At 37.1% G+C, this 72,089-nt stretch overlaps 1 pseudogene; it reads left to right on the top strand.

Moving 5' to 3' along the window:
* The first annotated feature begins 34,648 nt into the window (after positions 1–34,648).
* On the top strand, positions 34,649–39,479 carry LOC111911170 (dolichyl-diphosphooligosaccharide--protein glycosyltransferase subunit STT3A-like; annotated as a pseudogene).
* The last annotated feature ends 32,610 nt before the right edge of the window (positions 39,480–72,089 follow it).

The following is a 72,089-nucleotide window of genomic DNA, read 5'->3' as shown; positions in this document are numbered from 1 at the left end:
TCTGATGGAGGAAGCACACAAGACCATGTACTCGATTCATCCCGGTAGCACTAAAATGTATAGGGACCTAAAACCCTACTACTGGTGGCCGACGATGAAGCTCGATGTTGCGAAGTATGTGGCCGAGTGCGTAACATGTGTGAGGGCTAAGGCACAACATCAGAAACCGTATGAGAGTTTAGAACCTTTACCTGTACCCATGGGTAAATGGGAAGACATCACCATGGATTTTGTGACTAACCTGCCCAGGACGAAGAACGGTCACGACATGATTTGGGTAGTCGTGGATCGTTTCACCAAGAGTGCACACTTCATAGCAGCCAACGAGAAGTGGTCTATGGATAAGCTTGCAAATGCTTACATGAAGGAAATTGTAAGACTTCACGGTGTCCCTCTTACGATTGTATCAGATCGTGATAGTCGTTTCACATCGAGGTTTTGGAGGAGTCTACAAGAGGAGTTGGGTACAAAGTTGTGTTTGAGTACTGCTTACCATCCGCAAACCGATGGTCAGAGCGAAAGAACGATTCAGACGTTGGAAGATATGCTGAGAGCATGTACCCTCGAATTCCAAGGAAATTGGGACGAGCACTTACCTCTGGTAGAATTCTCCTACAACAATAGTTTTCACTCGAGCATCAAGATGGCTCCTTATCAAGCCTTGTATGGGCAGAAGTGTCGTACGCCGTCTTGTTGGCTTGAAGCCGGAGAGAAGCAGTTTATGGGCCCCGAGATAGTCCATGAGACTGCTGAAAAGTTGAAGGTGATTAGGGAAAGAATGTTAGCAGCTCAGGATCGTCAGAAGAGCTATGCTGACAAGAAAAGACGACCGATGACCTTCGAAGTTGGGGATTCCGTTTTGCTTAAAGTCTCACCGTGGAAGGGACTTATACGATTTGGGAAACGAGGAAAGTTGAGTCCAAGGTTTATTGGACCATTCAAAGTTCTTCAGAAGATTGGGAACCAAGCTTACAAGCTGGAATTGCCCGAAGAACTCGATGGTATTCATAACACCTTCCATGTGTGTTATTTGAGGAAATTCACGGGAGATGTTCCCGACATAATTCCAATCTCAGAGTTAAGAATGGATGAGAACAAAAGGCTGATCGGGGAGCCTGAGACAATTGTTGACCGTAAGACTAAGAAGTTACGACGCAAGATGGTCGACTTGGTGCTAGTCCGATGGAAACATTCGAATGGGCCGAATCTCACTTGGGAAACAAAGGATGACATGATGAGTCGCTATCCACATCTGTTTGCTGATGCATGATTCCGGGACGGAATCATCCTAAGGGGAAGATAATTGTAACGCCCGGGTTTCAGGGCTAAGCATTTTTGTCAATGTAATAGTCTAGGTCAACTCTTGTAACTCTTTTTGAAGTAATAAAGATGAAATATTTGAGTATTATGTGAATTATGTTTGTTTATGTGTTTATTATTTAATTATAAATGTATAATTAATAAAAAATAAAAATGAACGTCTAAATTAAAGTGTGAGATAATCCCGATATCTCTACATAAAGTTTTAGAATATGTCTCAAGGTTTCCGTGCATATAAGGAACGCCGAAATCCGAGTTATAACGAAGAAGTTATGACCCGTCGAAGTTTCGCGACAGAACCGGCACGATACCGGGAAGCGTAAATAGTGAATTTACGATAGAGCGAGATTTAGCCTTAGCGCTCTAAACGAAAGTCGTAGAATATGTTAAACTAAGAACATCGATAAAAAGAACGCCCAAATCTGACTTCGTATGAGGAAGTTATGATTTTTCTAAGATTTAGCATAGCAGTGCACAACCCGAAATCTGAATTTTAGATCGGTCGATTTTTAGCCGACGGGATCTAAATGAAAGTTGTAGTACTCATAAACACCAACGCGTGGATATAAAGAACGTCGATAATAGAGCTCGTATGCGAAAGATATGGATGAAGCTTAGTCCCTACTTTTCGAGCGCGGCGAATTCGATACAGTTTTGTAAATCCGAGATAGAATGAGAATTAGCCAACGAGGTCTAAATGAAAGTTGAAGATCTCATTAATAGGAACTCAACGATAAAAAGACAGACAAAAACGGAGCTCGTATGCAAAAGTTACGGACGAAGCTTAGAGACTACTTTACTATAAAACTCCTATAAATACAAGGGTGAACTCCTCATATTTTCTTCACACCATAAGCCTCTCTTTCTCTCTCTAACTTCTCTCTAGCCTCCCTAAACTCCTCCCAAGTCTAGGGAACCTCCCTATCACGAGAAGAAAGCCCCGGAGCGCCCGACGGCTCCAAGAAGAAAAGCTTTCGGCTCGGAAACGCTGCTCCAGCAAAGCCCGGTTTTTAATAAAAACCCATTGTAAGTGAGTTACGCTTATACTATATTTAATATAGCTTTTATTTAATTATAGTAACATTATTAGGACCTTAAAATAATTATTTGAGCTATTATTATGAGTTATATTGAGTGTTATTTAACGCTTATATAATAGTAATAATAGCTAGACTATTAATTAGTCGCGATTAACGTTAAAACTAAACTCTAGTGGTATTAATACAAGGTTTTGGTCAAGGAAAAATTGTTTTAAGAAGTAACGAAGAGCTGTCCGAGTGCCGAGTCACCACCTTACCAGGTGAATGCATAGTTACTTTCAGCTTACACATAGATATGAAGTATTTTATATAAATTACGTGCTATGTGTGCATATTACCTGAATACTTGCTATCTATGCTAGATGAACATTTTTATACATGTTTTCAAAGATTTAAACTATATATTTATTTTATATCTACGAAAATATTGGGGTAAAACATGGGTAGATGTATTAGTTGCTGTGTGATAAAATAAAATAATGAGAGGCCTCGTTATAGATGTTATTGATGATCTAGTCATCTAGCGGAGTATAGATGACGACCACGGACTATCCTAGACAGTCCAGTGGAACACTAGTAGGCTCACAACCTGTAGGTGTTTATTCGAACTGTGTGTTTATTTGAACTGTGTGCTCACCAGATGTACTCCATCCCCCACATGGTTGCCTTAAGGACATTTATTGTTGAGGAACCCCTTAGCAGTAGTGTCCGTCCCGATGATAATCCTTAGGATAGGTCCCTTATGATAGATGCTTAGGGACGTAATGTGAGGATAACGGGAACGGGTAATCGGGTTTGTTTAATTTAATGAAGTTAATAAACTTATTTATTGTGGGTTGAAAACCCTATTTGCTCACCAAGCTCCCAAGCCTGACCCACTCAGTTTTATGTATTACAGGTAGTGGCGCTTGAGCATAGATATGATGTTGGACGAGGGATTACGGATATAGGCCTGTAGATATGAAATAATGTAGTTTGGCTTATATTGTACTGTTTATGATTTTGATCTATACGAACATGACATCCCAAGTCTTTTAATGAAATACATTTCTATGGAAATGCTTTTGATAAATCTTTATCATATTTTGTTTTGGGACAAATTTCGCAACACTTTCATTTAAAATGTTACTCTGATTTTTAAACAAAGCATAAACAAACCGGTCTTTTCTGGCCGTGATTTTGGGGATGTCACATATGCCGATTCTGAGCATTTTTCAAATGCTAAAAATGCGGTATCAACATATTCATGCGAATCGGAAGATCTCGGTGGAATCAAAATCAATGATTTTTGTTAAATGCATAAAAAATAATTTCTTAATCTCAATCTGGTAAGATGAATCCTATTTTTTGGTTTTTGTTGTTTTGTATTTTAATTTTGAAAGAATAGATTATCTACGTGTTTAATTTTTGGATATCTTTTAAAGTTAAAATGTTTAAGATATAAGAATTTGGTATTTTGAATTTTACATCACTAATATTGCTTAAAATTTTAGACTTTGTCATTCATTTGAGTTTTCTAAATATGCAGATGGTTTAATAATTTAATATATTTTGAGCTCAATCTGTTTTTAATTTGTTTGTCAAGTTTGTATTTTGGAAAAAGGCCCAGCACATAATAGCATGGTAACACCTATTGATTTTTCATTTCGTTTTCAATTTGTTATTGAATCTGTTGAGTGATTCATTTATGACTATAAGTTTAAAACAATATTCACATCATATTCATTTATAAATATTGATTTTTATGTTGATACATAAACAGAAACAATAGCTTGATCGGGAAACGTACAAAGAATGGGAGAAGGCTACGAAAAAGAGAAGTCGAATGACGCTATTAAGTTCTATTTAATTATGATTATAAATGTATTGAATTCATTCTTAGTATATTCATTTATGATTATAGGATTAGTATATGCGATTATGATTATAATTGTATAATTGTATGAGATTCGGTGCATAGTATTAATTATGTATTTCGTCATTTGTATATTCATTTATACATAAAACTAAATTAATACAAATTTATTAATACAGTTCGTATTATATTCATTTGTATAACTATATGAATGTAAATATAATAATTATGTGTATATTCATTTACGAATTGATATATTTATATAAGATAGAACTTTTGAATATAACTTTATTCATGTGTATTCATATGTTTTTTGGATTTTTCAACTCTATTAATATATAATAAAAATTAATTTAATGAAATTATAAAATTATATTGTGTTTTATATTAATCTATGATTGAAATCATATATAAATGAAATGATAGAAGGAAAATCGCAGAACATTTTTGTTTGAAAGAAGAAGTTAATAAAAATGATTTTTAACATTTATTAATAAAAAAGAAAAAATAATAATTTTTTTTGGTAACAGAATCCCTAGATTTTAGAAAGTATAATATAATTTTTTTATTATAATTTTATTAAAATATATAATTACTAATATATCCTTATAGAATGATTGGTCCAGAAATATTCTCGCGTTTTCAATCTTTTTGGTGTTCTCATTTGATCATCACTCTCTCTCTCTCTCTCTCTCTCTATATATATATATATATATATATATATATATATATATATATATATATATATATATATATATATACTAGCCGTTTACCCGCGCAAAGCGGCGGACGACAAATAGTTTGTTTCGACAATTAATTTCTTTTCGATGGAGAATGATTATTTTCAATTCAATCATTAGTTTTTTTTGGAAACATGTCATATTAAAAATAAAGAAAATTCATGAAATGACCAAATTATAGGGTGTTGAGTATTTATTTGGATGAAAAAAGATCTGGTCAAAACCTTGGAAGAGAAGATTTATAGGAGTTTGTTTAAATTTTAATATTATTTTATTAGTGATTAGTTGTACAATTAGCTTAATGATTTGGACGTCTTAAAAAAATATTATTATTTTATTCAATCTATTTTTAGAAATAGTGGGATTTCTTTTATAAGATAGTAAAGATATATATATATATATATATATATATATATATATATATATATATATATATATTTCAGATTAGGGGCGGAGCTTCAACATTTGATTTGGGGGGCCGGAAATATAATATGTTTAAAAATCGGTGAACAGGGAGGGCCATGGCCAAAATTTTATATTTTTGTGCCTAATATATATATAATTAAAGTAGAAGGGCTATTTCTGACAAAAAACATTAGGGGGGCCACAACCCCTCCTTGCCCCTATTAAGCTACGCCCTTGTTCCAGATCATCATGTCGTAATAGATCATCGGGTTCCAGATCATGTTCATTGTGTTCCGGACCTACATTACCATTATGAAACCCTACAATACCTAATTCCAGACTAAAACAATCGATCGGAAACACATTACAAAATACTTACATAACATTTATACATGTACAACGATGAAAAGATAATAATAATAATAATAATAATAATAATAATAATAATAATAATAATAATAATAATAATAATAATAATAATAATAATAATAATAATAATAAGGATAATTTGGATATTATGGAGTTGTTCCTTGTATTCCAGACCATTCCGGACAATTCCGGAATACGTAAATCGTTTCAGAAAATCAAAAGCAAAGTAATTTAAAGTGTAGAACTTACTTGGTTTGACGCATCAATGCTCAAAATTTGGTCCGAAATGCATGTAGACCGTGCTTCGGATCTGCTAATTCAGAAAGGTGTATTTCGGATTTTTTGTGGGTGGGACCCATATACATATACATATATATATATATATATATATATATATATATATATATATATATATATATATATATATATATATATATATACCATGGAGCTATAATATTGAACTTGAGCCGGTTTTCGGGTTCGGAATGACCCATTCCGGATCATAAGGTTAGTTTAAAAAAAAACAAACTTTCTTATATTCCAGGCTCTAAATAACGTGAGGCGTGGACTATTTTATCAAATATAAGTCATGACAAGTCTTGACGAGCCATTACATTTTTTAAGATGTGACTATTTTATATAAATTAAAAAAGATAAATGATATAATTATTGAATTTTATCAAATATATCAAGTTTTTAGAAGTGTTATATTAATAGTTAGTATAAAAAAATTAACAAAAACTCAATTATTCTAGGGCCCATCAGAAAAGGAAAAAAATCGCGTCATAACACGATAAGGTGCACCTTGACACGTTATTTGGGCGCTACACTTAACAAACCCACATTTGATATTTTCGTAACAGCTAGGTCACGTCTCGCGCCATGGCACGTATTGAGGCGTGCCGTGATGTGCTTTTTAGAACCATGGTTATATTTTAAAAAATCCCAAAAATAATGGTTTGATTACTCAATTTCCCATTTTTCTTAACAAAATTATAATAAATTTAGATATCATTTTAAATCAAACGTCGTAACGACAAACTAACAAATGCAAAAGAATACAAAAACAAATAAAAGGATAGAGATTTGTACACAATAATTTTTAGTCATACATAACAATTTATACATTAGATTATTGTACTATAAAATTTCATAAAACATAAATTGTTGTGTATGGCTAAAGAGTGTTGTGTACATATCATCACCCCAAGTAAAATATACTGCAGATGGAAATTTAAGCGGTCTGTAATATGATCAACCCAGAATATCAACGCCATAATTAGAGACAACAAATTTTAGCCTAAAAACCTTAAAACTATCTAGGCTACTTAAAATGAACTATTACCAATAAAAGTTCGATACAAGTTTATACATAACTATGTAATAACATGTATACTATAGGGTTGACATAAATAAAACAAAATTGAAACTTTCGAACAAATTGCTTAGTAGTATCTTTTGAAGTAGTTGCAGAAAGAGAATAGTTTTTTATTTTTCATAAAACTTCATTCTACGGCCAAAATGTACAATAATAATAAAAAAAAATATAAATATAAATAAATTCATATTTGATAAATGAATAGTGAACATGTTTTAAAGAATTCACATTGTTTTAATAATCAAATAGTGATAGAACACGTGTACACAGCCTAAGTGGTAGTTCATGCGCTTGTGGTAGTTCACTTCGCTTTAGAAATCCACATGACGATTAATTTGATTGCAGTGATTAGTTTTCTTTAGAAAGGAGGTTGACAAACAATTACTTTTCGTTGATTAGTTTTCTTCTGTCAACCATTTAACTTAAAAGAAATCAAAGGCAAGATCTAGGAAATGGAATGTGTGACTCTTGAATGGATGGTATTCGTTAGAAGTTTCAATATAATATTAATCTTTTGGATGAAAATACATTATCCTTTTTAGTTAAAGTGTATATAATGTTATATAGATCAATTTGTTGAGTGATGTCATCCAGAAAAAACACCATGGAGTCAATCAAGTCCAGATCTCGGATATGTGTTTCGGTGCCGCTAGCGAACCCTAATGTGATTCTTGTCACACTCATAAACGAGAATCGTTAGAGTCGTCCCGGGACTTGCATCCTAGAAGCGGCCTCCGATAATCAAGTTAGCATCGATACGAAATGTGGGTCGAGTCCTTCGAGTAGAAGGAATCTAACTCTATGTATGATGTGTGTCTAGAGAGATTTTAGAGTTTACCTTTGGAAGTGTCTTGAGAGGTATATATAGTGTCTGAAGTACCTTGGAGAGTAAGTTTATAGTAGTGCATTGGAAAAGTAAATATGGGAGTTGTACTTGAGGTGATGGGAGTATCTTTTGTCTTGGGAAGGAGCAAACCAAAAATGATCAAACCATCGCGTAATGGTCGAACCATAGAAAAAAGGCCGAACCATCATGAAATGGTCGAACCATAGTAAAAAGGTCAAATCATTGTGAAATAGCCGAACCATAGGAAAAAGATCGAACCATAGTAAAAAGGCCAAATCATCGTGAAATAGCGGAACCATATGAAAAAGGTCGAACCATCGTGAAATGGTCGAACCATCGTAGAAAAGGTTGAACTGTCGTGAAACGGCCGAAATATATGATAAATGTTGAACCGTCGATAAATAACTAAACCATCTCTAAAAGGCCGATGAGATATGTATACCAATATTGAGTAAGCTGATATATAATTGATTCAAGTCAAATTTGTTAATACGAGTTTCATAATAAAAGATGGTAAGTACTCTTTAAGAAAAAAATGGTGGTGGTCGTTGGTATAGAGGCCTTAAATAGGAAGAAAAATATGTGGATAAAAAATAGGGACGAAGGGAGTTATGAGTTTCGTAATAAAAGATGATAAGACCATCCACAATGTTGAAAGTTTTTCAATATTTGCAAGACTATTCCATATCAAAAATTGCCCCACCTACCATATAAAGTTAATTATTATGGTATATTATTTATTAAATAAATATAAATCATAGAGTAATATATTATTATATTACAAATTGATAACATAAAGGGTTCACTTACCATTTGAAAGACTTTCAATATTTACAAGACTAATACATACGTGGACATGTCATATCATTTGAAAGTGGTTTGCAATTTTATTTGCAAGACCGATATAGATGCTCTAAGTACTCATTAAAAAAACATTTATTTTCAACAATAATGATCGTTGGTATAGACTCTATTAAATTTGTTATTTTTTAAATAAATATCAATGCAAGCCTTGTCGATTAAAATATATTAAGTTATATATTTAAGAATTACATAATTTTGTATACTATAAAATTTATTTAAAATAAAATCTTTTTGTACTTTTAAATATTACATAATTTTATATACCATAAAACTGCATAAATTTGGATACCTTGAAGAATAAAATTTTCATTTAGTATACTATTTAGTCGGTGGTTTCCTACAAATTTGAAGTTTAAAATCCATTTGATGCCATATTATGTTGTAAATAAAACAATTTAATCTTGTTGAAAATTTATATAATGTATAATTTTTTCAATTCCCAAATGTTGTCTTAGTTGTTTACTTATTAATGTCCAACTGTTGACTTATTTTCATTCTAAGGCTATGTTTGGTGGACTAGCTGAAAAGCTAGCTGTTAGCTGAAAAGCTAGCTGATGGCTGAAAAGCCAGTTGTTAAATAAGAAGCTAGCTGATAGCTGAAAAGCTAGCTGATAAAAAATAACGTTTGGTAAAAACTAGCTGAAAAGCTAGTTGAAATATATAAAATTACATAAAAGGACACGTAAGAATATGTGTTTCTATAATTAATTAAGGGGTGTATTTGGAAAATTTTAAAAAAGCTCCTAAAAAGCTAGTCTAAGTAGCTTTTCAAAAAGCTAGCTTATAAGCTACTTTTTGGCTTACCAAACACGACAACATAAAAAAGCTCGAAAAATAAGCTAGCTTATCAGCTAACTTTGGCGTGCCAAACACAGCCTAAGTAGACATCACAAAAGTGACTAAGTAATAAAAATTCTAACTTCTTTCTTATTTTGGTAGTTCACTTTGAGAGTTTCTAGATCGGAAAAACTTGGAAGGAGCTAAAAGATGTCATATATCAAGAAAAAGATGACACATGTCAAGAAAATGACTCTTTTATTATTAGAAAAGGGGATTAGAAGGATAAAGAAACCTTATAATGTCTTTCTTTACAAGTCAAAAACTAGGAAAACCAAACTCTATTTTAGCGGTCGTTCAGAGCAAATTTCACATAATCTTTGTTAAGGATAATCGTGACGTTTCACTTTCGTTGTTCACTTGATTCTTTTCCATCAAAATTGCAACACCTATGAAAACTCTTTGTCATTATTGTACACAGTTGCATAAGAATTTCAACTTCATGCTATACTGATATTAGCTTGAGTAATTTTTGTAACATTCTTAAAAGTTTAGTTCCGTATCATAACTTGAAGGGAAGAGTATTAATAAAAATCGAGGAGTATTATTAGTAGATTGGAGAATAAATATTACTTATGTCAGGATTGTTTATTATTTAGGGAACGTAAAAATTTGTGAAGGATCACGATGATGTTGATGACCACCAATGGCCAATAGGGTTGTTTTGTTTTATTTTGATCTTTAAAGGAAATCTATATAAATTCGGGATAAGTGTATACATGATATAAAAGTTTATAAAAACAAGTTGATTTAGGAATAACATGAAATCGGGTCATGGTCTCATGGATCGTGATACAGGGAAAAATATGATGATGTGTCAAACATGTCATGTCAACAACATTTACCACAAAACCAATAAAATGAATACTTAACTATCCAAATGAAACATTTTTTTTCAAGTGACATGCAAAATATTCTAAATATACGATTGTCATTGAGATAATATGGAATGTGTCTAAACATTTCTAAAAAATATCATGAAGTATTTTACGTTGGAAGAAATAAAAAAAATGGCTAAGTACGAAAATTAGTGAAGTTTCGAAGATGAGTAGCCATTCCTCAACAACATGATCTCCGTTTATATGAGAACGAGCAGTTGATGTACTAATGATGAACAACGTTCCTCAATGAGCTTCAAAAATAAGCAATGAACCAAGTCTATGATGATTGTTGATATAAGGATAAGCAGTCGCTGACCCGAGCATAAGCATCATTGCATGATGAGATATGACAATGAGCAGTCTTGTTCCATATGTATTAAGCATGTGCAGCCATGATGAGAAACCTTATACATGAGCAGTATTGACAAGCAACCTCAAACACAACAATGAGCAATCAACGATAGTCAACCCTATATGCAACCTCAACTTATATATCATATGAACAGTCAGTGAAAGTCAAGCATGGTAAGCAAGCCCTTCTTAACAGTTAACTTAATGGCGCCGACAATAACCTAACGGAGATAAACACACAGAGAGTTTCACATAAGGTGGTTATTTTAAGGAAAATGACACCTATGGATTTTAGCAATGTAAAGGCTACTACAAGATCAAATGCTCATATAAAAGATTCATTTTGCACATATAACTCGTGTAATGATTTTATAATACACCTAATCTTATCCACTCCATTATAAAAGGAAATGATATGTCATACCTTTAGGTGACCACTTCCTTATAAAATTTCATACGTACTCACATATTATCTCTCACCATTATCCTGTAACATCACCTTTGTGAAAGAATAATGCTTATCTTTTCTCTTATTTGTTCATTCTTAATCGGCAAACATTTATATTTATACAACAAAATGATCCTTATTGCTACCCTATAAAATTTTCCCTTCAATTTTGGTGGCACATTCTTGTTGCACAAAACTCTTGTTGCTACATTCCTTTTAACCGTCACACATTTATGTTATGTGTAATGACATTCTCATCACCCACTTCTTTATGGATCATATACCCTAGTTACCTTAAACTCTCATTTGGATGTAAAACATGTTCATTTTTTTGGAACGGCAAATACAAATATATATTAAACTACTCCTAAATTATTCCACATATGTCCACAGTGAGACTTGAACCCTCGACCTCAAGAAGGAAAGACAACACCAGATACCGCTGGGTTAGAAACCCTTTGGTGTAAAACATGTTCATCGATACATACTTATATAGGTCCTTATTTTTCTTGATATTTCTATACTAGACGTATGAATAGGTGAATCGCCTCAATAATAGACCTCCCAAATATGTTATTAAGTACATTACATTAACTATTCTTATAATTACTTTAAGTAGATCTTAAAAAACTAAAATATATTAACTATTCTTGTACCATAAACCATTTCTTAAATATGCAACATAAAACATTCCAAAAATACGTCTTAAAAAACTAAAACTGTGACAAATATGTTATTAAGTAAATGATATAAACCATCCCTATAATTTACTCTAAATATTACATTAGTATAAGAATATGTTAGAGAATTTAAGTAAATGATATAAACTATCCCTATAATTTATCTAAGTTGTTAATTATTATTTCAACTAGTTATGAGACTCATGTATTACATGAGTTAATTTTAAAAAAAGTTAATATAAATATCAAAATATTTGACAACTTTGAACTTATAAGAAAATAAGAAAAATAATGAGTTATTATAATCGAAATGTTTTTTTTTTTATTTTTTAAATCTAAACAAATAATTTAAATAAATAAAATAATGAGCTTTAATTTTGAGAATTTTGAAATTAAAAGGTAAGTTCATTAAGGAAATTGATATCCATTTATTACTATATTTATTGCAATTATTACAATAAAATATTATGTGGAATTTGATAAAATAGAAAAACTCAAAAAATGATACGTGAAAAAAAAATCAAAATAACCACAAAATGACATTTGGTAAATTGAATGAGAAGATTCATTTATTAAAGAGTATCTATGATTTTTTTTTATTCGGATAGTAAATAGGAACCATCAACCATATAAGTAATCTATGTTGGTCCGAATGGCTTCAAAATGATGTAAAAGTTATAAATCTGATGTAATTTTAATTGGATCAAGTAGCAGAGACTTATGAAAACAAGATGAGTTATTTCCTTGAGTTATATGTTTATAGATCGAGAAAAAGGAAAGAGAAATAGAAACAAATGTATCTTCAGGAATGATGGAAGAGGATGAGACGGGTGGTGGTTGGTAGTTTATGCCTTTATGGGTGGGTCCTATCCGTTTACTACTTAAATTGAATCTCTAAATATTATTAAAAGCGAACCTTTAATTCTAAACTGAAGAAATCAGGATCATTGATTTTATTTCAATCATATATTTTTCACCTTTGGATTATTTGACGACATCATCTTTGTGAATCCATTTATTTTTGTCAATAGATTTTATAAAACATATATTACTTTTTAAATTAGAATTTCATTAATGACACTTAAATCTCACCAAAAATAAAATGAATTAAATTAGGAATTCTATTAATGACAATTAAATATCATCAAAAATAAAATAAATTAAATTAAGAATTCTATTAATGACAATTAAATCTCACAAAAAATAAAATACAAAAATACCCCGTCTCTCTCAATTCTTTACATAATATATCTAACCTAAGTTTTGTAGTGGAGAAGAAAATGGAGGAAAATATTTACTTAACGATTTAGATTTGTAGTTGAACGACTGGAATTATAAATACATCAGATAAAAGTAAGAAAACAAGTAACTCAAATTCCACTTGACAACTTTTTAGTCATCTCATATATGCTTATTTCTTGATAACTAATATTTATACTATTTATCGATATTTATGCTAAAGTTGTGACAACATTAAAATGATTGTTACTCAAGTTGCTTGGTTTTTTTTAGATTTCTTGTAGGTCGAAATTGGAGTTGACAAACAACAGAAATGGTCGAATTCATCTGGGTTCTTGTGAAAAGTAAGTAAAATATATTTTGATTTTTATGTTATGAGGGTGTCAAATTTTATGGTTTGAAAATTAATTGTGACACTTGTGTTATTTAGAAATTTGAATCGGATCTTTCTATGGGATTCCCCATTTTTTTCACACTTTTGACGAATTGTTCAATAAGTTGAACAATCAAATTATAAACGATAAACTCATACACAATGTATGTCATATCCTTTGCTTTTGGTTGTTAAAATCACAAATTTGTTTTTTTTTTTTTTATTTTTTTTTTTTGATGTGTTAGGATTTGAGACCTTGATTTGGATACTTGGAAATTTTGTTTGGTCTACCTGTCTCCTACCTGTTCGATGAAATGCTTAAGGGAACAATATCGGGATAAACTTGCGGCCCGGTTTAATTTACTTTAAAAATATATTGGTTTAAATTACTTAAAAAATATGTTTGTCGATTTTTGTTATCCTTCACGGTTTAAATTTGTATGTTTCTCCTTAAAGTTTCATGTTTCATCCCTAATAGTTCTTTGTTTATGTTTTAGTTATAATGCGTTCTTTGACCCTTGATCAAGTTGGTTAGTTTCTCATACTAAGTTTTATTTGAAAATTATATTCAATTGCAAGTTATTACACTATCCAATACCCCAATAATCTCTAATATTTGTATAAGATGGTGACAATTATTATTTTTTATTGCAGCTTCTCGTCATATTGATTATCGGATGTGGTTTAAGTTATGGAATATTGCGACTGAGGGGATTCCACATTGTGGTGCGTTGGAATTCATTATAGAAGGAGGCATGATTTATATACCTTATTGGGTATTGAGGGAAACGTTTAATTCTTGCTCATGTAGATCGATAAATATTTTACAATATGTTCTTTTAACCTTATATTATGACCTTTTTTGGAAAAAAAAATTGCTTATAATATTAAACTTTGAAAAAAAAAGGTTCATATATAGCATCATACTCTTAAAAAATGACTTTTTTGGATTATTTTTAGTTGATATGGAAAGTCATATTTTTTGTATATTGAAGCTCATTTAAACGATTGTTTTCTGAAAAAAAAAATCATTAATAGCATTAAACTTTGCAAAAAAGTTCATTAATAGCATCGTAGTTTCAAAAAATGACTTTTCCGTATTCTTTTTGGCTAATCTAGAAAAAATTTATTTTTTTCTACATTAGAGCTAATTAATAGGATTTTTTTGAAAACATTTTATTAATGGAAAGTACATTTTCATTTTCTTTCGCGTAATGAACCATTTATGTAAAAAAAAACATTTCAAATATGGACCATTTGTGTACTTTTGTTCACATGTGAACCATTTATGTAATATATAAATTTAATTGTTAATTAGTAGGTCCTTAATATGACAATTTTCTAGGGAAAATTTGTCTTTAGTATTGAAATTTGCAAAAAAAAAAAAGTACAATGATAACAATATATTAATTTATTTTGTATGTGTGTGTGTGTATATATATATATATATATATATATATATATATATATATATATATATATATATATATATAAAAGTTATATTATAATATAAGTTTTTAAATAAGACATAACGAGATTATCACCTTATAAAAATACAAATAAGATAGCAACCAATTATTTGATTTTTTATTTCAATATTTCATTATTATCTTTAAACGATTAATTATGTTCTAAAGTTTTGTTATACAAAAATTTTGTCAGATATATAAAAGTAATCATGTTTTAATTTTTCAAATTATAAAAGTAATCATGGTTTATGTTTTTCATATATGAAAATCATATTACGAAAAAGAGTGTTAGCATCTACCCGTTTTAAAATAAATTTCACATATTATTTTAGTTTTTAAACAGATATTTTGACAAAATAACTATTTCTTTTAGGATTAATGTATACTTATATATGAATAAAAGATGATACAAGAACAATATATTACGTGTTCTTTAAAGTATAGCATGTTCCTACTAAGAACATATGAAAAATCGCATTAATAAATAAGTCTCATTTTTTAACTAATTTGCTAATATTTATTGCAACACACCCTCCCTGTAAACCTTAAGCCCCTAAATAGTCGTCTGAAACTTATCATCAAAAGAAACTATTTGGTATTATTACATCACTAATAGTCAAAATAAACTATCTAGAGATTTGGTCCAAAGTTTCCTCTATGTCCGCATGAAGATGACATGTACATTACCATTCAAGCTGATAAGAAAACAATTTCTAATCAATTTATGTTTCGCGATGGCAATCAATAAAGCTTACGGAGAAACAATTCCAAATGTAGGTATTTATCTCCCAGAATCGGTTTCACGCATGGCCAACTTTATGTGACATTGTCTAGAGGGATATCGCGTAGTACAAAAGTATTAGTGAATTCTGATGAACAATTCAACGAAAATGATGTTTATACATCAAATATGGTCAACAAAGAGGATATCATCGCGCTGTAGGTATTTAACTTTAAGAATCGTTTGGAGGCAAGACCATTTTATATGGAGATGGCTTTAGACAAATTCTTCTAGCAATACAAAGAGGCAATTGTTCGGATACTGTGCATGCATCATATTTGTCCAAATTACGACGTGATGTACAGTTTTACGTTTAACCGTAAACATGAGATTTATTTTGGTTGTATAACTAAGATTTAGATGAGACAAAAGCATTTGATGAGTGGATTGTTAAAATTGGTGATGGTAATATTGGCGGCCCTAATGATGGTGAAGCTGAAATTGAATTTTCAGAAGACGTTGTTCGCTCTATAGGTGACCATATTCATTCAATTGTATCCATCATTTATCTATCCTTTGAAAATCATCTTGATGATCAATCATATTTTCAAGATAAAGCTATTTTGGTCCCTACAAATGAAGAATTTGATGCTACCAATGACTAAATTTTAAGATTGATGAAAGATGAAGGGAAAACATATGAGTTCAAATTCTTTACGTGATACAGAGTTACTAGGTTTTTTTAAGGAATCAATTTACTCTTTAGTTGTGTTGAATGATTTTAAGGCATCTAGAATTTCCAACCATAAACTTACACTAAAAATAGGTGTTCCAGTCATATTACTTTGTAATATCGACCAAACGAAAGGACTATGCAATTGTACTAGATTATAGATTGTTAGGTTTAGAAGAAACGCCATTGAAGCCTGAATCATATATGATAGAATCTTTATGGAGACTACTTATATACCTTGCATGAATTTAACTCCGTCTAATGAAAGAATCTCATTCTGTTTTCAGCGGAAGCAATTCCCTATAGTAGTTTATTTTGTTATGGCCACTAACAAAAGTCAATGACAATAATTATCAAATGTTGGATTATACTTGCATAAGCTTGTCTTCACTACAGTTATATATTTTTTGTTTCTCGCATCACAAATGAATAGGGATTGAAGGTACTCATATATTACGAGGAAGGTTGTCCAACTAATAAAACAAAAAGTTATGTTTACAAAGAGGCCCTTCAATTATTATAGATATTCAAGTGTTTCTTTGTTTTTTTTTCAAATATTTAAATGTTAGCAGTAATGCTAAGTCTGTTTATGTTACTTTAATTTTTTGTAGTGCCAACTTTTTACATTTAAATGTACATTTTTATATGTTTCCCCGCGTTTTACACGGGGTCATAATCTAGTATAATAGAAAAAGACAAAAAATAGAAAAAAAACCAAAGATATTTTATTCGGTAAATAGGGTATAGATTAGTATCAAAATATTAAAAGTAGACAAAATTGTAAAAATGGTCCATGTGGTTGGCAAATTTAAGTGATTCTGGTAAAAAACGAAACGTTAGTGCACCACTGGTCCAATTTCAGATATTTTGTGTGATTTTAATCCCTATGGTTGGTATTTTGATGTGGTTTTGATCCATATCTCACCTGAAATGACCAATATGCCCTTAAATATTTCATTTTAACTTATTTTATTTAACTTATTATTATTTTAACTAAAAGAAAAAGAAATTACTACCCCCATCCCTCCCCTTCTCCCTCTCCCTCTCTCTGGTAAGGATTAAGGGGACATTATGCAGAGATTGTTTGAAATTTTTGAAGAGATAATAAACAATTGTTTTTTGAAGAAGGAAGGTTGAATGAGGGTTTGTTTCATTGCCCACTATGATAACTTGATGCCATTAACAAATTTAGGCTCAAACAACTGGAATCACAAAATCAAGTGAAAGCGTCAACTGAAGAACCCTAAAGTCGCCGTCATCGACCACTCGAATTAGGAGGCGAATTTCAATCGTGGATGCTTGAAATCGTCTTCGTATCCTCTCAACTAGATCTGATTTATCTGGATTTGGATTTTGATTAAGAAATTTGTAGCGGTAGCTGGTGGCGATGTGCGGCATGAGGCTACTCCGACGGTCTCTTGCTGCTTCGTTCCTGCTTCTACTTGACAGAAGTGACGAATTGGAGATGAAAGGGAAAGAATTTTGACAATAGCAGTTGTGGAGGATGGTGGCAGTGGGTTCCCGAGTTTCCTTCTTTCTCGTTTTCCCGGCAACCTTGGTGGGAGGAGGTGGTTGGAGGAACTGTGGATGGTGACTAGTGGTGTTTGAGGGTGCTTGGGTGGTGTTTGATTAATCTAACTGTAGGGGATTTTAGTTGGAGTTTGTGGTGGGTTATTGGTGTGGTTCACGGTGGTCAAAAGCCACCGGTGGTGGTTTTTAGTGGTGTTCGATGGTTACAACATCAACAACACCACCACTCCATGGTGGTGCTTGTTCTTGGCAGTGAAGGAAGAAAGGTAAACAGTAAATGTGAAGGTTGGGTAATATTTGGTGGTGATTTTAGTCAATAGAGGGTGTTGCAAGGTGGTCCTATGGTGGGGTAAGGGGTGGTGAAACGGTGGTGTTTCAGAACTGATAAATTTGGACTGTGGATTCGTGAGGCTTTAGAGGGTTATGCCATCTATTTAACACCATTTCAAGAAGATGGAAGTGGTGAATGGTTACGAGAGAGAGAGAGAGAGAGAGAGAGAGAGAGAGAGAGAGAGAGAGAGAGAGAGAGAGAGAGAGAGAGAGAGAGAGAGAGAGAGAGAGAGAGAGAGAGAGAGAGAGAGAGAGAGAGAGAGAGAGAGAGAGAGTGTGTGTGTGTGTGTTTTTTTGTATTTTCAATTAATTAAAAACATTAATATACATAAAAAATGGAAAAACAAACTATAAGGGCATAATGATTTTTTTTAAGCAGATAGGGACCAAAAACGATAGAAATATCCAATTTTGGACCAGTGGTGCACCAACGTTTCGTTTGGGACAAAAATCACATAAATTTATCAACCACAGGGACAATTTGTGCAATTTTGTCTTGACTAAACATGTAGAAATATGTATACCAAAAGAAGCAAAACTACAATTTAGTCGTTAAATATACAAGTGGCATAAGTCCACTTGTTCAAGTTGTTCTCATGTGCTGCCGTTAAGAGAACGTTATTGTGACATGTAACTAGATACCTCAATAATTATACAAATCGATCCTAAAATCCAATGGTGAGAATTCGTTTTGATTAAATTGAGGGATATCAGTGGAGTTGTTGAACGTGATATTGCCTTCACGTAAAAAGAATTTATAATCTATAGGATTTTGGTTTTCTGGCATGAACAAGAAATGTGCATGTTGCAATCACTTGACCATATTACGGCAATTGGCAAATACATTATAAAACTAGAGATAAAAAAAATAGTGATGCGATTTTTTATACTATCCCGTTATTTATTTTTTTCAAATAAAAAAATTATCTGCCGCAAGCTTATGAAAATATAAATATATGGTTAATAAATATTTGTGTTCATTTAGTCATTTATGTAAAAGGAGACCCACCGTGTCATTGGCGTAGGTTTCGATGGGTCTGAACAGGATTTATGTAAATAGATTTTCAAGATAAAATGGTAGTAGATCTTTTATAGGTTAATCAAGGAGCATATGAACGTTTACAAAACAGGTTTTTTGTTACGAAGTGTGTGAGATGTTATTTTTTTGTTGAATGGAAAAGGGTAGTATTTATGATCTCTTATGTATTCTCTTTTTGAGTATAATCACACTGTCTTTTAGAAAGTCCAAAATCCATGAACTTAATTAGTCTTATCATCTGGTAACACTCATTGGATATTTTTTTTTTTCTGAATGACAAATACTTTTAATATTAAAACAATAATAGGGAGCTAGAAAGAGAGTACATCATACAAAAGTAGCAAAGTTTAATAATACAAAGAAATAGCGCCCACAAAACTGTAAAATTTAATAAAATTAATCTACATGTGTCAGGGGTAAAATAATCAATGGAATCAAATATTAACCATATGAGCAAATATAAATTAGAAGTAACTTGAATTAGCCTAAGGATGAGTTGAAGCCTTCCTCATTTAACATCTAATAACACCATAAGAAAACCATACTTTCATATTCAATCGAACCAATAGAAGTGTACCATGTTTATTTTACAAAGCCATAATCCAAAACAGTTTGAACATATCTCGAGTCATGAGGTGGTAAAACTTTAGGTACTTTGATGAATCATCAACAATTTAATAGATTCCCTTTGTAAATGATATTAATAAAAGGACCATTTTATCCTTAAAATACAACAATTATTCTTTTACACAACATCCATAAATTTTAACATAAGTAATTTGGAGGAAAATATACGAATGAAAATGACATCAATAATCGTAATGAACTTGAACACATATAGACACAAGAACTCCATTCCATTTCCCCCGAGGCACAAAGAAGCAAAAATACATGTCATCAAACTCAATTAGATTTGACAAAACAAATTTTTTTTTTCGTTTCATGTGTCTTACCTAAAACCAGAAGTAAAAAAAAGGTTTCTAAAAAATTGAGGGCTTTTTGTAAAAAGATAAAAAAAACAAGATCTTTTTCAAGATAAAAAAATAAACAGCTCAATATATAAACGAAAAACAAGGGTTTTTTGGTCGTAAAATTTAAATATAATGGTTTTTCCATTGGATTTTCTTGTATATAAGTAACATAAACATACCATGAGTTTCACTTCTAGGGTGTGTTCGGCACGGAGCGTTTTGGAGCATTTGAGAGCTTCTAGTTTCCAGCGTTTTACAAAACGCTCCGTTTAAAACAAAAAACTTCGTTTGGCACTACAAGCTTCTAGCGTTTAATTTAATCAAAACGCTCCAAATCCAAATGCTACTTCATGTAGCGTTTAACAAAACGCTACAAGCTACAAGCTACCCGCTACCAGCTAGTTTTGCCGAACACGCCCTTAACCTAATAATTACATGATTTATGGCTTTACCATATCCATTGGTCACACTTTCAGTTTCCTCCAGGAGATAGTGTAGTCACCTTAAACCATTTGTTCCCAAAAATATTTCAAAAATTAAACATAATAACTACATCAAGAAGATATTAAGGTGAATATAGTTTGTTCTTACTTCTCCCTTATAAAGCTCCTTGTCTTCCTTGATACGTAAACCATTAGCACTTATGAAGTTTTCCATCAACACTTCGGTTTTCTTTACTTATGATGAGTAGACTTCTGATCCAACCATTAGACAAAATGAGACCTGTAGAAATATATGTGTAGATTCTTAGTCTTTTCTGTACAATAAGGGTATATATAATTACGTATATGATAGTTGATGATAGGGTGTAGATGTGTAACATCCTGTTCCAGATTGTTTTGTGATTTAAGGCTCATGGGCCGTAATCTGAATATGAGAAGGTTTCGAGATTTTTAAGGAGAAATGTTTAGGCCTTCTTGGATAAGGATAGGGTGTATTGTGTGAGAAAAGGGTTTGGGTTGTGCTTTAGGTCCCAAGGGTATCGGCAGGTGTTGGTTTGGGCTTTTCATAAATTTGGATATGAGCTCGAGTGGGCTCTAGGATATATAAAGTTGATAGAAGCGTAGAGCTTCTCATTACCTTTTCATGGATATAAAGTTTGCCGAAAACGGACATCAGGTGAGGAAGATATGACACTTGGAGGTTTTTGACATAAATGGTCCCTTAAGGAGAAAAGTTGGCATTGAAGGCCATGCATGTGAAATGGAAGCGCGTGGTTACGCCCAACGTAAGGTTGGGTTACGCCCAACGTATAAGGGAAATGGTCGTGGGTGCTCCTTTGCGTACGCCTAGCGTACAGGAGGTACGCCCAATGTACGTCCAGAGTCCAGAAACCCTAAATTTAGGGTGTGCCACTATTTATAGAACATTATAGAGCAAACCTTGGCCTCCATGTTTGTTCCCTAACCTCAGAGAAGCCCTGGAACGTCTCATATCTTCAACCTTGAGTGATTTGGTCTTCAAGAGGGTTATGTTGGTGGTGTAAGCTTGGGTTTTCAAAAGAAGAAGTTGGCAAGGAAGAACTTGGAAGCTTGGAGCTCATAGATCTGGAATACCGTCATCATTTGGAGCTCTTATGAGGTACAAAGTTCATAACTTTACTCAAGAATGTATAGATCTTGTGTAGTGAAGTTTTGGAGTTGTTTTGGTCCCAAGTTTGGACCTTTATGTTGGAATCTCGTTTTTGAGCTTAGGGTTGCCACCCTCAGAGCTAAAAGGATCCCTTATGTAGTAAAGTTGCCATCTTGATGCCCCATTTATATTTATGCTTGATATCTAGCCCTTGATATGAAAGTATGTTGTTACCTTTTGAGTTTGAGCTTATTTAGTGGACTGCAAGTCACCAAGATTATGACTTTATGGATTAAGAGGATAATAAGGTCTTGGATCTGAATCTGTAGCCTTTGGAATGAAGTAATAAGCACTTATTGGAAAAGGGCTTAACAGGAAGGTTACTCTGAGCGTACGTGCAGGTACGCCCAGCGTACTCGCCATCGAGTTGGTACGCTTAGCGTACATAGGTGTACGCCCCGCGTAACTTGTTTGTGTTGGATTTTGTGATTTAGGCCACGCTTTGGGCCATGCCTTGGGCTGTTGGGCCATCAATAGTCTGAATTTATGGGCCAAGGATATATTTGGGCTTGGGGTGAGGCCCATTGGAGGGAGTGGGCCCATTTTAGCAAAGTGGACCGTTAGTGGACTGGGGAAATTTACCTAGTGTTGGGCTTTCCATTTAGATTGAGAATTTGGCCTTGGTGGGCCCAATGGGTTTTAGGTCATTATTGGGCTGGTCAGTGGGCTATATTTAGACCTAAAGAGTGGGAGTTGGACTTAGTTCCTAATTGGGGTAATTGTGGGCTTTAGCACAGAGTTAGAGAACGAAGTATAGCGACAACATTGCTAGAAGTTGTTCATCATACAAGGTGAGTCTTATCACTATACTTTACCTAGAGTGCTAATTATGTGTGACAAGAGGGTCTTATGTGTTTGCCTGAGTTATGCATTTTATGTGTGATATGTGATGTGTGTTATATTATGTGATATTTAGACCGGACTGGAGGGTCCAACGAACTGTGCTACATTATGACCGGACCGGAGGGTCCAACGAACTATGAGACCGGAGGGTCCTCACTTAGACCGGATCGGAGGGTCCAAAGAGTAGTAAGACCGGAGGGTTCTCACCCAGACCGGACCAGAGGGTCCAACGAGCCATGGGACTGGAGGGTCCCACTGAGACACATCGGACTGGAGGGTCCTACAGAGTTATAGCCTTGAGTGGCTAATATGTGTATTAGGTATTTTGGGGAACTCACTAAGTTTCGTGTTTACCGTGTTATGTGTTATGTGTTTCAGGTTTCTCAGGATCGCGGGACGGCACCGACTTGATTGTACACACCAGAGAAGAGTTATGTTTTGAGGATCCTGGATTAGTAATTAAGCAAACATGGAGTTGTGTTTTGTAAATTGAATAAACGAGATTTTCATATGATACGTTATGAAAAGTATGTGATTTATAAATGAAAATTTTGTTTGAAAATTTACGTCGTTACAAGATGTATCCACAAACCATCTTAAAATCTCATAAGAACTAGTTTTTATAAAGTACGCTGCTATAAATGAGCATAAAAGCAAACATTTTTCTAGAAACCGTCTTAAAATGTCATAAAAAATATTTTTTTTGATAAAATACACTGGTATAAACAATCATAAAATCAAACACTTTTCAAAAAACCATCTTAAAATGTCATAAAAACTAATTTATAAAGCATGCTGCTATAAATTAGTATAAAATCAATCATTTTTCCATAATCCATTTTTAAAAGCCATAAAAACTAATTTTTATAAAGTACACTGCTATTAATGAGCATAAAATAAAACATTTTTCGAGAAACCATCTTAAAATGTCATAAAAAACTATTTTTTATAAAGTATGCTACTATAAATGAGAATAAAATAAAACATTTTTCCAGAAACTATCTTAAAGTGTCTTAAAAATTTATTTTTTATAAAGTACACTACTCTAAATGAGCATAAAATCAAACATTTTTCCAGAAACCATCTTAAAATGTCATAAAAACTATTTTATAAAATATGCCGCTATAAATGAGCATAAAATCAAACATTTTCCAGAATCCATCTTTAAATGTCATAAAAACTTATTTTTATAAATTATGTTGCTATAAATGAGCATAAAATAAAATATTTTCCAGAAAACCATCTTAAAATGTCATAAAAACTTATTTTTATAAAGTACACTGCTATAAATGAACATAAAAACAAACATTTTTCTAGAATTAAGTAAAGGAGCACCCCTTACTTTAAAAAGGATTTAAACGCCCTATTTGAGGTGGAATTCATATTGTCAACTTATTGTTGGGAGGTGAAATTGCTACGATCAAGTTATCATTTGTGAGGATCTCCGTGGGAAAGTCAAAATCAATCATCACAAAGTCTAAACGAACACCCTTGAGCACATAGGTGACCACATAGTAATAAAAAAAAAGAGTATATCAATTAAATAATAATAAATAAAAATATACTGAAAAGAAGTTTAGAGAATATGCATGTTATATGAACAGTGTTGCATATAATTGCTTTATAAACTCCTTTTTTATGTGTTCATAGTGGAAAACGAAAGTTTTTCATATATCAAAATTTTCTAGCATACTTGTCATATATCAAAACTTTTGCATTATGCTTTTCTTCTTTTTTTTTTTTTCTTTTTTTTTTCTTTCATGGTTTCGGATTTATAGGATTTTTAGTGTATTATGATACCTATAAAGATCTTGTGTAATTTATCATAATATCATGATTGTGACATCCTCATTTTTCAGAACCAATTAAAAAATTTTCCTTACGCTTTTAAGTATTGAAATGTGGAAGTTCCTAGTTAAATAAACATTTTTGAAATAACGAAAGTTATTTTATTAACACCTTCAGGATGTCATTCATTTATATTCGAACATACATTACAACGTAAATCGAAAGGTCCTTAAATAACTAATGCAAGCCTATCCTTTATTTCACTCAACATCCTATCTAGGAAATTTCAACTTTGACTCCACTACCTATGATGCAATAAACTGAGGGAGTCGGGTTTGGGAATCCTGGTGAGATATGTAGGGTTTTCAAGCCCATAAAATTTTAATGATAACATATCATTCCTGCAAGACATATATCAAGTGTAAATATATAACTTGTCCTAAGACCATCTACCCAATCCTCATAGATCCTAATTTGACAATCATCTATAAGAATCACCTTACTGGATGAACTGTCTAAGCAACTGTTTGACTACACATGCTAGGGGAGTCCTTGACTAGTGTAAGTCGTATAAGGCAACCAATGTTTAGAGATTTTGATGAATATAACTTTCCATTTCATCTACGTCCACCGGTTATAAAGCCATGCTAGCAATGTAATATACAAGACCGCCTAGAATAGCCAAGTGTTGGTCATCTACTTTGGTCGATGACCCAGACATACCGTCCAATTGTCTAATCGGGACCCATCATTTCTGGTCATCCCAAGACGGGGATGATTACACTCTGATTCGGTCCCACACTCTTGTTGGATTAGTGTCTAAGTCCATAACTATTTTGGTATGTACTTGACCCGATGGTGCATGGTCCTTTTGGGTTGCCTTCACCAAAGCAACTTGATTGGAGAAATAAATAGAAAGAGAGGATAATATGATTTATTAATATGTTATAAGAATAATATATTAAAGGAGAAATCATATTTGTTTAATTAATATTGGTCAATAATTAATTGAGAATTAATTTTGTGATCAAGTGTAATTAATTAAACTTGAGGGGCTGAATTGTAATTATGTGATAGTTACAAAATAAGGTAAGGATTATCTTATAAGTATGGTGAACGAATTTAAGGTTGGAAAGCCTTAGAATTTGAGTATGATAAGGATTCAAGGATTATCTTATTGGTTGCTTAATGGATAATCAACTAGATAAGGATAATGACTGAAACCCTATCTCTACACCTATATAAACACCCCTAGGGTTAGGAATTCGTGTATCCCTTCCCAAGAAGTCCCAAATACGAATTCTAACCTCCCTCCTCTCTCTATATACTTTCTCCACTTGCTTATGGTGTTTGTAAGCCATTAGAGGAGTGACACTTGTGACTCTTTGCTTTCCAAGGTCAATTCAAGGAGGAATTGGATTGCTATTGCTACATAACAATCAAGGTATGTTCTTAAACCTATTTACATGTGAATTCTGATTTCCATATGCTAGAATTAGGGTTCAAGTCTTGGATTCAAAGTATGTACAATAGAGAAACCTAGATCCGAGCTTTAGGGTTTGTATGAGCACATAGGATGTCTTATGACCAAAACCCATCAGTGGTATCAGAGCCTTGATTGGTTTCTATTGTATTGATGCTTGTTGTAACTGAAAAATTCGATTTTTTGCATTCTGGAGGCTGGACTCGCCGAGTCCATGGCTGAACTCGCCGAGTCCAAGGTGACTCGACGAGTCCAAGGCTGACTCGACGAGTCAACTCGTCAGAAGGAGGGTACTTCGGGATTTCTTGCTGTTTTTGCTTATGGATAATTACCTTATCATGTTAGATCAATATTAATCCGATTATATGATATATTTGACTATATTTTGATCTAATTGAAGATATTTATCAATTAATAAGATAATTGTTTCCTTATAAGATAATTGATTAATTATTTTGAGTAATTTGATAAATTGTTTTGCAAGAAATCATCAAATATGGATAATTATGTGATTAAATGTTAATTTGAATTATTTGTTATTTGATCCTTGTTGTTGTGAAAAGTTTCATATTTGGCCCTTTAGGTTTTATAGTTTAAATTTGAACCCCAAAAGTTTTGTTGTTTTGAAATTTAAATAGTTGAAACCCTAATGTTTTGAAAAAGATTTCAAAACTTGCCCTCAAGTTTTGGAATTTAAATTTTGATTTAAATAGTTTAATTTTGATGCATATTTAAATTCTAAACCCTTATGGTTTGAAATGTTTCAAAACTTGCCCTCAAGTTTTGGAATTTAAAGGTTGATTAAAAGTTTAATTAGAAATGTTAAATTCTAAAACTCAAGTATAGTTTTGAAAATGTTCAAATCACACCCTTATGGTTTTATTAACTAATTAAGGTGTTTAATTAAAGAGGTTTAATAAATCCATAAAAGTTTAGGTTTACAATTTAAGTAAATTAAAAGTATAATTGTTAAATTGAACCACCTAATATTTTAAAAGTGTAAAATACACCCTATACTATATATATAACATTAAAAGTCTAACATTATAAATATGTATGAGTAAAAGTCAGTCTTACCGTTAGTAGGCCTCATTCACGAAGCTGGTCTATAAGGGGTGTTTAAGGAAATTGCCTATAAAATGGCGATTGAATGGGTATCCACTCTTACCCACCGCACTCTTGACTAGTGGAGGGTCGTTAGCCGAACGGGTAGGATAGGACGAAACCTTCCATTATAAGTATAATGAATTACTAAAGTAACTAAATGTTTTCATAAAATTCCCAATCTTAGTTACTTAGGCAAAAGTGAATTGATGCAATTCCATGAAATTACACTTTGTGCCCTTGCGAAGACGTTAGTGGAGCGTGTGTGGTTAACCGGCACACTAAATGGGTCTAAGCAAAGGTAGCAAAGGGTGACTCAATGTTTGTCATAGTTCGGTGGAGCGTGTGTGGTTTACCGGCACATCGAATAGGCGACTGTAACATGTGAGGGCACCATGTAGTTTGCATGGTTATTCACACCCGCTTTGTGATCCTCGGCATCCCAGTCACAAACAAGAGGGGCATATCGAGATATAAACATGCCATTGAAAGTTCAATGTATCTCAAAGGATCTAGGAGTTTTCATAGATTTAAAACTTAAATTTCTTTTTCGTTTTTCATGGTGGAAATTAGTGAATCGTCATTCACTTACCTTCAAATGTTCTGCAATTAGGGTTACGGCATCCCTCTCCCGAGTTGTAGAATATTGTGTTGGGTCCTAGCCTTAGTATTTCATTTGGGTGACTTACTAAGGACTCAATTAATCAACTAACTTGAATTCGTTTTCTCCCGTTTTGTAGATGTCAAAGTTTGACAACTATGGTATTCCCAAATCCCGTGGAACAAGCATTCCACATGAAGATGATATTCCACGATTCGATCGAGGATCAAGAAATCATGCTTCACTTCCTCCTCCTCCTCCCTAACCCACAAGATTGTAAAATTGAAAGGTTCAATATCACTCAAGCCCTTTTGGCAAGTAAACATAAAGAAGGAAAGTCGGTGTGTGCACACGTCCTAGGGATGAAGTCACGCATTGATAGACTAAGAATTTTGGGATCCGTTGTCTGTGAGGAAATAGTTGTTGATTGGGTTCTTCAGTCACTTCCCAACTCATATAGTGAGTTCGTAAGAGAGTACTATATGACGAACCACAACGTGACCCTTATAGATCTCACCTATATGCTTATTGTTGCCGAATCAGCAATGGTTTGGCGCAATAGAAAAGCAAAGTTGATTGGTGAATCTGCCTTCAAGACCTCTATGGATATAGACAATGGCAATGAAAGACATGCAATGACCGAAAAGTTTGATCATAAGAGAAAGGCGATGTCTGAAGTAGTTCCATGTGTTATTCCAAAAGAGTCAATTTGCTCTTATTGCCAAGAGAAGGGGCATTGGAGACGAAGTTGCCCTAATTACCTAAGAGATCTAAGAGATGGGAGAGTCAAAGGTATGACTGTGCTTTAGGTAAAAATCCACTATCTAACTCCATTAAGTTCCTACTCATTGATTCTTGATACATGATGTAATAAGATTACATTTGAGTGTTTTGTAGGGTCGGTGAAAAGAAAGGAAGCTTGATAAGAGAGCAAGATGAATCTAATCACAAGAGATGGATCTCGATCGCATGGACTTGAAGATTAGATTTTGAGCTTAGAAAGATAGAGTTGTTAGAAATTTTCTTTTGTACATAGTTTTCAATGGATTCTGCATTGTAAGGACAAATTTTTTCCGCTGCTTTTATAAATAAAATAAATTTTGTTTGACTTATTTATTTATTTGTTTATTTCCTTACAATGAAATCGTTATGAAAATTGATGTTCGAATATTTCTACAACGAATGGATATGATTCTTAGTTATGTTATTTATGGAAATGTCAAGAATTTACCAAATAGGGAGAGTTTCTCATCGCCCAAAGTTTCAATTGGATAGAAATTTGGAATCAGACAACTTGGTTGCATGATGAATGAGAAATTCATATTTGGAAATTAGACCAATTCGTTGACAAAGTGTCATGTGAAGGACTAGGAGATCGAATACACAAAGTTGCGTGTTGATCAAGACCACCATAAGAGTAACAAAGATATTCGACATGATTTACTAAAAGGTTTAGTAAATATGATTATACCTACAAGACTAAGTGTAATTCTGAATTGATTAAAGGTTTTAGATCAATAGCAGAACGAATAAGAAGAATCAAGTAGGCAGAAAGATAAAAGTTTCTCCATTCTAAGAAGAAGGGAGAGTAGCTTTTATGCTTTATGATATGTCTTAGTGATTAAGAACCATATCTCAATTGATCCTCTAAGTGAGTCTTAGTACAATTGTATGTCTAAGAAAAGGAATCAAGAATTGAAGAAATGGTTAAATCAAGAAGTCAATCATACTTCGTTCCAATGATAAATCTTAAAGTTAAGATTGTGACAATGAGTGAAAAGTCTTAAGAAGGTTTGAAACATTCATCAAATGTGGAAAGTTGTGATGTCTTGGATAAGACAAAGACCAACTAGGACCAATTTATGAAGAGTTTTGATAAAAGCTACACTAACTCTCGAATATTTGTTTGTCAAGAAATGTTTTGACAAGAGAATCGTATATGTCAAGGAGTCAGTGGGAGTCTTAATGGTCTTGAAAGGTTTCAAGAACAAATCAAATAAACCTTACCAATCATCACTAGCACACGAGTTGAGGTTGACAACCTATCGTATTGACATTATTTTGATTATGTGCTGTTCCAATTGAGTTAATTATGCATATGAGTTCTATGAGTTCTCATCTTGAATGCATAAAAGGCAAGGCACCTTAATCAATGAAAGGTACATTGATAAGAAAGGGTGAGATGCTTAACTACTTGGAAGACGTGGTGGGCAGCTGTGCTACCATGAGGCAAGAAATCAAGATTAAGAAAGTTCGATCCATATGAGTTTGAATTTGTCGTTAACGTTGGTTTTGACAAATTCACATGGATAGGAACGTTTATACACTATTTAAATCTAAGTGTCATAAGATTTCCTCCTTCATGAAAATGATTGTGAGAAAATGCTTTCACTAAGAAAGATTTTAAGAAGATAGTGATTGTAAAATTGCATTCTCGAATTCAATTATGGTTACGGCATCCCTTTCCATAATTTGAATTGTGAGGTTTGGCAATTAGTCTTAATTGTTTAGACACACATATGGACTATCGAAGGCAAATGTGTATAAGTTCAAGAAGCATTGATAAAAGATTATCAAAGCACTATGTATTAGAAACATGGACTCAAGAAATTCAATAGGTATTATCTTTCTGGAAGTTAAGATGTTTAAGAATACATGTCGAAGCTAGTGGGAGCATAAGTGTTATAATAATCATCAAGATAGTGGGAGCATAAATGTTATGATTGTATGATTATTAAGGAAAGTATTGCAAGGTTAGCAATATTAATTATAGAAAACAAGAGTCATACTTTGCAAAGTTGTAAGAGTTGAAAGGTTGTTTTGCTATAATTAAGGGAGAGAATATTATGCTTCATTTCAAATCTAAAGGATTAGGTTGAGAAATGTTAATAAATTTAGTCAAAGGTACATAGTGTGTTCTTAAAATTTCGATTATGATTACGGCATCCCTCTTCACAATTCGAATTTTGAGAACATAGCAAATAAAACATTATGCGTCGTGTCCCATACGCTTCGGGTATAGGATCGATTGCAAATGCTTTAATGTTTGACCATTCTAAAATTTTCCAAATGTATAGCGCATTTAGAGGGAAAAAGGACAAGAATTGGTTTTGACTAAAACAATTAAACAACTATCAAAGGACAATCCAAAGTTCGACGAGGATTGGTCGCTTGTGAGTAGTTGGAAGTATAGTATTGGAAAATATGGAAATGTTTCCATATTGGATGGACCGTATTGACATCATTACGAATAAATAAGATTCTATTAAGAATGAGTTGTCATATGGAACATATGGAAGTGTGTCCATATTGGGAATTGAATATTGAGAAATCTATGACTAGATTAGAAACTTCTATGCAAAAGGATGGTCAAAGAATGTACTTTGAGAGACATCACGTCTATGGAATTGTCTTGTAACAATCTCCGATAGAAGACTTTGTAATATCATTGGCAATGTCTTTGTGACTTTGGTGCAGTGACATTACGAAAGGATAGTTGCATAGAATGTTAGAATCTAGCATATTCTATAAGTAGCAAGAATTTGATATTCTTTCACTTATGAAAAGGATTTGGAGTTGTGAAATGAGAATGATTGGAAATGTGTTCAATGTGATCTATTTCACAAAGTAAGAACCATAGGTAAACATTGTGTGCATGCTAGGAGCATGTGATAAGTGTGTAATTCAAGTAAGAAGTTGATTACCCGAAACGACAAATAATGAGTAATCGATATGGTGATAAATAAAAGGAGTTTTATTTATGCTCAAAGGGTTGAGGCCATATGGGATTAGTATTATTCTTGTGTTTCACATTTGCATGTTTTGACTTCCAGAATAATTGAGTTTATTAAGAATAATCGAATTATTCAAACGGGCCACAGTCGTTTATATGTTGGAAGTAGGTATGAATGAAGACTGTCGTGAATTGGTGTGTGGATTGTCTAAAAGAGTATTAGTTATAAGCAAATGTTTGCTGCAACGTTCATGAGTGCTTATGAATGTGATTTGAGCATTGGATTAGACCCACGCTCACTTGGATCACTCCATGGATTGTATCACGAGTGATTGGTGAGATGATAACATCATATATTCTTGAAACCGAGATGTGTGAGTTGTATCTTGCGAATCGGTTGCACATTGATAATATGTAAACGCACCAGTAACTTGGTGTTATAAAACATATTGTTGTGTGTGATTCGGTGCGTGAGTACAAGCGAGCATTGTATCAAAGTTTATCCGTTCCTTTTATCCAAAGTAGAATAAAAGCGATATCTTTGGGCCCCTCGATGGTTTAGTGATGACAAACGTAAATGCTCGGCCGGGCTAGGGCTAATTTGATTTGTTCAATTAGTCAGTCGTCATAAATCGAAAATCGAGATATAGTACAAAGAGAATGATTTGAAATCATATCTCATATGATATCTAGAATGGAGGAATATATGATCCCTTATCTAAGGACACGCGTATTTGATATGATCAGAGTTGACATCAGCTTTGGAAAGCTACGATTGCAGATCGGGATCCGAAGTCATACGCAGAATAGTTGTTAGACTTATCCAAGTGGGAGACTGTTGGATTAGTGTCTAAGTCCATAACTATTTTGGTATGTACTTGACCCGATGGTGCATGGTCCTTTTGGGTTGCCTTCACCAAAGCAACTTGATTGGAGAAATAAATAGAAAGAGAGGATAATATGATTTATTAATATGTTATAAGAATAATATATTAAAGGAGAAATCATATTTGTTTAATTAATATTGGTCAATAATTAATTGAGAATTAATTTTGTGATCAAGTGTAATTAATTAAACTTGAGGGGCTGAATTGTAATTATGTGATAGTTACAAAATAAGGTAAGGATTATCTTATAAGTATGGTGAACGAATTTAAGGTTGGAAAGCCTTAGAATTTGAGTATGATAAGGATTCAAGGATTATCTTATTGGTTGCTTAATGGATAATCAACTAGATAAGGATAATGACTGAAACCCTATCTCTACACCTATATAAACACCCCTAGGGTTAGGAATTCGTGTATCCCTTCCCAAGAAGTCCCAAATACGAATTCTAACCTCCCTCCTCTCTCTATATACTTTCTCCACTTGCTTATGGTGTTTGTAAGCCATTAGAGGAGTGACACTTGTGACTCTTTGCTTTCCAAGGTCAATTCAAGGAGGAATTGGATTGCTATTGCTACATAACAATCAAGGTATGTTCTTAAACCTATTTACATGTGAATTCTGATTTCCATATGCTAGAATTAGGGTTCAAGTCTTGGATTCAAAGTATGTACAATAGAGAAACCTAGATCCGAGCTTTAGGGTTTGTATGAGCACATAGGATGTCTTATGACCAAAACCCATCAACTCTAACCCAACTATGATACCTAATTGATTTCAAGCCTATTCGACACTAAACAATCCTTTATAAGTCTTATTCCTAATCTAAGGCAAGACCTATATCTAAAGGCAATTGATTTCTACAACAATTCCTAATCCAAAGGTTACTATCTTATCTTTACAAATAGCATATAACACAAATAATACAAGCAACATTTGTTATATAGATATTTTTAAGTTTAGATTAGGTTCTTGATAAATAACTACGCACTTACTTGACAGAGTGTCTGGTGATTGGTGAATCGGGCAGAGCTTCGTCTTACACCTTTTCGAAATACCTAGATGTACATAACGCTACGTCTTAGTCTAGTTTCATACTACGTGGAACTATTATCTTAAGAGTTTAGATTCCTTAATAATTCGAAAGTCTAATTCAAGATCAAACAAGTAAGGATCAACTAGGAAGGACAGTGGGAGGCAGGATCATTTCGACATGTAGTCTTTCTGAAATCCAACAATCAACACAACAACTTGGAATCATTGATAAATCTTAATTATAAGATCCTATTAACGAATTACAATTATAATTATAAATTACATAGGGGTAGAGTAAGTGTAGCTCACTTATAGAGTACAGTAGACGAGAATCAAGATCTAAACGGGCATAATACTAACTTAGGTCCTTCCTACACAAAGATTATGGCAAAATGAGCACTCGAGGGTGTCACCGGGCTTCGCCGCAGGCTAGAATGAAGAAGAATGGGCTAAATATCGAATTTTTCAGAGAGATATCAGCTGGAGGTTGTGGGTTGGAGTGAAAGAATTAGCTGGTATGTATATGTGAGTTTGGAGTCTTGTGTTCCGTGCAACAGGTGTTGTGTCGCACATAAGGGTGATGTCGATCCACTGGGCTGCCGATACGTGGCACGTTCTAGGTGGGGCTACGCGGCTAACTTCGCGCGCATGCTACGCGTGACACGTGTGATGTTTTTTAGATTTTCAAAATTACGTAACTCCTTCATACGAGCTCCATTTTTTACTTTCTTTGTATCCACTGAAAGCTCTTAACGAGATCTACAACTTTACTTTAGACTCCATCGGCTAATTTGAATTTATTTTATTTACACAGGCTTAGCCTATTAAAGCCCGTATAAAATGCATAACTCTTACATCTGGCGTCCGTTTTCGATGGTTTTTATATCGTTGAAATGTTATTTGATTTTTGGTCGAAGGTATATAGTTCGAAACATGATATTTGTGAATTTGGAAAACATGTAGATGAAGTGTCACTAAATGAGCTTTTTGATAGTAGTTACAAGTGTCTTGATTCCATTAAAGACAAGGAAAAGAGAACATAAGTTCTAAATAGAAGTATTTTACTATCAATCAAAGAAGCTTACTCAATTCTTCAACTTTAGAAGTCTGGGCAAACCCCAAATATGGCACATGTAGATGGTAATCATAACCATAACGTTTCTTCTTGTTTAACAAATGTTGTCGTTTCTAGAGCTAACATGAATGATGACAATATAGGAGATGTAGGAGATTCATCTGCATCTAACAAGGTTAGTCCAAGTTTAATGTTTTTTTTTCTAGTGTTGTCTGGTTGAAGTGTAAATTACAAATTTGGTCTAAATAAATCATATGTGATTGGATACATATAATCACATGTGATTAAACACAAGAACATCATTATTGAATCGAGAGCGCAAAAATGAAATTTGTCAACATAAATCATATGTGATTAGATCATATAATCACATGTGATTATATGTATATAATCACATTTGAATTAAATAGACAACATTCGTTATCACCTACTCGATTCAATAGTCGTTCTTGTGTATTTAATCACATGTGATTTTTGTGCACAAGATTCATTTTCGCGTTCTCAAATAAATAGTTGTTCTTTGTCCTTATTAATCAGACTTTATTAAATACGTATAATCACATGTTATTAAATACATAAGAAAATTATTGAATTGAAAGTGCGAGAACGAATCGTGTCCATATAAATCATATGTGATTATAAAAGTATAATCACATGTGATTATATACAAGGGAACAACTATTGAATCAAGAACGCAAAATTAAATCTTTTCCACATAAATCATATGTGATTAAATACACATAATCACATGTGATTAAATTAATGAGACCACCTACTAAATAAAAAACACGACAAATATACTCCACATCAATCATATATGATTGGATACATATAATCACATGTGATTATATGTATCTAATTACATATGATTTATATGGAAAAGATTCATCTTTGCGTTCTCAATTCAATAGTTGTTATTTATCCACTTTAATCAAATGTGATTAAATACATTTAATCACATGTGATTATTGATGAGTTTTGAGCAAAACATCATTCCACTACAAGAAAAATACCCTTTAATGACGCGCAAACAATGACACTCGCTGATTTACGATACCCATTTTTGTATGACCTTAAAAATAATGTCAGCCTTCCAAAATTTGAAGGATAGTGGACACATATTTTTGCATGCCTTTAAATTAATGTCAAACGCATAGAAAAATACAAACACAGAGGGCACTTGTTTTAAATGCGTGTCGTCTAGAAATGACGTTTTATATTTTTTTTTATCAAACCCGCATTTTTAAAGGCGGAAAATGAAATCCTATAAAATTCTAAAATTTTGAAATGCCCGCTTCTTCACTTTTTCCTCTAGATCTTCCTTCTTTCTACAAACCCTAAGGCATCGCCACCTCCATTCTCTCTAGGACGTGCTAGAGTTTTATTTTATTCTAATCTTCCATTTCTCTCATTTTCTCTCAACCCAGTACAAGGGTTTTTTGTTGTGATCGACCAGTGGTGAAAGGATTCAGGCCTCGTTCCCTCTCCATTCCTTCGCTTCTCATAAAAATAGAATGGTTTTGTGCTTACATGACGAGAATGGCCATATTGCCCTGTATAGTGCAGAAGGATCGAAAAAGGAAGTGAAGGTTAGCATCAATATCTCAAATAATTGCTTCTCATCAGATTTACCTACTACAGTTCAATGCCAAAAAAGGAAGCAGCTCTTCGTTTTCTTCTCGATTGAGGTTTCTAAGAATTAACATTGGTATTTCAAACGACTTCAACTCTTTTCACAGATTTCTTCCCAGCTGATTTTATGATTTCTGATTTCTTCCATCTGATTTTAATTTTAGATTGAGATTTCTAAATGTCAGTCGCCAGCAGCCTATCACCGAAACCAAACTGAGACTCGCTCAACCGCTAAAAGCCTGCGATTTGCTAAAAATCTATTACTCAAACGTGTGATTGACTGAAAGTCTAATACTCGTTGAAAAACGAATGCCTGATTTCCAATTAGGATTTCGTATTTATGGAATCCAAGTTCTTGATTCCTGAATTTGATTTCCCTTGACCCTCCTTACAGATCTGTAGAAAATTCAGAAGAGTTGCCACATATCTCAAGCACACGGTACCATCTCTCTCTCTCTCTCACACACACATGTGGTTATAGATACTGAATCTTTTGGGGGAACTGCGTGATTCTTGGTTTTCTGCATTTGTGTGCATGCCTACAACGTGTTTGTGGAAATGTTTAACAGGTTGTGGTGAACACATGGCAAACCATTGAAAGAAGAATACTCGTCGACTCTACTCTTTGTGATGGTACTCCGGGGATCGCTTTCTTACTCTTGAAATTTTTTCCAGTGACTGGCAACAAGAATGATCTGAACACCTCTACTTGCATTATTGAAGCTTGTGATTCTGCTTCTGCAAGCTTTAGGTACCCTCTACAGTACTCCAATCTCATTATCTTGATATATAAATCCATATTTAACATATTGTTGAAATCGATAATGATAGGGATGTAACCTTTTTACGTGGAAGTGCTGGAGCTTGTGCTCTTGGTGCTGTTGTGTCAAAGTACCAAGAAAATACACAACACAGATGATTGAATACTATTTGACCCGATTCAAAGAGGTAATATAGTAATTTATATTGATTTTCTTGCTTAATAAGCATAATGCTCATTTATATAACATTGATTTTGCCTAATTTTGGAACATATTGAAGTAAAGGAACATTGGGGAGAGGGAATGTTACATGGGAGTGCTGAACACTTATGGGCATGTCTGTTCTTGAATAAGCACTTAGCTGATGAAGTGATTCCTTCATCCTTTACTCTAAGGTTTCATATAAATCTGATTAATTATAATTAACAATGTAGCAACTGGAGTTAAAGTTATATATCGTATTTACAGATAATATTAAAAAATTGAACGAAAACTATTTCCATTCCTTCACCGACTCATTCCATTATCTTGCTTATTCCATTCTATTCCATCCAACCAAATAGAACCTGAGTCTCTTTTGTTCCTCTTACCTATTTTAGTTTTAGACTTTGTTATTGGTCATGATGTTGCAGGCATGCTTTTCACCTCTATTTGATGCAAGTTCCTTTCTGATCCTTTATATAGTAATGCTTGTATACTTTTGTAGTGCCATGGTAAGGATTCTACTCATTTCACATTTTTACCTTTTTTTCATATGCTTAATTTCCTGTCAACTTAAACTTTTTTGTCTAACGATATGACAGGTACAACTAATGCTTGTGCTTGCTCTAACTGCATGCATATTATCCGAAATTGCTCTTTCTGAAGCCTTTGATGTTTTCGCAAGATCAAATAAATTCTATGTTTTTAGTTTATTTGAAAATACCCAAAATGAAGTAAGTATTTGCAATCACACACACACACATCTTTAGTCCTCAAAATTATTTTATTGACTTTTTTGTTGACTTTGACCACTAAGGTTGGGGATGGAGTATCTGCTAGTAATGTTTCCATGGAAAATAGTGACAAAAAAAGAAGATTTGTTGAAGAAAAGACCTTCCAAGAAAACCAAAAAAAGAGGTGGTTGCGGAAGAGACTTCCAAGAAGAAGACTGAAAAGTGGCCCTTAGTCTTACATGTTGACACATCGATTTTTGCTCTTTTCTTATTTGTGTTGATGGGTGCCTTCTATGTGGTAACCATACTTTCTTCCATTAAAGTAGATTTTTTTTAATCAAGTAAAAAAGAAACACCCATGCATAGCTTACCAGATTAGGGTTTGTTTCTTTCTTTTCCATTAAGTGATGAATGGTGTCTGTCGTATGTACAAGGACTTTTTCTTATTTGCACCTAATGAACCGTCTGAATGACAAAGTAAAGGATAATTTTACCCTTTGTTTAGGTTCATAGTGTGCAGGATGCAACAGAAGCATATTCAGCTCTTTAAATTGTGCTCACTTCTCATCCACCTGAAGGTCTTCATGTTTTTGATGGTTTCAGAGAGGCTTACGCATGGTTAAGCCATAACACTGAAGTAGATGATAAAGTAAGTAACTCACTGTATTCAATCAACATTTATATAAGGTCTTAACCATGCTTAGGACTTAGGACTTAATGTACTCATTCACACACACACACACACACACTTGATGTTACCAAACAATAGCAATGGCTAGCAAGACAGTTATAGTTGATAATACAACATGGAACAACACACATTGCTACTGTTGGTACTACCATGTCATCACCCGAAAAAGCTGCTTGAGAATTTTTCAACTGTTTGGATGTCTAGTTTTATTTTTTATTTTTAAATAATAATAAACAATTGAAAATAAGAAATTAATTATTTGAAGTTTTCATCATTGTCAGATGTCGTGGGATACTCTGGTGATGATATAAAAAAGTTCCTATGAATGGGTGTGTATAGGAGGAGGCATCTTCCCACATATGAAGGAGCCTGATTATCTTGTATGTTTAGGTACTTCAAGTAATGTACTTTCATTTTTTTTAATTAGTTATAGCATTGTACTTTCAAATAGTTTCTAATTAGAGCATTGTAGTTTTAAAAAATGGAAAATAAATTACTTCTATTTCATTGTTATTTCTTCTATTTCATTTTTGTTTATCTATTCTAATAAATTACTTCTATTTCATTGTTATTTCTTATCAGGTTAATACCAAATTGGTTCACAGGCGACTCCAACCATGCTACACCCCCTTATGTACAAACTATCATATTTCAGGTAATCAGTAATCGACTGCTTTTTCTTGTTTTGTTTAACAATATAAGTAAGTCTGATTTTATTTTATTTATTTATGTGGATTTGTGGAGACTGATGGTGGTAGAGGATATGATAGAGTTAGGAAAACTGTAATAGGAAAAAAGCATTTCAAATTGAATCATTTTATTCCTGCTTTTGAATATATTTTTCATCTGCCTCATCAATGAAATGGATGCCTTTGTTAACAATGTGTACTTCCATTGGTTTAATTATATATACATATAATACGGTTCTAAATGGGTGTATTATATGTGGGATAGAATATAATACGGTTCTGAATAACTGTATTATATGTGGTACCATATGTGGTATGGAGAGAGATAGAGTACGGTTAAAGAACCGTACTTTATTTCATGTTTTCTAGTAGTGAATGTTGATCTGAATACAATATAATGTGGGCAGATGCAATGGGAAAGCTAGAAGATATGGAAAGTTCCAACCGTGAACGCCTTTGGCCCCAACTTGTTAAGGGTTTCAAAGATCTTTCTGAGCGCTTGAAGGTATTTGATATGGCTACATTCTTAATCAAAACCTTTATTCTTTTAGCAATCAGTGTTAGCTTAATGTACACACAATAATAGATGTGATTATGACTTATGAGCTTGTATTCATTGATATTTATTTTATGCAGCTTCAAGACGAAGTCATACTTTTAAATTCAAAGAGATTGCAGATGACTCAAACCAATGTGAACAATTTACCCTCGACATTTTCCTTGATAGTAAATCCTCCCCTGAATACTTAATCCATACCACAGGTGTAGTATGTAAACTATTTATTAACAAATAAATAAATCAATATGAAAACCTCTCAAATATAAGTAAAATGTTGGTTGATAGTTTTTTATTTTTTTTCTTGTTTCCAGGGAGTGGGTTAGCTGGAATGAGGCAAAGGGAGTGGGTTGACCTTTTTGTTTTTTTTGTTCAATGTTAATCGTTACTGAAAGCAAAAAAAATCAAAATTTAATTTTGATTTATTTGATGTCTCGTGTCTTGCATGTTCATGGTGGTCAGCAGTCCATGTAAGTTTCTTGATTTGTAATATCTTGTATTCAAGAAATAGCAATGTACTTTCCATAAAAAAAATTATAAATTATATTCTTTGAAAAATTTGCTAGATAGGTAGGTTTAAAAGTAGAATGTCCTAATAAGAATTAATTTTAAGAATTTATTTTAAAAGTAGAATGAAAATGACAAGTGATTTGTGTTGTGTTTACAGGGTTGATGAAAGCGAATAGCTTTGGAGTTAGAAGAGGAAAAAGAAAGCTCAAGCTGAAAGAGATAAGATGCTGCAAATGCAAGTGTTGCATTCTTCATTTCAATTGTTAGTATGAAACACATAGTAGATTAGATGAATGCAAATTTATATATTGTAAGAAATATAATTGTATGACATTAATTTTTATGCAATGGATTGTATTTTTTTATATGATATTTTATTTATATTATGAGACAGTAAATGCAAATTTAATTTAAAAATTAATAATATATAAATATTTTTTTAAGCATTTAAATTTACGATACGCAAAAATGTGTGTCATCTTCATTTATGACATGGCCTTTCTTGACAGGGGTTTTAATGATACGCATTACGTGTCATTAACACGCGCGTCGTAAGGTTATGACACGCGAATGCATGTCGTCTTCCTTTATGACAGGGCCTTCCTTGATACACATTGCGTGTCGTAAAACGTGCATCGTAGTTGCGCGTCGTAAATGAGCGTTGTAAATGCGCGTCGTCTCTCTTTATGATAGGGCCTTCCTTGACGCGCATTTGCGCATCGTCTGAGCCTTTTACGACGTGCAATGAGCGTCGTAAAAGGCTGTTTTTCTAGTAGTGTTCATTTGGTGTACATGCAAACCCTAATAGCTTTTGGATCTAGTTTGTCTAATGAACATGCAATTGAATATCCAAAGCTATAAACCCTAGATTTATCAAATAAGAACTGAAATAAGGGTTTAGTGTGACATCCCCAAAATCTCGGCCAGAAAAGACCGATTTCATTTATGCTTTTTAAAACATTTTCAGAGTAAATCCGTTTGATTTTAAAAGAGATGCAGAATTTGTTCCCAAAAACAAAACATGATAAAATAGATATTTATCAAAACATTTCATATAGAAATATGATTTCATTTCATAATCAAAAGTCGGGATGTCATGTTCCGATATAGATCATAAAGCATAAACGATGATATTACAAGTCGTTCAACAAATATATACATATGCAGACTTGTAAACAAAAATGACTTGATGATTCGCCCATCTTAAGCTCTTGCGCCACTTCCTGTAATACAAATCAACTGAGTGGGCCAGGCTTGGGAGCCTGGTGAGCATATAGGGTTTTCAAACCCACAATAATTATATTTAATTACAACAATCAACAATAAACCCGATTACCCATTCCCGTTATCCTCACCTTACGTTCCTAAAAATAACGTCTATTATACGGAACTTATATTCAGGATTTTCATCGGGACGAACATTACTGCAGAGGGGCTTCCTCAACAATAAGTGTCCTAAAGGCAACCATGTGGGGGATAGAGTACACCGGTGAACACGTCGTTCACAACACCTACAGGTAATGAGCCTGCTAGTGTTCCACAAGAAAGTCTAGAATAGTCCGTGGTCGTCATCCATACTCTGCTGAATGACTAGAATAACACCAATAACACCGAGGCCTCTCATCTGTTTATTTCACACCAATTATCTACCCATGTTCTACCCAACATATTAGTAGATAAAAATATACATTTTTATACATTGTTTAAAAACCTGTATAACATGATTTAATCAATACATATTCCACATAACAGATGAGGCATACACACAAATCACATATTTCGTAGAGAATATACATTCACACATATAACCACAAAATATATACACGTGGCACGTATTTTATATTAAATACTTCATAATATTGCGTATTGAAAAGGGACTACACACTCACATCCCGTATTCTTAAATACGTTTTAAAAATTACTTGTATAATATCGCGTATTGAAAAGGGACTATACACTCACATCCCGTATTCTTAAATACGTTTTAAAAATTACTTGTATAATATCGCGTATTGAAAAGGGACTATACACTCACATCCCGTATTCTTAAATACGTTTTAAAAATTACTTGTATAATATCGCGTATTGAAAAGGGACTATACACTCACTTGATCAGAAGATGATCCGACAGCACTACGGCTTATAGAAGTAGTATCTCTCCGTAGATCTGGAAGATCTTCACAAAAACCGGCTCCTCGCGGGCAGGGTTTCGGCTCGGGAATAACGCTCTTCGGGATCCTCGGGGCTTCGGATCTCGCTTCGGGGCTCGGGAATAATACCGGGGCTTCGGGATATGATTGGCACGCAAATCGAGGCAAAACTTAGAGAGAGAGAAGAGTTTGAACAAGAGAAAATGGCTGATTTCGAGTTCTATTTATAGGCTGAGGGTCTGGGATTACGCGAGGCGTAATCTCAAATTACGCAGGGCGTACTCAGTACGCGGGGCGTACTCGGTTACGCGGGGCGTACTTTGACGTCACTGCATGCGTCGATCTGTGGCACTCGAGTATTGGTCAGACAAGTTGCATCCGACTGAGTACGCGGGGCGTACTCAATTACGCGGGGCGTAATTGACTCGTCGAACTTCTAAATTGCGTAACTTTCGCATACGAGCTCCATTTTCGACGTTCTTTATATCCACGCGAAGGTCAGACCATACTCTACAACTTTCATTTAGACTCCGTCGGCTAATTTTGACTTTTATTTTTATTATTTATTTTTAGAAGGCCGGGACAGAAAAACTCCGTTATAAATTCATAACTTCTTCGTCTGACGTCCGTTCTCGCCTAACTTTTCATCGTTTCGCTACTAACAACGAGATCTTCGATTCTCATTTAGATTGTTTCGGCTAAAAACCGCTCGATCTCAAATCGAGTATTTGGGCTGCATACTGCTAAGTCAAAACTTAGAAAAATCATAACTTCCTCATACGAAGTCAGATTTGGGCGTTCCTTTTATGCACGCTCTCGGTTTAACGAAATCTACGACTTTTGTTTAGATCGCTAAGGCTAAATATCGCTCTATCTTAAATTCCTATTTTACGTCACTCGACGTCGTGCCGGTTCTGTCGCGAAACTTCGACAGGTCATAACTTCTTCGTTATAACTCGGATTTTGGCATTCCTTATATCTCCGGAATCCTTGTTTCAACCACTACAACTTTATGCAAAGATATCGGGCTTATCTCACACTTAAATTTTGACGCTTATTTTATTCTTAATTCATTAACTTATAATAATTAAGAAAATAAACACATAAATCACATAATTCACATAATTCACAAATAATACATTTTTATTATTTCAAATTGGGTTACAAAGGTTAACCTAGACTATTACATTGCTAAAAATGGCAATCCCAGAAACACGGGCGTTACAATTCTCTCCACCTTAGAATGATTCCGTCCCCGGAATCACACACCAGCAAACAAATGCGGATAGCGACTCATCATGTCACTCTCCGTCTCCCAAGTGAGATTCGGCCCATTCGTGTGTTTCCATTGGACAATCACTAACTCAACCATCTTACGTCGCAATTTCTTAGTCTTTTGGTCAACGATTGCCTCCGGTTCCTCAATCAACCTTTTGTTCTCATCGATCCTCAACTCCGAAAGTGGAATTATGTCGGGAACTTCTCCCGTGAACTTCCTCAAATAACACACATGAAAAGTGTTATGAATTCCATTCAGTTCTTCTGGTAGTTCGAGCTTGTAAGCTTGGTTCCCAATCCTCTGAAGAACTTTAAACGGTCCAATAAACCTTGGACTTAACTTTCCCCTTTTACCAAATCTTATAAGTCCCTTCCACGGCGAGACTTTAAGCAAAACCGAATCTCCAACTTCAAAAGTCATCGGTCTTCGCTTTTCGTCAGCATAGCTCTTTTGACGGTCCTGAGCTGCTAACATTCTTTCCCTAATTATTTTCAACTTTTCAGCCGTTTGATGGACTATCTCCGGCCCCATAAACTGCTTTTCCCCAGCCTCAAGGCAACAAGACGGCGTACGACACTTCTGTCCATACAATGCTTGATAAGGTGCCATCTTTATGCTCGAGTGAAAACTATTATTATAGGAAAATTCTACCAAAGGCAAATGTTCATCCCAATTACCTAGGAATTCCAAGGTACACGCTCTCAGCATATCCTCAAGTGTTTGTATCGTTCTTTCACTCTGACCATCAGTCTGCGGATGGTAAGCTGTACTTAAACACAACTTGGTACCCAATTCCTCTTGTAGACTTTTCCAAAATCGTGAGGTGAAACGACTGTCACGATCCGACACAATCGTTAACGGAACACCGTGAAGCCTCACAATTTCCTTCACGTAAGAATTCGCAAGCTTTTCCATAGACCATTTCTCGTTGGCTGCTATGAAATGCGCACTCTTAGTGAATCGATCAACGACCACCCAAATCATGTCGTGACCACTTTTTGTTCTGGGTAGTTTAGTGACAAAATCCATAGCAATGTCTTCCCACTTACCCATAGGCACAGGTAATGGTTCTAAACTCCCGTATGGTTTCTGATGTTGTGCCTTGACTCTTGCACAAGTCACACACTCGGCCACATACTTCGCAATGTCGAGCTTCATCGTCGGCCACCAATAATAGGGTTTCAGGTCCCTATACATTTTTGTGCTACCGGGATGAATCGAGTACATGGTTTTGTGAGCTTCTTCCATCAGAAGATCCCTGACTCCTCTTGTCTTCGGTATCCAAATCCGATCTTGGAATACCTTTAGTCCGTGACTGTTTATGCCGAACACCAACGTTTTGCCCAAACGTTCCTCCTTTCGGTTATTCTTCTCAGAAGCTTCGCTTTGAGCTTTCTTTATACTTTCCAAAATAGTCGAGACTACTTCAATTCTCAACGCTCTTGGCCTTTTCTTTTCAAGATTGACCTTCCGACTGAGAGCATCAGCAACAACATTGGCTTTACCGGGGTGGTAAAGTATCTCACAGTCGTAGTCCTTAAGTAATTCCAGCCAGCGTCGTTGCCTCATATTCAATTCTTTCTGACTAAAGAGATATTGGAGACTCTTATGATCAGTGAAAAGTTTGCACTTTGTGCCATAGAGGTAATGCCTCCATATTTTCAGTGCGAAAACTACCGCTGCCAACTCCAAATCATGAGTCAGGTAGTTCTTTTCGTGCTCTTTCAGCTGTCGAGACGCATATGCGATCACCTTATCCCTTTGGGTCAAAACGCAACCCAATCCAACCCCAGACGCATCGCTATAAACAACGAAGTCTTCAACTCCATCGGGTAGAGAAAGTATCGGTGCCTCGCATAGTTTCTTCTTTAGCTTCTCGAATGCTTCTTTATGCTTATCACTCCAAGCATAAGTAGCTCCTTTGTGGGTCAAAGCTGTTAATGGACTAGCGATTGAAGAAAAGCCTTGGATAAACCTTCGATAATATCCGGCTAATCCCAAAAAGCTTCGGATCTCCGTGGGACTTTTCGGTTGTTCCCACTTCATCACAGCTTCGATCTTCGCTGGATCAACCATTATCCCTTCTTGGTTGACCACGTGACCCAAAAATTGGACTTCACGAATCCAGAAATCACATTTGGAGAATTTCGCATACAACTTCTCCTTCTTCAAGACTTCTAACACTTCTCGTAAGTGTCTGCCATGCTCCTCTTGGCTTTTTGAATAAATCAGAATGTCATCTATGAACACTATCACAGATTTATCAAGGAACGGATTACAAACTCTGTTCATTAAATCCATGAATGCTGCTGGAGCATTGGTTAGTCCAAACGACATAACCAAAAACTCATAGTGTCCATATCGCGTTCTGAATGCAGTCTTCTCTATATCCTGCTCTCTTACCTTTAATTGATGATATCCTGACCTTAGGTCGATCTTTGAAAAATAACTTGAACCTTGTAGTTGATCGAATAGGTCATCAATCCTCGGCAACGGATATCTATTCTTTATTGTTGCCTTATTCAGCTCTCGGTAATCAATGCACATCCTCATGCTTCCATCTTTCTTCTTTACGAATAACACCGGAGCTCCCCAGGGTGATGAACTAGGTCTAATGAAACCTTTGTCCAATAACTCTTGAAGTTGCATCATTAGCTCCTTCATCTCCGTCGGTGCTAATCGATAAGGTGCTTTTGCAATTGGCGTTGTTTCGGGCAACAAGTCGATACGAAATTCTACTTGTCGATCGGGCGGTAATCCAGGAAGATCTTCGGGAAATACTTCCGGATAATCACACACAACAGGAACATTTTGCATCACCTTCTTTTCCTTCTTAGCGTCGATCACGAATGCTAAGTATGATGTACACCCCTTGGTCAAACATTTTCTGGCTTTCATTAGAGAAATGATTCCAGAGTTTACTCTGCGTTTATCTCCGTACACCATAAACGATTCCTTCCCAGGTGGATTCACTTTCACTATTTTCTTCTTGCATAAAATTTCAGCATCATTGGCGCTAAGCCAATCCATTCCCAAAACGATGTCGAAACCGTTAAGTTCGATAGGCAATAATTCCTTGTGGAACTTATTTCCATTCAGATCAATTAAGATGTTTTTCATACGATGGCTAACAGGTACAAACTTGCCACTAGCAACTTCGACTAATAAAGCATTATCTAGTCTATCAACAGGCAAAGCTAGTTTTCTACCAAATTCATGCGATATAAAGGAGTAGTTGGCTCCAGAATCAAATAAAATTTGGGCAGGCAATTTGTTAACGAGAAAGGTACCTGAAGCGACATCAGCTTCATCTTTAGCAGCTTCCAGTGTCATCTGAAATGCTCTCGCCTTTGGCTTTGGCGGAATGTTGGGTCTTGTTGCTTCCTTCTTTTTCGGACAATCCCTTGAGATGTGCCCCTCCTCACCACAACCATAACAAACATTCTTGGTGAAGGTGCAGTCATTGGCATAATGCCCTGGCTTTCCACATTTGAAGCATGTGGTTTCCCCGCCACACTTCCCATAATGCTTCTTCTTGCACTTGTCACACCATTTCGCTTCTACCTCTCCTCCACTTCCCCTCGAACTAGACTTCGAGAATTTACTTTTCTTGCTGGACCTGAAAATCCATCGATTTTCCTTTTCTCGCCAACCTCTGACCTTTCCAGACCTTTTTCCCTGATCTGGATCTCAACATTTCTAGCAGCCCAGATGGCGGCTTTCAATGTGGTTGCTTGCTTAACCATTGGAACATAGTCCGCTGGTAGTCCAAGGGCAAACTTGTTGACCTTAGAGAGTTCTGTAGGCACCAAATATGGGATAAACTTCATCTTTTCTGTGAAACTTGCAGCGTATTCAGTAACGCTCAATTTCCCTTTCTTCAAATTCTAAAACTCATTACTGATTTCCAGAAGGTCCTGCTCGGAGCAGTATTGCATTTTTAGTTGTTCCACAAAGTCTTCCCAAGACATTTTGTTTGCTTCTCCCTTGGGCATAGAGTCAGCTAACAGCTTCCACCAACTCAACACGCCAGATTTTAGCAGAGGGATCGCAAGAGCGGTCTTCTGCCTGTTGCTGCATTCGCAACTTTCAAACATAGTCTCCATTTCGGAGACCCAGTCCATAACTTGCACCGGCGTCGGGCTTCCGGATAGACATGGTGGTTTGGATGCCATGAAATCCTTATACTTGCACCCATGACCATCATTTCCTCCATACTGGTTATTGCGTCTAACCACTGGTTGATCGTCTTGACCAATGATCTCACTAAAGTTTTCTCCTTCAGACTGCCCTCCATTCTCCTCGGGCTCTTCCGCTTGAATTGACGGTTCTTCACGATTCTGCCTAAGCAGGCGTCTTGTTTCTTCCATCTGACGATCCAACATCATTTGAATCATCATTTGTACACCATCCATTGTTATCGGCTCAGGTGCATCAGCTACGACAGGTACTTGTTGAATTACAGGCGGTTGATTCCTGTTTTCATCAGCATTTCCAACTCCGCTTCTTGTTCTCACCATTTTTGATCTACACACCGAATAATTTCACCTTATTACTCCAAACGATTACATGCTAGTTCTAATATCGTATATATACGCTTAGAATCCTAAACACATAAACCTTCAGATCCGGTTGGCAACAAACCGTAGATCCGAACAAACAATATCGTATATGGCAACATATAACATTTAGCACATAAAAGCATTTTAGGCAACTTTCCTAAAATAAACTAGTGCTCGTGTCTAAAATTTATCAGACACACATCTCACAATCTCCACTTAGCATACTAAGTTTAAGTCTAGAAATCCTACAAATTCCTAGTTCGCTTAAACTAATGCTCTGATATCAACTGTGACATCCCCAAAATCTCGGCAAGAAAAGACCGATTTCATTTATGCTTTTTAAAACATTTTCAGAGTAAATCCGTTTGATTTTAAAAGAGATGCGGAATTTGTTCCCAAAAACAAAACATGATAAAATAGATATTTATCAAAACATTTCATATAGAAATATGATTTCATTTCATAATCAAAAGTCGGGATGTCATGTTCCGATATAGATCATAAAGCATAAACGATGATATTACAAGTCGTTCAACAAATATATACATATGCAGACTTGTAAACAAAAATGACTTGATGATTCGCCCATCTTAAGCTCTTGCGCCACTTCCTGTAATACAAATCAACTGAGTGGGTCAGGCTTGGGAGCCTGGTGAGCATATAGGGTTTTCAAACCCACAATAATTATATTTAATTACAACAATCAACAATAAACCCGATTACCCATTCCCGTTATCCTCACCTTACGTTCCTAAAAATAACGTCTATTATAAGGAACTTATATTCAGGATTTTCATCAGGACGGACATTACTGCAGAGGGGCTTCCTCAACAATAAGTGTCCTAAAGGCAACCATGTGGGGGATAGAGTACACCGGTGAACACGTCGTTCACAACACCTACAGGTAATGAGCCTGCTAGTGTTCCACAGGAAAGTCTAGAATAGTCCGTGGTCGTCATCCATACTCTGCTGAATGACTAGAATAACACCAATAACACCGAGGCCTCTCATCTGTTTATTTCACACCAATTATCTACCCATGTTCTACCCAACATATTAGTAGATAAAAATATACATTTTTATACATTGTTTAAAAACCTGTATAACATGATTTAATCAATACATATTCCACATAACAGATGAGGCATACACACAAATCACGTATTTCGTAGAGAATATACATTCACACATATAACCACAAAATATATACACGTAGCACGTATTTTATATTAAATACTTCATAATATTGCGTATTGAAAAGGGACTACACACTCACATCCCGTATTCTTAAATACGTTTTAAAAATTACTTGTATAATATCGCGTATTGAAAAGGGACTATACACTCACATCCCGTATTCTTAAATACGTTTTAAAAATTACTTGTATAATATCGCGTATTGAAAAGAGACTATACACTCTCATCCCGTATTGTTAAATACGTTTTAAAAATTACTTGTATAATATCGCGTATTGAAAAGGGACTATACACTCACTTGATCAGAAGATGATCCGACAGCACTACGGCTTATAGAAGTAGTATCTCTCCGTAGATCTGGAAGATCTTCACAAAAACCGGCTCCTCGCGGGCAGGGCTTCGGCTCGGGAATAACGCTCTTCGGGATCCTCGGGGCTTCGGATCTCGCTTCGGGGCTCGGGAATAATACCGGGGCTTCGGGATATGATTGGCACGCAAATCGAGGCAAAACTTAGAGAGAGAGAGAAGAGTTTGAACAAGAGAAAATGGCTGATTTCGAGTTCTATTTATAGGCTGAGGGTCTGGGATTACGCGGGGCGTAATCTCAAATTACGCAGGGCGTACTCGGTTACGCGGGGCGTACTTTGACGTCACTGCATGCGTCGATCTGTGGCACTCGAGTATTGGTCAGACAAGTTGCATCCGACTGAGTACGCGGGGCGTACTCAATTACGCGGGGCGTAATTGACTCGTCGAACTTCTAAATTGCGTAACTTTCGCATACGAGCTCCGTTTTCGACGTTCTTTATATCCACGCGAAGGTCAGACCATACTCTACAACTTTCATTTAGACTCCGTCGGCTAATTTTGACTTTTATTTTTATTATTTATTTTTAGAAGGCCGGGACAGAAAAACTCCGTTATAAATTCATAACTTCTTCGTCTGACGTCCGTTCTTGCCTAACTTTTCATCGTTTCGCTACTAACAACGAGATCTTCGATTCTCATTTAGATTGTTTCGGCTAAAAACCGCTCGATCTCAAATCGAGTATTTGGGCTGCATACTGCTAAGTCAAAACTTAGAAAAATCATAACTTCCTCATACGAAGTCAGATTTGGGCGTTCCTTTTATGCACGCTCTCGGTTTAACGAAATCTACGACTTTCGTTTAGATCGCTAAGGCTAAATATCGCTCTATCTTAAATTCATATTTTACGTCACTCGACGTCGTGCCGGTTCTGTCGCGAAACTTCGACAGGTCATAACTTCTTCGTTATAACTCGGATTTTGGCATTCCTTATATCTCCGGAATCCTTGTTTCAACCACTACAACTTTATGCAAAGATATCGGGCTTATCTCACACTTAAATTTTGACGCTTATTTTATTCTTAATTCATTAACTTATAATAATTAAGAAAATAAACACATAAATCACATAATTCACATAATTCACAAATAATACATTTTTATTATTTCAAATTGGGTTACAAAGGTTAACCTAGACTATTACATTGCTAAAAATGGCAATCCCAGAAACACGGGCGTTACATTTAGTAATTACCTTTGATTGTTATATTGCAATAACAATTAATTCCTTGCTTTGATTGGCTTCAGAAAGCTTAGTGCCACAAGTGCTGCACATCTAATGGAGTCACAAACACCACTAAGCAACTTGGATGAAGAGCAGAAGAGAGGAGGCTGCCCAAAATGTCTAGAAACCCTAAAGGAACTCTTGTCCACGTTTTTGGGGCATAGGGGCCCTTTATATACATGTAGGCTATTAGGGTTTTCAACTAGGAAACCCTAATCTGGCTGCTTAAGCCCTAAGCAGCCCATAGACTCCTTTAACATATCCCTTGGACGATTTCTAATGGGATTCCCATAGAATTCGTCCAACCTATATGTTATTAGGTGATCCATAGCCCAATTATAATTATCTTATAATTACAACTTCAGTCCCTTAAGTTTAATTAATCTCTTATAGCCACAAAATTAATTCTTAATTAATTCTTGACTAATATTAATTGAACAATATGATTTCTCCTTTAATATATTATTCTCATAATATATTAATAAATCATATTTAAGTCTTTCTCTCCTTAATTCATCCTACATATTGCTATGGTGAAGGCAACCCAAATGGACCATGCTCATAATCGGGTCAAGTACATACCAAAATAGTTATGGACTTAGACACTAATCCAACAGTCTCCCACTTGGATAAGTCTAATAACTATTTTTCGTATGACTTCAGAACCTGATCAGTAATCGTAGCTTTCAAAAGTCGCTGTCAACTCTGATCTTATCAGATAACGTGTCCTTTAGATAAGGGATCATATATTCCTCCATTTGTAACGACCCGTCTCCGGTATGATGATTCCATAGCATTTATTTTGAAGTTTGCAAGAGGGACTCGGCGAGTTCATAGCCTGACTCGCCGAGTAGGGACGGGATTTCGAGCACGTGTTAGCTGGCGACTCGGCGAGTCCATATTCTGGACTCGGCGAGTCTGTCTGTCTGGGAGAAACCCTAAATCCCCGGGTTGCCCACTATTTAAGCCACCTTATAGCCTCCATTCTCGCCTCCTTCACCCTTAGAGAGCTGTGAGAAAACCCTAATTCGTTCTTGAGTGTTTTAAGTGATCTTGTGTGCATTTGTGAAGGCTTGAAGAAGGAGAAGAAGAAAGGAGCAAGGAGAAGAATTGTAGAGCAGAGATTCAAGGGAAAACAAGAGTTCTTTTAGGTATTCTTCGGATTTCCTTCCCTTTTATGCTTTAAAACCCCCTCTAGATCTAGTTGATGCTTTTCTCAAGCCTTATGTTGATATGGAAGCCCTATTATGTCGAGATATCTTTAGATCTGTTCATTTAGGAGTTGTAGAGCCCATATCTATTGCCTTTATGGAGCTATTTTGCATCATAACCCTAGATCTACCCTTTTAAGTGCCTTTTTAGCCTTTATTCCCTTTTTCATGTGTTTGTACACGTAAAGTTGGAAACTTTACGTGGTAAATCAGCTTATTGGACTCAGATCTATCATTTGTATGTAATGGATTCGAGCAGAATCGAGTGTAGAATAGTTGCATGGCTGTGACTCGGCGAGTCGGAAGAACGACTCGGCGAGTCGAGTCGCGAGTCCCCGATTTCTTCCTTTTGAGCGGTGTCGAGTGGGACCAGTGAGTAGTGGAGTGGACTCAGCGAGTTTGAGGGTAGAGTCAGTAATGGAGGGACTCGGCGAGTTGTTCATACAACTCGGCGAGTCCAAGGCAATCTTCTTAAGCTCAAGAACAACTCGTCGAGTTGTTCATATGACTCGGCGAGTCGGATGAAGATTGTCTGAGTTCTTGGATCGAGAGGGTACTCGTCGAGTCGATGCCATACTCGACGAGTAGCAGCGAGTAGGGTCGAGGAGTGAGAATAGGGACTCGGCGAGTTGGCGGCCCAACTCGGCGAGTCAGGTCAACTGAGAGTTGACTTTGACCGAGAGTTGACTTTGACCAAGGGTAAAAGAGTCATTTTACCCAATGCAGTGTTTAGTATTTAATTGAGTGTGTTTATGGACTTGTAGCCGGGGAGATACCGGAGCAGCAGCAGTTAGCCCTCAGAGCCATTCACTCAGCAGCGAGTTCACGAGGTGAGTTTCCTTTCAGTAGGAACGGGTCTACGGCCACAATTCCGGCCCGTTTAATTAGTAGTAGTCCCGGACTTTGGTCTGATGCAGTAGCTAGAATGCTTGATGTCTTTGTGATTCAAGCATATTTGTGTTATGTGTTCCGGACTCTGTTCCGATGCAGTATGCAGTATATGTGATTATAATAGTTGTTATGTTTTATGCTATGCCATGATCAGTTAGTTCCGGACTTCGGTCCGATGCAGTCAGTTCCGGACTTCGGTCCGATGCAGTTAGTTCCGGACTCTGGTCCGATGCAGGGGACAAGGTCCCAGTCAGTTCCGGACTTCGGTCCGATGCAGCTAGTTCCAGACTTCGGTCTGATGCAGTGGGCAAGGCCCAGTATGTGCTTTATATATGTATTGTATGGTATGTGGTAGTTTGGGGGAGCTCACTAAGCTTCGTGCTTACAGTTTCAGTTTTGGTTTCAGGTACTTCCGCAAGCAGAGGGAAGAGCTCGGGATGATGGCATCGCACACACCACAGCTTCAGCTTTTATCCTAGGAGTTGATTTAGTTTTTGATTTTGATATGACATAGATATGATACAGTTTTACGCACATTGTTTTTATTATGTTTGGGATACATCACGTATGGTTTTATGATATGACACTCAGATTATGGTTTTTGGTTATATTGAAAAATGAAATTTTTGGGTCGTATTTTTGGGTCGTTTCAAGTTGGTATCAGAGCCCTGGTTTGAGGGATTCGGATACACTTCCGGGTGTATCTGAACTCAAACTAAGGGGAAATAAAAAGATTTTTAAAAGGAAAATGTTTTCTAAAAGAATTTTGAAAGCACTTAGAAAGAAAGAAATTTTTAAACGAGATCAGGGTGTGGTGCATGCGATCAGCCGAGCTCAAGTAAGTACTCCCAAATTACCCATACAAGTTATTTGTTCAGTTTCAGTTTCAGTAGAACAGCATGCTAGTATAGGACCAAGGATCTAGGAGGATGCCTTATGTGCCTGCTTTATGTGTTACAGCTTTATGAGTATTGCATGCTAGTATTGAGTAGACAGCAGTAGGATAGCCTGTTTAGGTTATGCCTGATAGTATGAGCTTAGCATTATATGCTAGTACAGTTTCTCGTTATGAGAATAGTTTTGCCTGAGTATGTTTCCTTTATCCGAATGTTGCTTGCTTCGTGCTTTGTGGGGTTCTGAGTGATGGGAGTTAGCCATTAGGTGAACACGTCACACCACATGTGATCAGGGTTGAATAATCCCAGAGTGCTGGAATTGGCCCTATTGCGCAGCTCTCGTTTGAGTCCAACCGTTATAGGGACGAGTCTTTTACTTGAAGGATTATCTAATCCTCGTCACATGTGATGGTGTTCAGGTGGTGGCTAATTAGCATTATAAGGAGACCTTCAGCAGCTGAGGACTAGTTGAGTTGAGTCTGAGGTTTCCCTAGGGCAAGCCTAGGATGAGAGTAGTAGAGATCAGTAGTAGTAGAAGTGACTTGGTGGAGTCAAGGCAGTTCTTGAAGAAAGTACGGATAGATGTGGAAGGTAGTATGGGCCCGTACTACTGAAAGCAGAGGATCCGTACTCGAATCAAGAAAGGCCGAGACAAGACCAGGAAGCTAGTTGTAGTATCAATGATCCCTTGAGATATTTCAGTTTTCTGATGTAATTGTGATGTGTTTCAGAATGGTGGTTTTGCGTTCGAGACCAGCAGCCGGCAGTGGAGGTGCCGGGGAGGGATCAGGTTCAGGCTCGGGGGACGAGCGCATGGATGAGCAGACCCGAGAGTTTCTTTCTTCGGAGATTACGCGCATCATTATAGAGCAGACTCCTGTGATCTTCGGTTCGATCAAGGAAGGAATTCTAGAGCTGATGGATGAGAGATTGGGCACCTTCCGTGCCGAGGTGGCGGCCATGATGGGGTCGCGCGCCTTTACATTCAGGGAGTTCAGGGCATGTGGAGCTCCGGACTATCATGGGGCGCGGGACCCCATAGCGAGTACTAGATGGTTGGCGGATGTGGCCAACGCTTTCCGCACTAGCAGGTGTCCCGAGGGGGACAAGGTCAGATTGGCATCATGTCTTCTGAAGGACAGGGCACGGGATTGGTGGGAAGAGGTCGGACATTCCATTGGAGATGACGCAACATTGGACGCCATGACTTGGGCTGATTTCTCTACCAGGTTCAGGGCGGAGTTTGCACCAGTTATTGAGGTGCAGCAGTTAGCTAGGGAGTTTCAGGACCTCACCCAGACTACAGAGACAGTGGCGGAGATCACCGCCAAGTTCAGGGAGAGGGCTCTTCTCGTTCCTCAGTACGTAGCTGATGAGGAGATGAAGAAGGCCCGTTATCATGAGATGTTGCAGAGCAATATCCGCCAGTTTGTGAGCCGGTCCAGCTGTAAAACGCTGGATGACATGATTGCTAGGGCTCGGGAGAGGGAGATTGACCTCGAGATGGAGAAGAAGAGGAAACCGGAGGCGGTTTCGGGTTCAGGCGGTTCGGGCAAAAAGCCCAAGGTTTCAGACCACAGATCTAGGAGTCAGCAGAGCCACGATCGATGTGGCAAGTGTGGGAGATTGCATGAGGGAGCGTGCAAGGCAGGGAGTTCCGGCTGCTACAAGTGCGGTCGGATTGGGCATTTGAGTAGGGATTGTACGGCCCCTGCTACTGCCGTTGCAGCATCAGATCTGATTTGCTTTCAGTGCAATCAGAGGGGACATAAAAAGTCCCAGTGTCCGAGTTTAGCTACAGTAAGGAAGGTGGCTGCACCTGCCCCTGCTACCTTGAGGATTACAGATGGCCGACAGGGCCGAGCCGAGACGCCAGTGGCGAAGAGCAGGGCGTTTCAGATGACAGCAGAGGAGGCGCGAGCGACTCCTGATGTGGTGACGGGTATGTATCTTCCCTTCATCTCTTTATTATTATTATTGATTGAATATTGCTTATGATTGTATGTTTTATTTAGGGTCGTTCTCTGTGAACGACATTTCTGCTATGGTATTATTCGATTCGAGGGCTACCCAATCATTCGTATCGCTTGCGCTTAGCAAGAGATTTAGTAGAGCTCCAGCGGAGCTGGATTGTCCATTAGAGGTTGAGATAGCAGATGATAGGACCGTGAGGGTCGGCAGAGTGCATAGAGGGTGTTCTCTTCAGTTGTTCGATGAGCAGTTTTCAGTGGACCTGGTACCTATTCCCCTGTGAGGGAATAAGGTTATTGTGGGCATGGATTGGCTAAGCCCCAATGGGGCGGTGATTGATTGTGAGCTTCAGCTAGTGAGGGTTCGCACTCCCAGTGGGGGAGAGTTAGTGATTCAGGGCGAGAGGCCACAGCGGGGACCGACCTTTTGTTCCGCCACAAGGGCGAGACGCTATGTTCAGCAGGGTTGCGCCGGTTTTGTAGCTTACGTCTTGGATGCCCGGGAGAAGGGCAAGACGATAGTTGATGATGTTCCTATAGTGCGAGACTACCCGGATGTGTTTCCCGAGGATTTGCCGGGGATACCTCCTGAGAGACAGGTTGAGTTCAGGATCGACCTAATTCCTGGTGCGGCTTCGATAGCCAAGGCACCGTATCGACTAGCTCCCCCTGAGATGCAGGAGTTGTCTACACAGCTGCAGGAACTGTTAGACAAGGGTTTCATTCGGCCGAGTAGTTCGCCCTGGGGAGCGCCGATCCTGTTTGTGAGGAAGAAGGATGGGTCGCATCGTATGTGTATAGATTATCGGGAGTTGAATAAGGTAACGGTGAAGAACTGTTACCCACTTCCGAGGATAGATGATTTGTTTGATCAGCTTCAGGGAGCGTCTTGGTTCTCCAAGATCGATCTACGCTCCGGTTATCATCAGATGCGGGTTAGAGATGAGGATGTACATAAGACTGCTTTCAGGACCAGGTATGGTCATTATGAGTTTGTGGTGATGCCATTTGGGCTCACCAATGCTCCAGCCGCGTTCATGGATCTCATGAATCGCGTGTGCAGGCCGATGCTGGATCGGTCAGTGATAGTATTCATAGATGATATCTTGGTGTATTCCAAGACGCAGGAGCAACACGAGGAGCACCTGCGGGAGGTGCTGGAGGCTTTGAGGAGGGAGAGACTTTTCGCAAAGTTCTCCAAATGTGAGTTCTGGCTGCGCGAGGTGCAGTTCCTTGGTCACCTCGTCAACCAGAAGGGTATTTTGGTAGATCCGGCCAAGATAGAGGCCGTGATGCAGTGGGAGGTCCCGAAGTCTCCATCTGAGATTCGGAGCTTCCTAGGGTTGGCAGGGTATTATCGGAGATTTATTCAGGATTTCTCCAAGATAGCAGTGCCGCTCACCCGACTAACCAAGAAGTCGGTGGTATTTCGTTGGGGGCCTGAGCAGCAGACAACATTCGAGACCCTCAGACAGAGATTGTGCGAGGCTCCGATCCTTACCTTGCCAGAGGGAGTAGAGGACTTCGTAGTCTACTGTGATGCCTCGATCACAGGTATGGGAGCAGTATTGATGCAGCGAGGCCATGTGATAGCTTATGCCTCGAGACAGTTGAAGCCTCACGAGGCTAATTATCCTACCCATGATTTAGAGTTGGGGGCGGTTGTGTTTGCCCTCAAGATTTGGAGGCACTACCTCTATGGGGTCCGTTGTACCATTTACACGGATCACAAGAGTTTGAGGTACCTTATGGATCAGCCGAGTCTGAACATGAGGCAGAGGAGGTGGTTGGATGTGCTAAAGGATTATGATTGTGAGATCCTTTACCATCCAGGGAAGGCCAACGTGGTGGCCGACGCCCTAAGCCGCAAAGTGTCGGCGGCCCCTATCAGAGATCTGTGTTTGAGGATGACAGTGATCACTCCGTTGTTGGAGCGGATCAAGGAGGCTCAGGTGGAGGGCCTCAAGGAGGAGAGGCAGAAGTGTGAGAGGATAGTGGGCCGAGTAGCCTCGTTCGATTATGACAGTCGGGGATTGCTGACGCTTCACGGGAGGGTGTGGGTACTGTACTGGGGTGGAGTACGGCAAGTGTTGATGGATGAGGCTCATAAGTCTCGGTTTTCTATCCACCCAAGGGCGACAAAGATGTATCGAGATCTTCGACCTGATTATTGGTGGCCCTGCATGAAGCGGGACGTCGCCTGGTACGTTGAGAGATGCCTGACCTGCCGGAAGGTCAAGGCGGAGCACCAGAGACCTCACGGCAAGATGCAGCCGTTAGACATTCCCGTGTGGAAATGGGAGGACATCACCATGGATTTTGTCACCAAGCTTCCCAGGACCGCACGAGGAGTGGATTCGATATGGGTAGTAGTGGATCGGTTGACGAAGAGTGCCCATTTTATCCCGATCCAGGAGAGTATATCGGCGGAGAAGTTAGCCGATATCTATGTGCGGGAGATCGTGGCACGTCATGGAGTGCCGGTATCGGTGGTGTCAGACCGAGATGTCCGTTTTACATCCAGATTCTGGAAGCGGTTCCACGACGAGATGAGTACTTGTCTCCATTTCAGCACCGCTTTCCACCCTCAGACGGACGAACAGAGCGAGAGGACGATTCAGACTCTCGAGGACATGCTTAGGGCATGTGTTCTAGATTTCGGTGGCAGTTGGGATACGTATCTTCCGTTAGCGGAATTTTCGTATAACAACAGTTATCATGCGAGCATTGATCGACCTCCCTTTGAGATGCTTTATGGGAGGAAGTGTAGGACCCCGATTTGTTGGGGCGAGGTCGGTCAGCGAGTCATCGGGAGCACAGAAGTGGTGCTCAAGACGACCGAGTTGATCCAGCAGGTCCGTAGTAGACTGCAGACTGCACAAAGTCGGCAGAAGAGCTACACCGACAGGAGGCGTTCGGACTTGGAGTTCCAGGTGGGAGATATGGTCCTTCTAAAGGTCTCACCTTGGAAGGGTGTCATCAGATTCCGGAAGAGGGGCAAGTTGGGCCCCAGATTTATTGGTCCTTTCAGGGTTTTGGCCCGGGTGGGTCGGGTTGCTTATCGGATAGATCTTCCTGAGGAGCTTAGTCAGATCCACAACACTTTCCATGTGTCTCAGTTGAGGAAGTGTTTGGTGGATGATTCAGCAGTCGTTCCCCTAGAGGATATTCAGGTTGATAGCAGCCTGAATTATATTGAGAGGCCGGTCGCGATTCTGGACCGGAACACCAAGACCTTGAGGAACAAGGAAATTCAGTTAATGAAGGTGCAGTGGCAGCACCGGAAGGGGTCTGAGTAGACGTGGGAGGCTGAGGAGGAGATGAGAGAGCACTACCCAGAGATATTTGCAGATTCAGCCGTAGCAGACTTCGAGGACGAAGTCTGAGATAAGTGGGGGAGAATTGTAATGACCCGTCTCCGGTATGATGATTCCATAGCATTTATTTTGAAGTTTGCAAGAGGGACTCGGCGAGTTCATAGCCTGACTCGCCGAGTAGGGACAGGATTTCGAGCACGTGTTAGCTGGCGACTCGGCGAGTCCATATTCTGGACTCGGCGAGTCTGTCTGTCTGGGAGAAACCCTAAATCCCCGGGTTGCCCACTATTTAAGCCACCTTATAGCCTCCATTCTCGCCTCCTTCACCCTTAGAGAGCTGTGAGAAAACCCTAATTCGTTCTTGAGTGTTTTAAGTGATCTTGTGTGCATTTGTGAAGGCTTGAAGAAGGAGAAGAAGAAAGGAGCAAGGAGAAGAATTGTAGAGCAGAGATTCAAGGGAAAACAAGAGTTCTTTGAGGTATTCTTCGGATTTCCTTCCCTTTTATGCTTTAAAACCCCCTCTAGATCTAGTTGATGCTTTTCTCAAGCCTTATGTTGATATGGAAGCCCTATTATGTCGAGATATCTTTAGATCTGTTCATTTAGGAGTTGTAGAGCCCATATCTATTGCCTTTATGGAGCTATTTTGCATCATAACCCTAGATCTACCCTTTTAAGTGCCTTTTTAGCCTTTATTCCCTTTTTCATGTGTTTGTACACGTAAAGTTGGAAACTTTACGTGGTAAATCAGCTTATTGGACTCAGATCTATCATTTGTATGTAATGGATTCGAGCAGAATCGAGTGTAGAATAGTTGCATGGCTGTGACTCGGCGAGTCGGAAGAACGACTCGGCGAGTCGAGTCGCGAGTCCCCGATTTCTTCCTTTTGAGCGGTGTCGAGTGGGACCAGTGAGTAGTGGAGTGGACTCAGCGAGTTTGAGGGTAGAGTCAGTAATGGAGGGACTCGGCGAGTTGTTCATACAACTCGGCGAGTCCAAGGCAATCTTCTTAAGCTCAAGAACAACTCGTCGAGTTGTTCATATGACTCGGCGAGTCGGATGAAGATTGTCTGAGTTCTTGGATCGAGAGGGTACTCGTCGAGTCGATGCCATACTCGACGAGTAGCAGCGAGTAGGGTCGATGAGTGAGAATAGGGACTCGGCGAGTTGGCGGCCCAACTCGGCGAGTCAGGTCAACTGAGAGTTGACTTTGACCGAGAGTTGACCTTGACCGAGAGTTGACTTTGACCAAGGGTAAAAGAGTCATTTTACCCAGTGCAGTGTTTAGTATTTGATTGAGTGTGTTTATGGACTTGTAGCCGGGGAGATACCGGAGCAGCAGCAGTTAGCCCTCAGAGCCATTCACTCAGCAGCGAGTTCACGAGGTGAGTTTCCTTTCAGTAGGAACGGGTCTACGGCCACAATGCCGGCCCGTTTAATTAGCAGTAGTCCCGGACTTTGGTCTGATGCAGTAGCTAGAATGCTTGATGTCTTTGTGATTCAAGCATATTTGTGTTATGTGTTCCGGACTCTGTTCCGATGCAGTATGCAGTATATGTGATTATAATAGTTGTTATGTTTTATGCTATGCCATGATCAGTCAGTTCCGGACTTTGGTCCGATGTAGTCAGTTCCGGACTTCGGTCCGATGCAGTTAGTTCCGGACTCTGGTCCGATGCAGGGGACAAGGTCCCAGTCAGTTCCGGACTTCGGTCCGATGTAGCTAGTTCCAGACTTCGGTCTGATGCAGTGGGCAAGGCCCAGTATGTGCTTTATATATGTATTGTATGGTATGTGGTAGTTTGGGGGAGCTCACTAAGCTTCGTGCTTACAGTTTCAGTTTTGGTTTCAGGTACTTCCGCAAGCAGAGGGAAGAGCTCGGGATGATGGCATCGCACACACCACATCTTCAGCTTTTATCCTGGGAGTTGATTTAGTTTTTGATTTTGATATGACATAGATATGATACAGTTTTCCGCACAGTGTTTTTATTATGTTTGGGATACATCACGTATGGTTTTATGATATGACACTCAGATTATGGTTTTTGGTTATATTGAAAAATGAAATTTTTGGGTCGTATTTTTGGGTCGTTTCACCATTCTCAAGATATCGTATAGACATAAGACATGAATTTCAATCATTCTCTCTATAATGTTTCCCGACTTCCGATTTATGACGACTGACAACAGACTATAATTGAACACATCAACTTAGTCCCGACTTGGCCAAGCGCTCAGGTGTCATCACTAAATCATCGAGATGCCCACATATATCGCTTTTATCCCACTTTGGGTAAAAGGAATGGATAAAAATCAACTCAAATGCTCGCTTGCATTTACTGATCGAATCAAACACAACAATAAGTTTTATAACACCAAGTTACTGGTGCGTTTACTTATTATCAATGTGCAACCGACCAACAAATAACAACTCACATATCTCGGTTTCAAGAATATACAATGTTATCGTCTCACTAATCACCCGTGATAAATCCCTGACGTGATCCAAGTGTGCGTGGGTTTCATCCAATACTCTAATCTTATCAAAGCATTCATGAACCCTGCAGCAAACTTGTGCTATGTCTAAACTCTTCAGACAATCTACAGACTCTTCATGACAGTCTTCCTTCATACTTACTTCTAACGTATGATCGACTGTGGAGGTTTGAATAACCCAGTTATTCTGGAAGTCAAAACATGCAAACTGAAACAAAATAATAATACTTAATCCTATATGGCCCCAAACTTGTGAGAGTAAATAAAACACTTCTATTTATCCACCATATTGATTACTCATTATTTATCATTTAATGTTTCGGATAATCAACTCATTACTTGAATAACAACAATTGTCGCATGCACAATTTGTTTCAATGGTCCATGCTTTGTGAAATAGATCAATTGAAAAACTATTCCAATGATGCTCATTTCACAATTCCCAATCCTTATCATTTGTGTAAGAACACAAGGTTCTTTGCTACTATTAGAATATGCTAGATTCTAACATTTTATGCAACGATCCTTTCGCAAAGTCATAGCACAAAAGTCACCAAGACTTTGCTAATGAAATTACAAAGTACTCTCTTAGAAATTGTTACAAGACAATTCCATAGACGTGAAGTCTCACATTTAAAGTTTATTCCTTTGAACATCCTTCTTGCATGGAAGTTTCTAATCTAGACAAAAACTGTCAATATCCAACTCCCAATATGGAAACATTTCCATATTTGCCATATGACAACTCATTATTAATAGAATCTTATCTATTCATAATAATGTCGATACGGTCCATCCAATACCATACTTCCAACTACTCACAAGCGACCAATCCTCAACGAACTTTGGATCGTCCTTTGATAGTTGTTTAATTATTTTAGTCAAAACCGATTCTAGTCCTTTTGCCCTCTTAATGCGCTAGACATTTGGAAAATTTTAGAATGGTCAAATATTATAGCATTTGCAATCGATCCTATACCTGAAGCGTATGGGACACGATGCATAATGTCTTACATAAAGATATGATACTTTATCAATCTTTTGCCATAATATTTTATGTGTCACGTTCTTACAATTCGAATTATGAAGAGGGATGTCGTAATCATAATCGAAATTTGAGAACACACTATGTATTATTTGACTAAATTTATTAAAATTTCTCAATCTAAGCTTTAGATTTTGAAACGAAGTATAATATTCTCTCCCTTAATTATAGCAAACAGCTTTTCAACCCATGCAACTTTGCAAATTGAATCTTTGTTTTTCTATAATTAATATTGCTAACTTGCAATACTCGCCATAATAATCATACAAGCACAACACTTATGATCCTAATATCATGATGATTATTATCATATAAGCATAACACTTATGCTCCCACTAGCTTTGACATGTATTCAGAAAACAAATGAACTTCCAGAAAACAATGCCTATTGAATTTCTGAAATTCATATTTCTAATACCAGATGCTTCGATAAGCCTTTATCTAAGCTTCTTAAATTTATACACCTTTGCCTTAGAAAGCTTACATGTGTGTCTAGACAAATTCAGAACTTATGTTACTAAGTCCCAAATGTTTAGACTAATTGCCAAATCTCACAATTTGAACTATGGAAAGGGATTTCGTAACCATAATCGAATTTGAGAATACAATTTTTCACAATTGCTATCTTCTTAAAATCTCTCTTAGTGAAAGCATTTCCTCACAATCATTTTCATGAAGGAGGGAATCTTATGACGCTTAGATTCTATGGTGTATGTGTTCCTATCCATATGAATTTGTCAAAACCAAAGTTCACGACAAATCCAAACTCATATGGACTGAACTTTCTTAATCTTGATTTATTGCCTTGTGGTGACACGAGTGCCCACCATGTCTTCCAAGTAGTTTAGCAACTTATCCTTACATATCAATGTACTTTCCATCGATCAAGGTACTTTGTCTTTATGCATTCAAATGAGAACTCATAAAACTCACATGCATAATTAACTCAATTGGAATGGCATAGAAACAAAATAATGTCAATACGATAGGTTGTTAACCTCAAGTCGTGTGCTAGTGATGATCGATAAGGTTTATTCTTGATCTGTTCTTGAAACTTTTCCAAGATCATTAAAACTCCCACCGACTCCTTGACATATAAGGTTCTCTTGTCAGGAAACATTTATTGACAAACAAATATTCAAGAGTTAGTGTAGTTCTTATCAAGACAAAACACTTCACAAATTGGTCCCAGTTGGTCTTTGTCTTATCCAAGACATCACAACTTACCAATTTCAAATGTGCAAGAATAAGAAAACCTTTTCCAAATTCCACAGTTGATGAGTGTTATAAACCTACTTAAGACTTGTCACTCAATTCGCAATCTTGGAGTATGACTCTAAGATTCGATATTGGAACGAAGTATGATTGACTTCTTGATTTAACCAATTCCTCAATTCCCGATTCCTCTTCTTAGGCATACAAATGTACTAAGACTCACTTAGAGAATCAATGGAGATATTGTTCTTAATCACTAATACTTATCATAAAACACAATAAAAGGTACTTTCCCTTCTTCTTAGAATAGAGAAACTTTTATCTTTCTGCCTACTTGATTCTTATTTATTTGTTCTACTATTCATTGAAACTCTTTCAATCAACTCGGAATTACACTTAATCTTATAAGTATAATCATATTTACTAAACTTTTAGAAAATCATGACGAATATCTTATCTCTCTTTGTGGTGGACTTGATCAACGCACAACCTAGTGTACTCGATCTACTAGTCCTTCACTTGACACTTTGTCAAAGAATTAGTCTAATTTCTAAATATAAAATTTTTCATTCATCACGCAACCAAGTTGTAAGATTCCAAGTTTCCGTCCAATTGAATCTTGGGCGATGAGAAACTCTCCCTATTTGGTGAATTCTTGACATCTCCACAAATAACATAAGCAAGAATCAAATCCATTATTGCTAATAATAGAAACCTTAAAACATTAATTTTTCATACATGCCATTGCAAGGATAAATAAATAAGATAAAATCAAAATTCATTTTATTGCGGAAAAAATTGTCCTTACAATGCAATTCAATTGAAAAACTGTGTTATTACATATTTCCTAACAATCTATTCTAACTCCAAGTAGTAGCTCAAAAATCCAATCTTTAAACAATGCGATCGAAATCCACTTTCTTCACGATTAGATTCAGCTCATTTCTTCCCTTAAGCTTCCTCTCTTCTCTTCGATCCTACAAAACATCAAAATGTAATCTTATCACATCATGTATTAAGAATCTAGAATATGAACTTAAAAGAGTTAGTTAATGGATTTTACCTGAAGCAGAGCCATACGTCTTGACTCTCCCATCTCTTAGATCTCTCAGGTAGTTATGGCAGCTTCGTCTCCAATGCCCCTTCTCTTGGTAATAAAAGCAAATGGACTCCTTTGGCATAGCACACCAGACAATCACAAACTTATTTCTTTCTGGACTTCCAATGTTGCCAGTGTCCATTGAAGTTTGGGAGTTTGATTCACCAAACAAATTTGCTTGACCAGCACGCCAAATCATTGTTGATTCAGCAGCTATAAGCAAATAGGTGAGATCAATGAGGGTCACGTCGTGATCCATCATATAGTACTCTCTAACGAACTCACTATATGATTCAGGAAGTGACTGAAGAACCCAGTCAACAGCCAACTCACTTGAAATCTCGACACCCAACATGCTTAACCTATCAATGTGTGACTTCATCTCTAAGACGTGTGTATACACAGGTTTCCCATCTTTGTGTTTACTTGCCAAAAGGGCTTGAGTGAGCTTGAACTTTTCAAGCCTTTGAACTTGTGGGTTAGGGAGAATAATTAGAGGAGGTGGAGGGAGTGAAGCATGACTCTCATCTCCTTGATAGTATCTTGGAATGTCATCTTCATTTGGAAAGCTTGTTCCATGGGATTTGGGAAGACCATGATTGTCAGAACTAGACATCTACAAAACGGGAGAAAATTCAAGTTAAGTTGATTAGAATTCTTGATGTAACACCCAAATGAAACATCAAGCTAGGATCCAACACAATACTCTACCACCTAGAAGAGGAATGCCGTAATCTAGTCGTAGAATATTTGAAGGTAGGTAAATGACGATTTACCAATTTCCACCATGAAAAACGAAAAGAAAGTTTAAGTTTTAAATAAATTGAAACTCCTAGATCTTTTGAGATTCATTGAACTTTTCGATGGCATGTTTAATCTCGATTATGCCCTACCATTTGTGACTGGGATGCCGAGGATCACAAACAAGGTGTGAGTAACCATACGAATCACGTGGTGCACCCAATGCTACTATCATCTAATCAATGTGCCGGTTAGCCACACACGCTCCATTGATCTATGATAAGTATCGAGCCACCCTTCGTCACCAATGTCATCCCCAAATTAGTGTGCCGGTTAACCACACACGCTTCACTAACGTTTGACAAGGGTACGAAGTGTAATCCCATGGATTAGCATACAATTTCACAATTTGCCTAAAGTAATTATAATTTGGGAATTTGTATAAGCATTTAGTTACTTTGTACTTCGGTATACTTATAATGGAAGGTTTCTGTCCTATCCTACCCGTTCGGCTAACGACCCTTCACTAGTCAAGAGTACGGTGGTTAAGAGTGGATACTCATTCAATCGTCATTTTATAGGCAATTTCCTTAAACACCCCTTATAGACCAACTTCGTGAATGAGGTCAACTAACAGTAAGACTGACTGTTTACTCATACATATATATAATATTAGACTTTTAATGTTATATATATAGTATAGGGTGTATTTTACACTTTTAAAATACTAGGTGGTTCAATTTAGTAAATTATACTTTTAAATTAATTAAATGTAAACCAAAACTTTATGGGTTTATTAAATCTCTTTTAATTATACACTTTAATTAATTAATAAAACCATAAGCTTGTGATTTGAACTTTTCAAATTATTAGGGTTTAAGAATTTAACATTTCAAAATTAAACTTTTAAATTCCAAAACTTGAGGGCAAGTTTTGACACGTTTCAAAACATTAGGGTTTAGAATTTAAATATTTCAAAATTAAACTTTTAATCAAAAATTTAAATTCCAAAACTTGAGGGCAAGTTTTGAAACTTTTCAAAACATTAGGGTCTAACTTATTAAAATTTCAAAAACAAAACTTTTAAGTTCAAATTTAAACTATAAAACCTAAAGGGTGCAATTTGAAACTATTCAAACAAGGCAATTATCTAATTTTGACCTAGTCAAAAAACTTGCAGGATAATTCATCAAATAACTCAAATAATTAAACATTATCTTATAAGGTAACAAATATTTGATTAAGTGGTAATTATCTATTATTTTGGTAAGGATATTCACAAAAAAAAAACAAATCTTTTCCATATAAATTATATGTGATTAGATACGGATAGTCACATGTGATTATAACATTGTTGCAAAAATCAGCCTAAGCGGCCTATTAATCACATACGAGAACAACTCTAGAGTCAAACTGTAGCACCTGGTTCTGGTTCCTGGTACGTAAGAATTATCTTAGTGTTTTTCATTTTTTAGCCTTGGACTCGGCGAGTTGTAGGTCCGACTCGCCGAGTAGAGACGGGATCCGGACCACGTTTAAGTTGGCGACTCGGTGAGACCATATTCTGGACTCGGCGAGCCTCCGCTGTCTGATGAAACCCTAAATTTCAAGGGTTTGCACCCTATTTAAACCCTCTTATCCGCCCCCAAGCTCGCCCCCTTCACCCTCAGAGCCCTACACTTCGTTCAAGCCTTGTTCATTGTGAGTTTGAAGCATTTTTAGTGTGTTTTCTTGAAGATTTGGAGAGGGAAGGAGAGTAGATCAAGAAGAAGAGGAGGAGACCAGGCATCTTTGAGCTATCTCAGTGTTTTCCTTGAGGTATAACTCGATTTCCCTTTGTTTTCATGCTTATAGTCCCTTTTTAGCTCCATGGAAGTCCTTCTTGAGTTTTTCCCCAAGCTTGATTGTGCCTTATGGTTTGTAATAAGTTGTTAGCCTCTAGATCTAGGTGCGATCGAGCTCCAGGAGCTTAGATCTACTACCTTTATGGAGCCATATTGCATGAAAGCCCTAGATCTACAATTTTGGTGCATTTTGAGCCCTAAAACCTTCATCGGTGAATATTTACACGTAAAGTTGGAAACTTTACGTGTTGTTCATGCCCTAGGAACCCAGATCTATCAATAGCATGAGCAGGATTCAAGCATAATCGCGTGTATAGTATTTGCATGTGGCCGACTCGGCGAGTCGTTCATCTGACTCGGTGAGTCGAGTCGCGAGTCCCCGAGTTTCCCCCTTTTCGTGCTTGCGGGGTGGAGTGGTGAGTCGTGGGATAGGACTCAGCGAGTCGGATGCTAGACTCACTCGTGAAGTAACTCGGTGACTCAGTGCCATGACTCGGCGAGTTCAAGGCAATCTTCTTGCCTCAAGAACAACTCGGCGAGTCACAGCTTAGAGTGTTCTTCAGATGAAGACGAACTCGGCGAGTTTTTCATACAACTCGGCGAGCAGGATGAAGGACTATTGGCCTTTAGTTTAGAAGGAGAACTCGTCGAGTCAATGCTTAACTCGACGAGTAGAGACGGGTTTAGGGTCGGACAAAGGGATAGGGACTAGGCGAGTTGACAAGTCAACTCGGCGAGTCAGGCCAACTGACAGTTGACTTTGACTTGACTCTTGATTTGTAAAGGGTAAATGGTCATTTTACCCTGAAGTCGGTTAGCAGTATTTGACTAAGGGTTTTGTGGGAATTATAGCCGGAGGATTTCCGGAGCGGCAGCAGCAGCAGACAGTCAATTCCCACACAGATCAGCAGTTACTTTGAGGTGAGTTTCCTTCCAGTAGTAACGGGTCTAAGGAACCATGGCCGGCCCGTATAGTCGAGATGTTAGTATTAGAGTGTGGGTCGAGCCTGTATCTCTTGGCTGAGTTGATTATGATATATGCTAGTATGATAGAGTTGTCTATACTCGTTGTCTGTGTGATACTTGTATATTATGGGTTAGCAGCTGAGTGTGGGCTAGGCCCGTATCTCTCTGAGAGTGGAGTGTGGGCGAGGCCCGTATCTCCTACTTAGTGGAGTGTGGGCGAGGCCCATATCTCCCAGCTAGCGGAGTGTAGCCGAGGCACGTATCTTCATGAGTGTGGGCAAGGCCCGTATCTCCTAGCTGTTCATTGTATGTTTGTATGGTGTGAGGTACTATGGGGGAACTCACTAAGCTTCGTGGTTACAATTTTCAGTTTTGGTTTCAGGTACCTCTTCTTCAAAGGGGAAGGAGCTGGCGCGGTAGCGGTACATCACACACATGCTTTATATTCCGCATTATGATATCACCTGGGGATTTGTACTCTGACACTTTTATGTTTTATAAAAATGTTCTCCAGAAATGCAATATCTTTTGTGAAATTATATGATCGTTGAACGTTTTATTCCTAACGTTTTGCTAAGTACAAGTTTTTAAAAAATGAAATTTTTGGCTCGTATTTTTGGGATGTTACAAGTTGGTATCAGAGCCCTGGTTTGAGGGATTCGGACACACCTTCGGGGGTGTTTGAACTCAAATCGAGGGATTAAAAGAATTTGGAAAAAGAAAATGTTTTCTAAAAGGCTAAGTAAGGGTTTTAAGAAAGAACAAAGTGTGTGATGTGCGTGACCGGCCGAGCTCAAGTAAGTATCCCCCAAAGTACCCATACAAGCTTATGTTATGTTTATCAGTTTCAATAGAACATCATGTTAGAATAGGACTAAGGATCTAGGAGTGATGCCTTATGTGCCTGCTTTATGTGCTTCAGTGTATGAAAAGTTGCATGCTAGAACTGAGTAGACAGCAGTCAGGGGCGAACGCATGATTTTATAGTAGGGGTTGCACGAGAGAGTTAGGGGTTGCACGGTAATAGAAAAAATAAAATTTTCAAAAACTTTAGAAAAATTTACCACTACAGCCGAAAAAGTTAGGGGTTGCCGGTGCCACCGTGGACCACCCTTAGGTCTGCCCCTGACAGCAGTAGGATAGCCTGTTTAGGTTATGCCTGATAGTACTAGTTTAGAATTATATGCTAGTCCAGTTTTTCTCTACGAGGATTGAGTTGCTTGAGATTGTTTCCTTTTGTCCAAATGTTGTTTGCTTTGTGCTATGTGGGCCTTGAGTGATGAGAGTTAGCTGTTAGGTGAATACGTTAAGGTTACATGTGATCAAGGTTGAATAATCTCAGAGTGTTGGATTTGACCCTATTGTGTAGCTCTTATTTGAGTCCTAACCGTTGTAGGGATGAGTCCCTTACTCGAAGGATTATCCGAGGCTCGTCACATGTGATTGTATTCAGGTAATAGCTAATTGGCATCACCAAGAGACCTTCCACAGCTGAGGACTGTGTTGGGTGGAGTTAGAGGTTTCCTAGGGTAAGCCTAGGATAAGAGTAGCAGAGATCAGCGGTAGTGAAAGGGACCTGGTGGAGTCAAGGCAGTCCTTGGAGAAGGTACGAATAGATGTGGAAGGTAGTATGGGCCCGTACTACTGAAAGCAGAGGATCCGTACCCGAATTGAGGAAGGCCAAGATAAGACCAGGGAACTTGTAGTAGGTGTGATCCCTCCAGAGGTATCAGTATCGCTAACAGTTGTTATTTATTTTGTGTTTCAGAATGGTGGTACTATGCTCGAGGCCAGCAGTTGGCAGTACAAGAGAGGGATCGGGTTCGGGATCAGGTTCCGAGCCAGTAAATGAGGGGCTACACGAGTTCATCGCGTCAGAGATCACCAGAGGCATCCTTGAGTCGACCCCCATTATCTTCGGGTCGATCAAGGAAGGGATATTGGAGTTGATGGAGGATCGCCTCCGGGCATTCAGGAGCGACATGGCATCTGGCCAGTCGGGATCTCGCACGCTATCTTTCAAGGACTTTCGGGGCAGTAGTGTGCCAGATTTTCACGGGGCGAAGGACCCCATAGCTGTCAGACGATGGATTGCAGACATTGAGTCTGCACAGATGATTAGCTTCTTCCCTGAGGGGTCGAAGGTGAGGTTCGCAGTAGGGTGTTTACGAGATCGAGCTAGGGATTGGTGGGAGTCCGTGGGGGACTCGTTGGGGGCCTCGGCTGTCGAGGCTATGACTTGGTCGGACTTCGCGACCAGGTTCAAGGCGGAGTTTGCACCGGCTGTCGAGCTTCAGCAGCTGGTCAGGGAGTTCTTGGACATGCAACAGACGACAGAGACTGTGGAGGAAATCACCGCCAAGTTCCGAGAGAGGGCATTGTTGGTGCCCCAGTATGCGGGAGATGAGGATATGAGGAGGACCCGTTATCATGACATGCTACGAGCTGACATCCGAGAGCATGTTAGCTTTTCAGCTTGCCTTACCCTGGAGTCCATGATTTCCAGGGCGAGGGAAAGGGAGATTGATTTAGAGCACATTCGAAAGAGGAAGGCAGAGGCGGGGCAGGTGGCTGGGGCTTCAGGGAAGAAACCCAAAGGATCAGATGGGAGGCCGAAAGGCAAAGGAGGGCCGGGCCGCTGCGGGAAATGCGACAGGTCGCATGAGGGAGCATGTAGGTTGGGATCATCAGGCTGCTACAAGTGCGGCAAGGCGGGGCACTTTAGCAGGGATTGTACTGCTCCTGTCTTGGTTGTTCAGACATCTGAGTTGCTGTGTTTCCACTGCAACCATAGGGGCCACAAGAAGGCCAATTACCCCCAGTTGACAGCATCAGCGCCGGTTAAGGCGCCAGCCCCAGTTACCCTGCGGATTACAGATGGCCGACAGGGCAAGGCAGAGGCTCCAGTGGTGAGGAGTTGGGCGTTTCAGCTGACGGCAGAGGAGGCACGCGCGACACCCGATGTGGTGACGAGTATGATTCTTTCCCCCTCCCCCCCTTTTTTATATATAATGTTATGATACTGATATGTGTTCTGTGTAAATGCATTAGGATCGTTCCATGTGAACAGTATTCCTGTCCAGGTGTTGTTTGACTCGGGGGCCACCCGGTCATTTGTTTCCCTTGTGCTTAGCAAGAGGTTTACTGAGTCTTCGGGCATGTTGGATTGCCCTTTAGAGGTAGAGATTGCCGACGATCGATCGGTGCGAGCATCAGCGGTGTTCAGGGATTGTGTTCTGAGGT

This window comes from Lactuca sativa, chromosome 9, assembly GCF_002870075.4.
Source record: "Lactuca sativa cultivar Salinas chromosome 9, Lsat_Salinas_v11, whole genome shotgun sequence".
NCBI lineage: Eukaryota > Viridiplantae > Streptophyta > Magnoliopsida > Asterales > Asteraceae > Lactuca > Lactuca sativa.
The sequence above is the reverse complement of the archived record's forward strand: the minus strand, read 5'-3'. Positions and strand labels throughout refer to the sequence as shown.